This window comes from Saccopteryx leptura, chromosome 2, assembly GCF_036850995.1.
Source record: "Saccopteryx leptura isolate mSacLep1 chromosome 2, mSacLep1_pri_phased_curated, whole genome shotgun sequence".
NCBI lineage: Eukaryota > Metazoa > Chordata > Mammalia > Chiroptera > Emballonuridae > Saccopteryx > Saccopteryx leptura.
The window spans coordinates 52,478,658-52,550,746 of record NC_089504.1 but is presented as its reverse complement, the minus strand read 5'-3'; positions in this window follow the sequence as shown (position 1 = coordinate 52,550,746).

The window sequence follows — 72,089 nt, the reverse complement described above, 5'->3', positions numbered from 1 at the left end:
ATAAGGGATGAACATTCCGTGTGTGAATGGATCTGTTCCTCTTATAGCACCCACAAGTCCCTATCTGACCTTACTGATGGTCATGTGTGAAGGGCAGGTATGTGGTTAACATGAAAAGAGCTTAAAATCTAAGGCTGCAGTGATTGTAGGAAGGACATGATTGGATCATGTGTTGTTCTATGTTTATGCTATCAAATTTTGAATGACAAATTTAACATGGCCAGAAAACATATTATTGTGCACATTTTTCTTTATTACTCTGGATAAATCTTGTATTTATCATCTTCACCAATGAAGCACAGTAACAACCTTTAAGAGAACCATTAGAAGCCAGATTCACAGGAGTCCTAACCAAATAGATACTAATCTTCATATCAGGTTATGAAGTATGAAAAGAATGCTGCTTTCCAAATCAAATTGTAAGTAATATCAGCAAAGTCTAGGTCATGAGTAATTCTGTTTCTTGTTTGTAACTTGGACAATATTTCGTAGTGAAACTAGTTTAGGGAGGATATTATTTAGTAGAGAATCATTTTGAAAGAGCTCAGAGAGCCCTGGCTAGTTGGCTCAGTGGTAGAGCATTGACCCAGTGTGTGGAAGTCTGGGTTCAATTCCTGGTCAGGGTCCAGATCTGGCTGGACCCCAGGTCTGTCCATGCAGCTGGCTCCTACAGATGTTCCACAGGTGCTGCAGGAGCAGGCTCTGCCTCTTGGCCCCTACCCCAAGCATCTCCTCAGACAAGAGCAGTGACAACACTACATGGCAGGAGCAATGACCTCACCACACAGTGACCTCGCTCCCTGATGAGAGAGTGCACCAGAACTTGGAACCCTGGTTGCAAGGCAACCACATTCTAGAACAGCCACTTCCCAGCTCACTCGGTCAGAGGCTTCGGCAGAGTCGGCACGTTCTCATGTTGCCTGCCCATGCCCTGAGGACGTGACACCCAGAAAAAGAGCTGAGATTTTTTTTCTACCACAGCCACCACAGGGTCCAGTCTCAGCCCAGACGTCTGTGGTCCTTTTCTTGGCTCAACCCAGAAGTAACCCATGGAGGCTCAGAGGTGGTGCTTCCAGGCCAGGCCAACACTGTGATCTCACCTGAGCAGGTCTATGTCCCCTGTGTGTGTGTGTGTGTGTGTGTGTGTGTGTGTGTATGTGTATGTGTAAGGGGGTTTCACGTGGTAAGAACCTGCCCTTAGGAGGGACAAGCTGAGCAGGTGGGTCAGAAGCCTTGTGAACCAGGCACGTTCACATCCCAGGTAAAGGCTGGCTGGTTGGGTGGGAAGTGTGGGCTGCACACTCTGCCCCAGGTCTGTCCTGAGCCCTGGAGGTGATTCTTATCTCCCCTGAAAGGAGGTCTCTGCAGAAATATCCTCTGGTCTGATCCAGGAGCGGAAGGTGCCATGGACAAAAGCAGCAGTGACTAGGGCCAGGCTGGGCTTGAGGCCTCCTGACCGCTGCTGGTCATGTCATTGCAGAGCTCAGTCAAAAACACGGAGGAGCAGCACCTGGAAGTGGACCTGCACACCGTCTCCACAACTGTGGGCCAGGTGCATCATGCTACTGCTATTCAATGCAGCCCGCAATGAGTGAGGCCACCTGGGCGTTCGGGGCCCCAGGTCCCATGGATGGCTTGAGTGGGCCTCCTCCTGTGATGCCACCCAGGGTCCGGGGTTCTCCTCCCCTGATTCCACCCAGGATCCAGTGGCCTCCTCCACCAAAGCCACCCAGGCTTCACGCACCCTGGCAGCAGCTGGCCCATGTTAATGGAACTGAGCCAAATAACCTGGAGCCCAAGGAGGCAGGTCTGAAGGGTGAGAAGGTGGTGGAGGAGATTGTGGGAGGGTCAGAAGGGCATCGAGATTATTGGGAGTGGTCAGTGTCAGACACACAGGGAGCACCCCTAGAGGCTGGCCAGGAGCAAACACTGGCCTTAGACCACCCAGCTGCTGGACAGCTGGCAGGGAGACCATCCTGTGGTGGCCTGTGGCTGGGTTAGGAGTAAACATGGAAATGCAGGCACATGGGTGATCTTGTTTCCTCTAGCAACCTCCCGGGCACCACCAGCCCAGGAGCAGAACTGGCTCCTGCTACACCCGAGAGACCTCTTGAGGAGCCGGCAGCACGGCTACACCTGGAGGTCGACCCAGACCTTGAGGGGTGCCTGACTGCATCTGAAGCACCTACAGATGCAGCTGTGGAGCCAGCCAGGCCCCGCAGCACCGCCTGACCACCCAGAGGCTGGAAAACCAGCGCCTCAGGAAGCCCCCGAGGAAGCTGCCCTGGCTCTCTCTGCCCAGGCAAGAGGAGCTGCCCCTGCACAACACCTCGGGGCCAGCTTGGAGCCACTCGTCCAATCATCTGTGCCTAGCTCATCTGAAAAGTTCACTTTCACACACCTTTGTGATTGTTTTCCTTCATTTTCAATTATCATTATATTTTTATTTACGCCTTGGTGTCATACAGTATTCTATTTCATTACATTTATGTGGAATTATTCTATTTTCTTTAATTTTGACATTTTTCTTTTTCCAGTTATACTTTTTTCCCCATAGTGTGATTCATTATAATTTAGAAAAAAAGTGATTGTTTAGATTTTAAGTTGTGCCATTCCTGAGTGTGAAGTCCCTTCATGATCCTGTGCAAGCACCACCACTGTCTCCTTCAAGAATCTTCCATCAATGGTGATCCTCAAACCCCTCAGCGAGATCTTCTGAGCATGGCTTTTAAGGTACCAAGAGGCAGAAAAAGCCCAATAGAGATCAGGGGAACTACCAGCTTTTAGGAAATGCCCTTAAAGGCTCCAACGCCCCAAAGGGGTCTCATTGGAATCCATCTGGGTCCTGCTTCAATAGTGAAAAGGAAGGTCATTGAGCTAAAGCCTGCCAGACTTACATGCCTCTGCTGTGAGGAAACAGGGACACTGGAAAGTAGGCTTCTCCCTCACTCCTCTAAGGGAGGGTTCAGTCTCTTCCAGCCCTGCTCCAGCCACCTATGACCTAACCTTGCCCAGAAAGCTGGGATTTGCCACTGAAGGCTGAAGGTGCCCAGGGCCGTCAGCCCCATCTACGACACTGTGGACAAGCCTAGGGTATTTCTTCCAAGAAGCAGGTAAACTGATCTCATTTGCACAAGGGCCACTTAACTATGTTTTGCCTGAATAGTCAGGTTTTTTATTCTTCCCTTAAAGATCTCTGTTGTGGGTGTTGATAGTCCTATTTTCTGCTGCTTTGCTTAATATATAGTGTTTCCTTTATTCCTCCTACCTCAATGCCCCACTCATATTTTAGGCTGGGACCTACTCCTAATTTAGAGCTCTCTCTCCCCTTTTGCCAACTTCTATTGTGAATTTACCTTTGCCACCCAGCTTAGTGTATCCCAAGGTTCTCTTTACCATGCCACAGTTGCAGAGCTCCAGGGAAAAGCACCGTGGTCTCATCTCTCCAGGCAGAGGAGAACAGAGGCTCCATCTCCACACATGCTGCAGATGGCTTTTCCAGTCTACCTGAATCATTACCAGCTAGAAGCAGTGGTCATTGGGACTTGGACGTGAGCTGCAAAGTATGGAATTGTAACAACAATTCCAGTGCCATGCGGACTTTGCCTGGATGTGGACTTTTTCTGGACTCCTGTTTCTTATGATAGTTCCTAATGGACTGAACTGGGGTTGGGTTGCATTTTCAGGGATTTGGAATGGTGTTGATGCAACTTAGACTTGGTGAATATGTTAAGGACACTACTCTTTTATGGATTCTTGTTGTATTGGCCAAGAGTGCTGGATAAAGAAGATGTGGCACATATACACTATGGTATACTACTCAGCCATAAGAAATGATGACATTTTCAACAAAATGGTGGGATCTTGATAACATTATACGGAGTGAAATAAGCAAATCAAAAAAAAACAAGAACTGCATGATTTCATATATTGGTAGGACATAAAAACGAGACTAAGAGACATGGACAAGAGTGTGGTGGTTATGGGAGGGGGAGGGAGGGAAGGAGGGAATTGGGAAGGGAGAGTGGGAGGGGCACAAAGAAAACTAGATAGAAGGTGATAGAGGACAATCTGACTTTGGGTGATGGGTATGCAACATAATTGAATGACAAGACAACCTGGACATGTTTTCTTTGAATATATGTACCCTGATTTATTGATGTCACCCCATTAAAATTAATACAAATTTATTTATATATAAAAAAGTATCTTTCATCACCTCGAATGGAAACCCTGCACTAAGAGGACTCACTCCCCACTCCTGCGGCCGCTGGCAAGCCCTCGCCTACTTTGTGTCTCTGCTCTTTTACCTATTCTGGACGTTTCCTATCAATGGGTCTTATAATAGGTGCCTTTTTGGGTGCGCTTACATACTTAATTTTATTTTATGTGAAATATCATATTTGTCATTTGAAAGGGAAATCCCAGATAGAATAGAGACTAGATTTTTAAAAAACCTTTTTAGTAATTCTGTGCATCGTCTAGGGGTAGAGACTGCTGCTACGTGTGACAAGAGGGCCAGAAGCTAGTCAGGTGACAGCTGGTCCTTCCTGGGCTTAAAACAAACAGAAGAATAATGCAGAAATCTGGAAAGACAAACCACAGCCGCAAAGCATTCCTTACAATCCAAGGCCAGAGAGAGGTTCCACATCTCTGAAGTGTAGGAAACACCTGAAAGTCGATGTTTTCTAAAGAAACAGAACAAACACATGAGCTTTCAACGAGAGGCAGTGCACCTGCCAGCTCAAGTCAGATGATGGCTGACCTCTCTGATAGGGACACATACACTGTTAACACTGGCTGAGAGAGCCCTGTCCACAACCTACTGGAAGGCTACTGGTGGTAGCAAGCAGCCCTGGGGACAAAGTGAGGACAGAGAGGCTCTAGCTGCTCCCTGGAGAAAAGTGGGGCAGGCCCCTCTTCTGGGAGGACAGTGGGCAAGACCCATGAAAGTTATACAAGTGCTCACCTTCACCTGGCACTGCTTACCCTAGGAGGTTACCCCACAGAAGTTCTTGCAAAAACTTTCAAAGATCTTTTTTCAACACTACTCACTGGATGAAATCTCCAGGACTTGAGACAAACAATACTATCCATGGAGAGGGATGGGACCCAGCAATTCTGTTCCACACATTGACAAGGAAAGCTGAGCAGCAGCTGAAGTGGGTGCTGGGGTCTCCACATGTTGAGAGATAAGGAGCTCAGGGGTCCTATCACGTGAGACACGTGGCCCAACCTCAGAACCCAGGATCTCACCTCTTAGAGCACATACATGTGAGTCCTTGGGCATTTGGGGGTGGAGGGGAAGAATAGTTGAAGTCAACTGAAATGTTTTTGGTTGTTAAAGATAAGTGAGGAAAATAGAGAAGGTTTTACAAAGCATGACTTGGGTTATAAAAAAGGATATTGTTTGACTTTTTTCCAGAAACTCTTATGATTTTATTGTAATAGATTACACTATTTGTTAGACTGCTGTCTCTTTGAACTTTATTTATTTATTTATTTATTTACAGAGACAAGAGAGTGAGTCAGAGAGAGGGATAGACAGGAACAGAGAGAGATGAGAAGCATCAATCATTAGTTTTCCATTGCGCGTTGCAACACCTTAGTTGTTCATTGATTGCTTTCTCATATGTGCCTTGACCGCGGGCCTTCAGCAGACCGAGTAACCCCTTGCTGGAGCCAGCCAGTGACCTTGGGCTCAAGCTGGTGGGCTTTTGCTTAAACAAGATGAGCCCGCGCTCAAACTGGTGACCTCGGGGTCTTGAACCTGGGTCTTCCGCATCCCAGTCTGACGCTCTATCCACTGCGCCACTGCCTGGTCAGGCATTTTATTTTATTTTATTTTATTTTATTTTATTTTATTTTATTTTATTTTATTTTATTTTATTTTATTTTATTTTATTTTATTTTATTTTATTTTATTTTATTTTATTTTATTTTATTTTATTTTTCCAAAGTTGGAAATGGGGAGGCAGCGAGACAGACTCCCGCACGCGCCCAACCGGGATTCAACCGGCATGCCCACAAGGGGGCGATGCTCTGCTCATCTGGAGCATTGCTCTCTTGCGACCAGAGCCATTCTAGTGCCTGAGGCAGAGGCCATGGAGCCATCCTCAGCGCCCGGGCCAACCTTACTCCAATGGAGCCTCGGTTGTGGGAGGGGAAGAGAGAGACAGAGAGGAAGGAGAGGGGGAGGGGTGGAGAAGCAGATGAGTGCTTCTCCTGTGTGCCCTGGCCGGGAATTGAACCCAGGAGTCCTGCATGCCAGGCCAATGCTCTATCATTGAGCCAATGGGCCAGGGCCTCTTTGAACTTTTAATGAAGACCGGTGCTTAAAAAAGACATGGTGCTCCCATTTTATGAAGATTCCAACTATATTGGTAGTGGGAGAAAGACACAGAGCACATAAATTACATAAGAACTCTAAAACTGAAAGAAAATCTAGATGGATCTAAACAAAACTATCTTGGTCCTCAGCATGGATCTTTTCTTATTTATTTATTTAATAATTATTATTATTTTTTACAGGGACAGAGAGAGAGGGTCAGAGAGAGGGACAGATAGGGACAGACAGACAGGAATGGAGAGAGAGATGACAAGCATCAATCATCAGTTTTTCGTTGCAACATCTTAGTTCTTCATTGATTGCTTTCTCATATGTGCCTTGAGCAGGGGACTACAGCAGACCAAGTAACCCCTTGCTCAAGCCAGCGACCTTGGGTCCAAATTAGTGAGCTTTCTGCTCAAGCCAGATGAGCCCATGCTCAAGCTGGTGACCTCGAGGTCTCAAACCTGGGTCCACTGCATCCCAATCTGATGCTCTATCCACTGCACCACTGCCTGGTCAGGATTTTTTTTCTTTATGACTCCATCTTGAATTCTTTTTTTTAAATTTTATTTATTTCTTTTTATTTTTTATTGATTTTAATGTATTGTGTTTACATAGACTCTAGTGTTGCCTGAATGCATCCCCCCCATATTCCCCTCAACATCTCCCTTGCCCCCCTCTCCATAGTGCCCTCCTCCCTTCCCTTCAGGTTTATCCCATCCTATCATCCCCTTTCCCTCTGTTCTCTTTTCCTCTGGTCTTTTGATCTCTCCTCTGCCTCAATTCCGTTCTTTAGTTCACATTATTCATTGGATTCCTCAAATGAGTGAGGTCATATGATACTGTTCTTTTTCTGCCTGGCTTATTTCACTTAACATAATGGTTTCCAGGTCCACTCATGTTGTTGCAAAAGGTAAGATTTCCTTTTTTGTGGCCCCATAGTATTCCATTGTGTATATGTACCATAACTTTTTAATCCACTCATCGATGGAAGGACACTTTGGTTGTTTCCAGATCTTCACTGTTGTGAACAATGCTGTCATAAACATGGGGGTGCATTTCTCCTTTTGAAACAGTGCTATGGTGTTCTTGGGATATATTGCTAAAAGTGGGATAGCTGGGTCAAAAGGCAGTACGATTTTTAATTTTTTGAGGAATCTCCATACTTTTTCCCACAGTGACTGCACCAGTCTATATTCTCACCAGCAGTGCAGGAGGGTTCCCTTTTCTCCACATTTTCACCAGCACTTATTCTGTGTTGTTTTGTTGATGAGCGCCATTCTGACTGGTGTGAGGTGATATCTCATTGTAGTTTTAATTTGCATTTCTCTAATAATTACTGATGTTGAGCATTTTTTATCTGCCTGTTGGCCATCTGTATGTCCTCTTTGGAGAAATGTCTATTTATTTCTTTTGCACATTTTTTGTTTGGATTTTTTATCTTCCTAGTGTTGAGTTTTACAAGTTCTTTATAAATTTTGGTTATTAACCCCTTATCAGACATATTGTCGATTATGTTCTCCCATTGTGTGGTTTGTCTTTTTATTCTGTTCTTATTGTCTTTAGCTGTGCAAAAGCTTTTCAGTTTGATATAGTCCCATTTGTTTATCCTGTCTTTTATTTCCCTTGCCCGTGGAGAAAAATCAGCAAATATATTGCTGCAAGAGATGTCGGAGACTTTACTGCCTATGTTTTCTTCTAAAATGCTTATGGTTTCATGGCTTACATTTAAGTCTTTTATCCATTTTGAGTTTATTTTTGTGAATGGTGTAAGTTGGTGGTCTAGTTTCATTTTTTTGCAGGTAGATGTCCAATTTTCCTAACAACATTTCTTAAAGAGATTGTCTTTACTCCAATGTATGCTCTTACCTCCTTTGTGAAATATCAGTTGTCCATAAAGGTGTGGGTTTATCTGGGTTCTCTGTTCTGTTCCATTGATCTATATGCTTGTTCCTATGCCAGTACCAAGCTGTTTATGAGTACAGTGGCCTTATAGTATAATTTGATATCCGGAAGTGTGATACCTCCCACTTTGTTCTTCCTTTTCAAGATTGCTGAGGCTATTCGTGTTCTTATTTGGTTCCATATAAATTTTTGGAATATGTATTCTATATCTTTGAAGTATGTCATTGGTATTTTAATTGGTATTGCATTGAATTTATAAATTACTTTGGGTAATATAGGCATTTTAATGATGTTTATTCTTCCTAACCATGACCACGGTATATGCTTCCACTTGTTTGTATCTTCCTTGATTTCTTTTATCAATGTTTATAATTTTCTGAGTTCAGGTCTTTAATCTCCTTAGTTAAATTTACTCTTAGGTAGTTTATTTTTTTGGTTGCAATAGTGAAGAGGATTGTTTCCTTAATTTCTCTTTCTGACAGTTAATTGATGATGTATAAAAATGCCTCTGATTTCTGTGTATTAATTTTATATCCTGCCACCTTGCTAAATTCATTTATCAGGTCCAGTAGTTTTTTGACTGAGACATTAGGGTTTTCTATATACAATATCATATCATCTGCAAATAATGATACTTTTACTTCTTCTTTTCCAGTTTGGATATCTTTTATTTCTTCTTTGATTGCTGTGGCTATGAGTTTCAGAACTATGTTGAATAAGACTGGTGAAAGGGGGCACCCCTGCCTTGTTCCTGATCTTAAGGGGATTACTTTTAATTTTTGCCCATTGAGTATGACGTTGGCTGTGGGTTTGTCATAGATGGCCTTTATCATGTTGAGGTATGTTCCCTGTATTCCCATGTTGCTGAGAGTTTTGATCATGAATGGGTGCTGGATTTTTATCAAATGCTTTTTCTGCATCTATTGAAATTATCATGTGGTTTTCTCCTTCCTTTTGTTTATGTGGTGACTCACATTGGTTGATTTGCAAATATTGTTCCAGCCTTGCCTCCCCAGAATAAATCCCATTTGATCATGATGTATGATCTTTCTAATATTTTGTTGAGAATTTTAGCATCTAAATTCATTAGGGATATAGGCCTATAATTTTCTTTCTTTGTGTTGTCTTTGCCTGGTTTTGGAATCAGTATTATGCTCGCCTCATAAAAGAAGCTTGGAAGTTTTCCTTCCTCTTGAATTTTTTGAAATAGCTTGAGAAGGATAGGAGTTAGTTCTTTGAATATTTGGTAGAATTCAGCAGGGAAGCCATCTGGCCCAGTGCTTGTGTTGGGAGGTTTTGTTTTGTTTTGTTTTATTTTTTGTATTTTTCTGAAGCTGGAAATGGGGAGAGACAGTCAGACAGACTCCCGCATGCGCCCGACCGGGATCCACCCGGCACGCCCACCAGGGGCGATGCTCTGCCGTGACCAGAGCCACTCCAGCGCCTGGGGCAGAGGCCAAGGAGCCATCCCCAGCGCCCGGGCCATCTTTGCTCCAATGGAGCCTTGGCTGTGGGAGGGGAAGAGAGAGACAGAGAGGAAGGAGGGGGTGGGGGTGGAGAAGCAAATGGGCGCTTCTCCTATGTGCCCTGGCCGGGAATCGAACCCGAGTCCCCCGCACACCAGGCCGACGCTCTACCGCTGAGCCAAATGGCCAGGGCCTGTTGGGAGTTTTTTGACAACTATTTCTATCTAATTTGTTGTAATTGGTGTTTTTAGGGTTTTTTGATTCTTTCAGATTGATTTTAAAAAGATTATATGTTTCAAGGAATTTGTCTATTTCATCTTAGTTGTCTAATATTTTGGCATACAGTTTTTCATAGTATTTTCTTATAATATTTTGTATTTCGGTTGTGTCAGTTGTTATTTCTCCCCTGTCATTTCTAATTTTATTTATTTGAGTCCTCTCTCTTTTTTACTTGGTGAGTCTGGTTAAAGGTTCATTGATCTTGTTTAACTTTTCAAAGACCAAACTTCTGGTTTCATTGATCCTCTGTGTTGTTTCTTTAACCTCTATGTCATTTGTTTCTGCTCTGATCTTTATTATTTCCTTCCTTCTACTACCTCTGCGCTTTACTTGCTGTTCTTTTTCTAGTTCTTTTAGATGCAGGTTTATGTTGTTTATTTGAGCTTTTTCTAGCTTGTTAAGGTATGCCTGTAATGCTATGAACTTCTCTCTCAGAACTGCTTTTGCTGTGTCCCATAAATTTTGAGTTGTTGTATGCTCATTATCATTTGTTTCTAGGAATTTTTTTATTTCTTCTTTGATCTCATTGTTAACCCATTCATTGTTTAATAACATGCTATATAGTTTCCAAGTGTTTGAGTATTTTTCAGTTTTTCTGATGTGGTTGATTTCTAGTTTTATGCCATTCTGATCAGAGAAAATGCTTGATATGATTTTACTTTTTTAAAATTTGTTTAGACCGCTTTTGTTACCTAACATTTGGTCTTTCAGAGAATGTACCATGAGCACTTGAAAAGAATGTATATTCTGTTGCTTTTGAGTGAAAGGTTCTGAAGATATCTATTAAACTCAGTTGATCTAGTGTGCCCTTTAGGTTTGCTGTTTCTTTGTTAATATTCTTTCTTGAAGATCTATCTAGTGATGTTAGTAGGGTATTGAAATCCCCTACTATTATAGTATTGCTCTTGATCTAGCCCTTTATATCCATCAGAGTCTGCTTTATATATTTAGATGCTCCTATTTTAGGTATGTAGATATTTATAATGGTTATATCTTCTGTTGGATTGCTCCCTTTATCATTATGTAGTGACCTTCTTTATCTCTTACTATAGCCTTGGTTTTAAAGTCCATTTTTTCTGATATAAGTATTGCTACCCCAGCTTTTTTTTCATTTCCATTTGCATGAAATATTTTTTTCCACCCTTTACCTTTAATCTATGTGCATCTTTTGTTTTGAGGTGTGTCTCTTGTACACAGCATATGTGTGGGTCCTGTTTTCTTATCCACGCAGCCACCCTCTGTCTTTTGATTGGATTATTTAATCTATTTACATTTAAGGTTATTATTGATATGTAGTTGTTTATTGCCATTTTATTCTTTAAAGCTATTTCCTCTTTTATTATATTCTTTTTTTTCTTGATCTGTTTTTAACAGGTCCCTTAACATTTCTTGCAGCACTGGTTTTGGTTGTAATGAATTCGTTGAGTTTTTTTTTTTTTTTTTTGGTCTGGAAAGCTTTTTATATTTCCTTTATTTTACACCGTAGCCTTGCTGGATAAAGTAGTCTTGGTTGTAGGCTCTTGTTCTGCATTACTTTGAATATTTCTTGCCATTCCCTTCTGGCCTCAAGTGTTTGTGTTGAGAAGTTGGATGTCATCCTTATGTGGGCTCCTTTGTAGGTGATAGCCTTTTCTTCTCTAGCAGCTTTTAATATTTGCTCTTTATCTCTTAGCTTTTGTATTTTAATTATGATGTGTCTTGGTATAGATTTCTTTGGGTTTCTCTTTAATGGAATTCTCCGTGTTTCTTGAACTTGTGTGACTTTTTCCTGCATCAGTTTAGGGAAGTTTTCAGCTATGACTTGATTGAACAAGATCATTATCCCTTGTTCTTCCTGTTTTTCTTCAGGAACTTCTATGATGCGGATGTTATTTCTCTTCATGTTGTCACAGAGCTCTCTTATAGTTTCCTCAGACTTTTTGAGTCTCCTTTCATTTTTCTGCTCTGCTCTCTTGCCTTTGTTTATCTTGTCCTCTAACTCGCTGATTCGATCCTCATCTTCATCCATCCTACTTTTAATTCCTTCCATTGTGGTCTTCACTTCTGATATTCTATTTTTCATTTCTGACTGATTCTTTTTTATTATTTCAATGTCTTTTTTTACTTGCTATCTGTTTATTTAGGTGTTTGTTATGTCCATCTGTTGTTGTTCTAAGATCTTTGAGCATCCTTACAATCATTATTTTAAACTCTGCATCCATTGTTTGGTTATATCTGATTCATTCAAGTCCTTTTCTGAGGATTCTCTTGATTCATTTGGGTTGCATTTCTCTGCCTTCTCATTCTGTCTGTGTATAAGAAGCACATGGCCACAGCAGTCCAATGTGTGTGGCCTCTGTGTTCCCTAGGTGTGTTCTTTCTGCAGGTCCGCCACCCCCTTTGCCACTGCTCAGGCGTTCGGGTATGGGTGTTGTTGGCGCCAGCCCACTGCAGCAGTAATTACAGTTTCCCCCTCTCCTCCATGAGAGGGGCTGTGTTCACGTGCCCAGGTCTATAAGCCCTGGTGGGACTCGGCCTTCGCCCAGCCCCCGTAGGTGGGACCGCGTGCCATGCTGATGCCTCAAGACTCAGCACCTTGGGCAAGGCTGTGCACCTATGCTCAGCTGTGGGTCTCTGCCTGTTCCCGGGCTTCTGCCCCGCCCAAGCTGGCCGAGCTGTGCTCACTTGCTGGGCCACAAGCCTCAGCTCCACAGGCTGGGCAGAGGTGTATGCCTGTGCTGAGCTGTGGGTCTCTGCAGTTCCCTGGCTTTAGCTTTTCTCCTGTGGGTGGGATTGCAGGCTGGATTGCTCTTGCTCACCCCGCTCCCAGCCCAGTTCGACCACTTTTGTGTGCCCATTCTGCCCCTACTGGGTGAGACTGATCTCACAAGGAACCTCAGTCATGGCTGGCCCAGCTTCCGCCCCCGTGGATGGGACCAAGCCTCTGTGTCCCGCCACCACCTGCCTTCCAGCGAGCCCTCAGCAGTGTGGGTGGGGCCGCTGCAACTCAGACCTTAGCACTCAATACTGTATTCCTGAAGGCTCCCTCCTCTAAGGGACTCTGCTCTGAATGTGCAGGAGAGCTTGTTTGGCTGGTGTCCTGCTTCCCTTTGCTGGTATTGGTGGTTCTAGAGGAAATATTCACTTTAGATTTTGGGGGTGACTCAGCCCAGGCGTTAGGGTGGCTGTCGCTCAAAGTGTTTCTTCTTGTACCTCTTAGATTACATTTTCTTCCTGCTACTCCAGTCCTCTCACCTCTCCCAGAGTCTTGGGTTAGTGGTCATGAATGAGGTTTTCTGCGTAGTCCCTTTAAGAAGAATCCTGGGTCTGAGAAATCTGTCTCTTTCTCACAAACAGTATCCTGACTTGTTTCACAGCTAAATACTGTCCATATGCTTCTTTTAGGCTCTGGGGCTGAAGGCTGGGGCTTTGTTCCTGGAGCCCAGGTCCTTCCTCTCTCTGCTAAACTCAGTTCCTGCCATGCGAGTCTCTCCGGGCTGCCATTCGTTCCGGGGAGCTAGGCAGCCCTCTCCACGTTTCTGCTTTATTTTTTTTTATCCAGTCCCAGTGTGGCTTCTTCAGTGTTCCTTGGTTAAAAAGTCCTCTTTGTTTAGTCCAGAGTTGGTTTTCCCAGATGATGGTTCTTAAAATTAAGTTGTGATCCACTTTGTTCTGGAGGTGGAAGTTGGTACGTCCGCCTACTCCATTGCCATCTGCTGCCCCCCTCAGCATGGATCTTAATGGCAAAGACAACCGGTGAGGTTTCCACCTAAGGAGACTGTGCCTCTCAATCTGGACAGTAAAACCCACATATAATACTCAGTACAGGACCTTTCTGTTATAAAATAATGAGGTGTGCTATTCATATTTGGTTAACTCCAATGTTCCTTTTAGGACACTGATTGTCTCATACAGATACACACACGCACGCGCGCGCGCACACACACACACACACACACACACTCTCCCTCTCTCTCTCTCTCTCTCTCTCACTCGCATGAATGTTTTCTCCAGTGTCAATCAGGAAACGTTCATCTCTGTGTCTTACTAGTTTTAAGGAGACAAGCAGTTGATCTAATTATTCATGAAACAAAACATGGAAAATTGGCTATGTTAGCAGGTTCAAGTCAAAGGGGAAAGGTCTGAGTTTGTGTCACTGGTAAACACAGGAGTCATCCATGAGTCTTATAGAAATAGTGAAGAGTAGACAGCAAGTTTTATCTAAATCAAATGGAGGAGTACAGTTCTTTGTGGCAAGCTGTTTCTAGAATACAGAATACAGAGGATATATCAGAACTGCAGTGTTTTTAGGGCTCAGGTGAAATTCGACATTGTCAAGCTCAATAAACTTCTGGGGAGGGGGAATATTGAGTACCTGAGACTAAAACAAAAAACAGAACTTCATTTATCACTGGTCACTGAGGCTGGTGTGACTAATATCACTAAATAAAACTCATCTGAGTAATACTTGATCATTTTACCACTTGTAGAAGTTTGAAAAAATAAACTTAGATGAATTTCTTTCCATTGCTCAGGAATAAAATGAATGTGATGAAATGGTGACCAAACTGTGTTATAAATGTAGTAAAAAAACAAAACAAAACAAAAATATTTGGGTGAAGCAGCATTGTAAAGAGAAAAGCACACCAATGACCTTGAAGTTCAAATCCAAAGTCTGTAATTTATTAGCAGTGAGACTTTATGTGATTTAATCCAAGTCTGATATGGAAAAGAGACTCAACTTGCAAGAGCTGCACGATTAGAGATAATGTATGTGATGACCCAAGTAAAAAGCCTGCCTAGAATGATAGGTACTCAGTAATGGAACCTCACTGCCTGGCCAAGGCTGAAGGGTCCCACATTAAAGCAACAAATGCCTTTACTCTATTTGAAGAGGGTTGTAAATGTTTCATAACTAGCTGCATCTATGCATGCTAAGTCAAACTCTCTTCAGTAAGGGCAATAAAGATGCAAATCTGAGGAAGTATCAATGGTCAGATTTCCTGCCATATGGAAAAAATCTGTGCTAAAAAATAAGAATGAACACTGGCCAGTTGGCTCAGTGGTAGAGCATTGGCTGGCTTTTGGATGTCCCAGGTACGATTCCCAGTCAGGGCACACAGGAAAGGTGACCATCTGCTTCTCCACCCTTCCCCTTTCCCCCTTCTCTCTCTCTCTCTTTTTCTTTTCCTCCTGAAGCCATGGTTTTATTGATTCAAGTGAGTCTGCCCTGGGTGCTGAGGATGACTCCATGGACCCTCTACCTCAGATGCTAAAAATAGCTCAGTTGAAAGCATTGGCCCGAGATGGGCAGGGCATCAGCCTCAGAGGGGGGTGGCCAGGTGGATCCTGGTCAGGGCACATGTAGGAAGGGGTCTGTTTCACTATCTCCTCACTTTTCACTTAAAAAAATTTTTAAAAGAAGTAAGAAAGAGCTAAGACAAGAAAAAATGATGCCATTTATGAAGCTATTGCAACTGTTCTAGAAGAGCTCATAAGGGTAGTAATACAAAGGCATAATGATTGTTCTCTATAATGCTATTTACTATATTTTAAAATTAAAGATGTAAAAAATGTTCATTAACATAGAACTGATTAAAAAGTTATGATACATTCATTCAATGAAAAATAACTCAATTATTATAAATGATGGATTATTTAAGTATCCCATCAATAATATAGGAGATTCTCCAGTTATGATAGTCTTGACATACGACATTTCAAGTTTATGGCACTCCCATAAAAACTTTAAAAAATTGAGACTTGAGTCTTTCAGCTTACGCCATTAACATTTTATTTATGGACGTGGATGAACTAGTTTGTGTGAAGCAGAAGAATATGTGGTAACACGGCACATGAGTGAGAGATTTGGTGTCCCTCAGTATGCTTCCCTATGCCATTTTGGACTGCTAAAAGTGCAGATGTTCCATTTGTGTTGCTTTGTTTGACAAGGAGCTGCCTGCTGAGGTCCTCAGTCAGCTGGAGAAAATGTTGATTGAATAGGAACAGATAGACACCCCCCCCCCCCAAGAGATTTACACCCAGGGCTTGGCAGAAGGTTTTTCTATGTTGAGGATGGTTTGGCAAAATTTCAGGCTGAGGATCCCAGTGATGACAGATTTGGTAAAGTCTACAGAGATGTTATGGATGCCTTAAATGCTATAGTCATATTTTGGAGGAGAAGAAGTAATCAACCTTCCAGAATAGTCTGGAACAATTCCTTAAGAAGGTAGAGAAGTCTTCAACAGATCCTGTACCCTGTATACTAGCTGCTTCTTGAGATGAAACACCTGTAGTACAGATAGAATCATCTCTAGTGTCTCCTGCATGTTCCTTAGGCAATCCTGACTCACCTGACCCCATATCTCCAGCACCTTCTGTAGGCTCTCCAGTCTCTCCAGCTTCCTCCTCCCAATAGGTCAGTCTCTCCCACCTTGCAATGCTTCTTCCAGTGTGCAAGCCAACCACAGGAGTAAAGGTAAGGAATTTTTTTTACACCCATTTTTTGGTCATTATTTCTGTTATCTCAGTATGGTGTACAGTACGGTATATTTATGTCCTTTAACTTTTCTGTGGCTTAGTTGTGTTATTATGTTCTATATTATGACTTTACAACTGTGTTAGGTTAGGTAAGTGACTTAGGCTAGGGCAGTGGTTGGAAAACCGCGGCTTGTGAGGCACATGTGGCTCTTTGGCCCCTTGAGTGCGGCTCTTTGGCCAGCTTAGGAGTACCCTAATTAAGTTAATAACAAAATACCTACCTATATAATTTAAGTTTAAAATATTTGGCTCTCAAAAAAGATTTCAATCGTTGTACTGTTGATATTTGGCTCTGTTGACTAATGAGTTTGCTGACCACTGTGCTAGGGTGCATTTCAATTTACACCAAAATTTGCATTAGGTCACTGTTGTAGGGGAACTGTGTTGTAACCCAAGGACCCCTCCCCCCTGTATGTTTGTTCAGCCGGACTAGGCAGTGTGTCAGCTTGAGCAGGGGATCATATGGTTTGAGCAGGGGTTCATGAGCTTGAGTGCAGGATCACCAGCTTGAGCATGGGATCATAGACATGCTCCAAATGCAAACACAGATATCTTCCTCAGCTACCTCAAATTATGGTCTAGTGTTGACCTTCTGGTCTAGCCTGATCATCTCAGTAGTCAACAGCACAATTTTCTTTCTTCTTTTTTTGTATTTTTTTGTATTTTTCTGAAGCTGGAAACGGGGAGAGACAGTCAGACAGACTCCCGCATGCGCCCGACTGGGATCCACTCGGCACGCCCACCAGGGGCGACGCTCTGCCCACCAGGGGGCGATGCTCTGCCCCTCCGGGGGTCGCTTTGCCGTGACCAGAGCCACTCTAGCTCCTGGAGCAGAGGCCAAGGAGCCATCCCCAGTGCCTGGGCCATCTTTGCTCCAATGGAGCCTTGGCTGTGGGAGGGGAAGAGAGAGAAAGAGAGGAAGGGGGGCGGGGTGGAGAAGCAAATGGGTGCTTCTCCTATGTGCCCTGGCCGGGAATCGAACCCGGATCCCCCGCACGCCAGGCCGACGCTCTACCGCTGAGCCAACCGGCCAGGGCCAACAGCACAATTTTCAAAGTGTGGGTCATCCAACCTTAAGTAACCCTGTGTGATAGTATGTATGTCTTGTGTGTGTGTGTGTGGTGAGAGAGAAAGACCTGAAAAACCTTGTATATAATAATAATCTTTTCTCTATGACATCATTTTCTTTGTCTTCCTCAGTTTACTTGATTAAACTCAACAGGTAGCATTTCAATTAGTACTTTTTACATTCAGATATTAGGTGGCCTCCCATTTTTCTCCAAAATCAACAATAATATGAAACTAGAATTTTATCTGATAAGTTTATATGGAAATTGAATCAAGAACCATTACACAATAATATTTGGAGGGTGAGAGAACCCCTGGGTTCAAAAATATATAAGTAAATTACGTTGATATGATTACAGGATATATCCTGGTAGTGTTTCTAAAATAGGACATCCTCAAAGGTCTTCCAAAATGTTCAGAAACTCCCTAAAAACTGTACTATTTTAAGAAGAATAAATGCTAACATAGTACTTTGCTGATCATCAGGCCGGTTGCTATTTACTGTAGCAGTTTAGAAGCTGCAATTTCATGACTTCCCTCATTCAAGAGGAATCCTTGTTTTTGTTTTTGTTTTTTCAAGTAAAAGAATGTCATTAGTCTCCATATTAAAGGAACATGTGTTTAAGTTTCCCAAGTACTATGAGTTTGTATTTTATTCACATTATTATTACATTTCTTAAGTAGCACCTAAATTGAAGTCTTGGAATTAGGTATCTTTAACATTTAATTTGTATTTTCATTAGAGGAATGCATGCATATAGTTAAAATATCAAATAATGCTAAAAAGCTTATGGACTCCAAAAAAGACTTCTATTTTATTTTACTTTTATTTTTAGATCTTTATTTCCACTCCTACCTGTCTTCTCTGATCATTGCTGATCTACTTTCTGGAGGCATCCATCTTTAATTTTTTAAGTTATATCTTCTTAATTTATTTCCATATTTCCAAAAAATATCATTTACATTTGTCCCTCTTAGTCTTCCATCTTAGACATTTATTGACTGCTTACTAAGGAAATGAGAGATTTAGCTCTTCATCGTTTTTTTCTTTTTATCCATCCATTAATTCACATAGTTTGGTTAAGTCTGTACTCTAGTGAGCCAAGCGATTATATTTTCTTTTTACTACAACCTTTTGTTTTTCCTGGAGATAATGATTCATATTCTCTCTCTTTTCCTCTCTCTCCTCTCTCTCTCCCTTGTACTTTCTCTCTCCTCTCTCTCCCTCTCTATTTCTCTCTCTCTCTCCCTTTATCTCTCTCTCTCTCTCCCTTTATCTCTCTCTCTCTCTCCCTTTCTCTCCCCATTTACTTATATATTTTTAAACCCAGGGGTTTGTTTCTCTCACCCTCCAATACTATTGTATAATGCTTCTTAATTCAATTTCCGTACAAATTTATCAGGTAAAATTTCAGTTTCAGATTATTTTGTAGACATCTTTCCTCAAGTTTCCTGTCCTTCTGCTCTACTCTGTCCTTTTAAACTGGTTTCTTGCTTGGTCTAATTCACAACTATTATTTTTGCATTTCATTTTATCATCTTGCTGTATGTTTTCTTTGCTTTATTTGTGTGGGATGCACCATTTCTCTGAGTCACTTGCTTTCCTTTATTCTTGGTAATTCCCTTGTTTTCCTGGAGCATACCCTTTTGTAGTTTCCTTAGAAAAGGTTAAAGGTTAGGAATAGTCTTGAAATTTTGTGTATCTGATAATTTTTTTTCTACCATCACACTGATAGCTTGGATGGATATAGAATTTAAAAATTTATTTATTTATTTATTTTTTAGTGAGAGGAGGGGAGATAGACAGATTCCCACACACACATGGACCGGGATCCACCTGGCAACCCCTGTCTGGGGCCTATTCTTGCAACTGAACTATTTTTAGTGCCTGAGGTAGAAGCTCCACAGAGCCATCCTCAGCATCTGGGACAATGCACTCAACACACTCATATCAATCAAGCCATGGTGTGGGAAGGGAAGAGGGAGAGAGAAAAGGGTGAGAGGGAGGAGAGGAGAAGTGGACGGTCACTTCTCCTGTGTTTCCTGACTGGCAATTAAACCTGGGACTTCCACGCTTGGGGTCTATGCTCTACCACTGAGCAAACTGGCCAGGGCCTGGATATGGAATTTTAGAAGAAACGAATTTTCTCATCAGAGTTACTTCATAGTTTTCTAGCTTTCAAAGCTGTTGCTGGGGTATGCAATACAACACATATTCCTAATTCTTTGTGAACTTTCCCCCCATTTTCTGGAAATTTTTAATTTTTTTTCTTATTCCTAGTATTCTGCTGTTTTAGAATATATGCCTTGAAATTGATGTTTTCCATTTATTGGGCTGGGTACTTAGTGGAAATTTTCTTGCATTTGTTTTTTTGGGGTTTTTTTTTTTTTGCAAATTTTAATTGTGGGTATCTCCTGAGTTGATGTCCTAATTTATGTATTTTTTGTTTTTTTCTTTTCATCTCTCTTTGTTTTGACTTTCTAGAAGATTTTTTTGACTTTACCTTTCCCTTATTTCATTGAAATTTCTATTTTGTTATATTTTAATTGTGAAATGTATTCCTGGCCCTGGCTGGTTGGCTCAGTGGTAGAACATAGACCCCCAAGTATGGAAGTCCCAGGTTTGATTCCTGGTCAGGGCATACAGGAGAAGCACTCATCTGCTTCTCCACCCCTCCCTCTCTTGCTTCTCTCTCTCTTCCTTTTCCCCTCCTGCAGTCATGGCTTGATTGGAACAAGTTGGCCCCTGTGCTGAGGACGGCTCCATGGCCTCTGCATCAGGCACAAAGAAGAGCTCAGTTGCTGAGCAACAGAGCAGTGCCTCAGATTGGCAGAGCATCCCCTCTAGTGAGCTTGCCGGGTGAATCCCAGTCCGGGGGCATGCAGAAGTCTGTCTCTGCCTCCTCTCCTCTCAATGAGTAACGAAAATAAAAATATTCCCATTCTCTGATTGATCATTTATGAAAATAGCATCTTGCTTTTTTCATGAATGAAATACTTTTATTTTCCCTCTGATGATAGTATAGTTATTTTTGTTTTGTTTTAAAGTTTTTTTCCTCTTTTCTGAATTGAAATTTTAGAGAACATTGTTTTCTTTAAATCCCTTATCTATTTGTTTCCCTTTGCCTTTAATGTTGGAGGCATTGTTCAATGGCCTCAAATGATCCATGTTTGTTTATATTAATGGCTAAAAGCTGATTAAAAGCCAGTATGCATTGATATTGTTAACTGTTGGACTTCCTAGAACACTCAGATGGTTATCCAGCTTTTTGGTTGGAAATCCTAACATGTCAGTCTCTGTATGTTTTTATTCTGGGGTGATTTAATTTTACCAGGAAAAATATTCTCCAGTTTACTCTTTGGGGAGTAAAAGACTGGACTGCTAGAATTCTGAAACTGGTCAAAAGGGGTTTGGGAGAGGGCTCTCTGTTCAGCATATAAACTTACATAGAAGTTCCTGGTTTTGGTTCAGCATCTTTTTTTGTGTCTTGTGTCTTCACTTCTATACTCTCTTTTGTTCATTCTACCCCAGCATGAACTGCCCATCTCAGGCAGGGATTGGGATGGTGTTCACCTGTTAGTGTGGGGTGGGGACCTAGGGTCAAATTGCTTCTCCTACAGACTTCTAAATAATCTCTTTTCCTGCCCTCAGTCTCACCAGGTGTCTCAAATTTTTGATATATAGTATCTCATGTTGGTTGTTACTTGGCTGAATGGTTGTTACCATTCCTCCATAATTTTTCTATCTTAATATATATATATTGTGGCTATGGGTTATATATGTCTTTTGGTTTTATAAAATGGAGATTATGCTTCTATTTCTTATTCACATTGGTATTTTGGGGGTTAATTTTAGAGCATAGAATGGAAAAGGTTTTCATTCTTAATGTATTCACCTCAAATCATTATTCTTTATAATAAAAGCAAAAAGAAAGAAACTTAATCTATGCATTTGCTAGTTATTTATCTTTACCGGGGATGTTGGTTGGTACTTCTCTTTAATTATGAGATGTGTTTTGTTCATTTGACAATGATAAATATAAGATGCCAAAAAACCAAACTTTGTCTTACCAAAGTAACCTTGGATATATGAACATAGAAAATTTATTCCCGAGACAATCAATATAAAAACATAAATGAAAATTTATACCAGTCACTAAAAATTAGAATGAATTAATCATTAAAAATGTTTTATTAAGTGCTAGGTTCTGAGACTACAGAATAGGATGACTAAATCTGTTAGAATAAAAAGTCCAAAGTTGTTACCCATTCAAAGCCTTTTGTACCTTGCCTACAAAATCCAGGAGACCTTCCTTTTCTGCTCTTCTTGGTTCTGAGGATTCAGGTTGCTCTGTGAGATTTTCTCCTTTGCAAGGCTTCCATAGCAACCAAGATCATTGGTCTTGATGCAGTTTATCATATGAGAGTAGTAGGAATCACAGTTAACTAACTCGGAAGTCCGGAAAACAGTGCATTAAAACAATCCCCGCCCAGGGCCCTGGCCAGGTGGCTCAGTGGAGAGAGTTGTCTCGGTGTGCCTAGGTCAAGGGTTTGATCCTCAGCCAGGGCACATATAGGAAGCAACCAATGAGTGCACAACTAAATGGAATAGTGAATTGATATTTTTCTCTCTTTTTCCTTCTTACCCCTTCACTTCCTCTCTCTCTTTCTCTCAAACCAATGGAGATTAATTTTTTTTCCTGGAAATAATTTTAGCTGTGATTCAATCTTACTCAAACTTGACCTCCCCTTCCCCTCAGTTCTGAAGTCTTCACTTACATTGTCAAATTGTGGTTAACAAATGGTTGTGCATGTAGTATCTGGAGCCAATAGGCTAGGCTTAAATCTTGGCTGTGATAGTTCTTAGCTGTGTGATCTCAGGCAGCTACTTATGATCTCTGTACTTCTTTTCTGTCATGTGCAAAACAGGGAAATAATGGCATTAATTCAGAGGGTTGTTGGATCTTAAATGAGTCAATATATGATAATTGTTTTAAGACGAGCCTGGGATATAGAATATAGCACATAATTATTACTTCTATATTTGGACTATATTGAGGTTGATCATTGTCTGACTTTCAGATAAATGGTGTAAGTATTTTTTTTTGTTGTTTGTTTGCAAATATCTTTTCCATAGCATCCTTGTGGTGTGGAGGGGTGAATTGAATCTAGGGTGAGAACCCCTGGCTTTGTGAAGGATTAACCTTCAAATCTCACTTTTTTCACCTCTGATTCCAGAGAACTCTTTCTCCCTGTCACTATTTTCATTATTTTTATGCTCTGCATCATTTCTCAATAACCTATATAGAAACAGGCCTCTTTTGTAGTATGGAGATTTCCTTCCATCTACTGTAACTGAGTGGGTTATAGATTAGCAACTGAATTTATTCAACAGCTAAATTTATTTTCTCTTCCTGATTTCGGAAGAACTAGAATAAAGATGTGAAGAACCATGCCTCTATTTGTTATGTTGATGAAGGCATTTTTATTTCTTACTGGACAACATTGATCTATAACTCTTTTATTGCCTTTGCTTCACAAAATAGTCTTACTTTACACAGCAACCCAGGTCCTTTCTATTTTCTTTCTTGTATTTAGATTCTGCCTTAGTTCCATGATTTCACTTCCCTTGTGAAAATATCTAACACTCATACAGAACTGGAAATGAGAATGGTGATTGTTTACTTATTAATTGCATTATTGTCTTCTCTTAAATCCTGTGCTAATTGGTAGCCTCTCCACGTGACATGCTCCCTTCTTATGTGTTAGATTATAGCTACTTAGTGTCTGGGATATCAATTGGGACCTATCTTTGGGGGAAATTATATCACAGCAGAGAATAATTTAAATATTTAAAAGGGAATTTTTATGTGTTGTGAGAGAAGAGAGTTCAAGAGAAAAAAAGTTAGAGAAATAACGCTTTACAAAATACTCTCCCTGATGTTGCATCATTCAGTCCTTGCCCTTCTAAGAAGTCGCATGTCTGATCATCTATTTTCGAGATGAGAATGAGGGCCTCATTGCTAAAGATTCCTTTTCCCAGAGTCTCAGAACTAGCATATGGGAGAGCTAGGGCTTGAACTCTGTTCTTTGACAGGCTCATAATACCTGTGCCAAGACACTGCGATTGTGAATTATCAAGAGAGCTAGTTGTTTTGTTTGCTAATGATCTCCCTGGCTTTTGTTTTAGTGATGTTGCCTGTGTGCAGGTATTAGAAATAAATAAGCAATATGGGTAGAGTGGTCATGTCCAGAGGATCCTGATCTGATGCATGTTATTCCCAGTGACTCATGGCTAGTGATATTTGTCTAGATTAACAGGGAGTGTGTGCCAGGTACACTGGGCTCCAGGGAAAGAACTGGAACGACGAATCAATCAAGCACAGCTTTTTTCTATGTGTGTGACAGGCAAACTGTCCCAGAGCATATTTTGACCATGACTCTTGGTCAGATTTATTAGTGACAGCTATTCCACAGAGGACATGGTTGTACTGCATCTTCGATCTGATTGGAGAGGTAGGGAGGAATTAGGAAGACTCATACCCTCCAGCTTTGGAGATAATGCTCAGGATTGTTAAATATTGAGGTGGATGAACCCCTCTTTTTAACAGCAGAGAGAGCTGTAGATTAATTTAGAGTTGTGGTTAGACAACCCAGGTGGTAGAGCTAATTTGCTCATTTTAATATGCACAGAGGATTGTGCATTAAGGCTGGAGTAAGTCTTGGTTATCATTTTGCAGGTGAGAAGACTGAGGTTCCAAAAAGCAAAGTGACATGTTTAAGGTCACATGCAAATTAGTGCCAAAGCAGAGCCTAGAATCTAGTTGTTTTTCCTTCTTTGGTATTTTTCCTTCTGCAGGAGGCTTTACAGCCCTGGTTTCAACTTGGACTTGCACATTGGAAACAACTTGGGAACTTAATAGTGCTGATACCTGGATCCCACCCCAAGGTGTTCAGATTTATTTTGTGTGGAGCATGTCCTGGTCATTTGGAGTTTTAAAAGCTTCCCAGGTGATTCTAATATGCAGCAACGTTTGAGAGCCTTGGACTAGCAGTTCTCAAACCTGGCAAACATTAAAATCACCAAGGGGATTTTGAAATAGTATATATTCTGAAGCCCTACCCCAACACAATCAAATCAAAATCTCTGGAAAGAAAATTGAGGAGGGAGTATCTTTTGATGGAATCCATCCTCTTTTATTCTCTCTCTCTTTTCTTTCTTTCTTTCTTTCTTTCTTTCTTTCTTTCTTTCTTTCTTTCTTTCTTTCCTTCCTTCTTTCTTTTTTTACAGAGAGAGAGAGAGTCAGAGAAAGGGATAGATAGGGACAGACAGGAACAGAGAGAGATGAGAAGCATCAATTATTAGTTTTTCATTGCACATTGCGACACCTTAGTTGTTCATTGATTGCTTTCTCATATGTGCCTTGATTGCGGGCCTTCAGCAGACTGAGTAACCTCTTGCTTGAGCCAACGACCTTGGGTCCAAGCTGCTGAGCTTTTGCTCAAATCAGATGAGCCTGCACTCAAGCTGGCGACCTCAGGGTCTCAAACCTAGGTTCTTCTGCATCCCAGTCCTACACTCTATCCACTCCGCCACCGCCTGGTCAGGCTCATTCTTTTGATCATGTGTCTTGACTTCCAAAGTCATGCCCGCTCTGCTGCACTGGCACTGCTGTGGTATGGTATGTAGTGTGGGCTCTCAAAAGGGGGCAAGACTTCTTGGTTTCAGCTGCAGACAGTTTCTCCTGGTTTTTGTTGTAGTAATGCTGTTACTTGTGTGGGGTTATTAGAAACTAATGAGAAGGGGACAGAGCATCACAAACCCGAGGACCTTCTCTGATGCTGATATATCTATTCCCATTGGCTCACCACTTATGTGATTCAATCAGACTGACCTGAGAAGCTTTTAAATAACACTTTGGCACCATTTCTCATATATTCTTATTTAACTGGTCAGATGTGGGGCTTGGGCTTTGACATTTTGAAAAAGTTCTCACATGTATGCAGGAGTTGAAAGAGCAGTCAGGCTAATGGGTTCTAGGCCTCTCACCTGCACACTCAGGGCTTGAGCAATTATGTCCTGGTTCACTGGCTCAGCATGGAAAGATGTCTTTCCTGTGCTCAAGCCGGTGGTCAGAAGTTATTTAGTGTTCCAGCAGCAGGTGGCCATATTGTCATTCTGTTCATTGTTATTGGGCTCATAAAGTTCTCTTTGGAAACAATGAGTCTCTGTGCTCTCTGCCCCTCATCCCAGGAATTCAAGGTCAGGGACCACAGTAGGTCTTGTGCTGCGGAGCTTATTGATGTTTGTGTAGGAGTTGTGAGGATGACTGTAGGAGTTCAGCCTCTATCCTCGCTGGCCTCCTGGGCCTTTGACCATCACATACTCCGGGTTTCAGTAAAAATGATCATGTTGCAGTCAAGTAAGAAACCAAAACCTTCTTAGTAGAGGCAAGCTGGATGGAATGAGAGGCAATAGATCAGGAAGGATCTTAGGGGATAAGCTCTATGTTTTGATTTTGGAATCTGACATCATCGTTCCAACCTTGAGCTCAGCTTTCTCAGAGTGGCTCTTTACCTTTCCTAGAAGTGACTGAAAATGCCCAAGTGTTCAGGTCAGTTTTGACCTCTCTGGATCTGGGAAAAATGAAAACATGATCTTGTGGTGATTACTATTCCCATTTGGAAGGAATTATGGAAAAATATAAAGCCAAACAGAGTGGGAAATAATTCCATGGGTTTCCTTGGCCTTCTCTCCGCTCAATACACAAAATGGAAATGGAGACTGGGGACTGGCAGCCTTGCCCCGTTTCTCTCGGCGCCTCACGTCTCCTCAGTGCAGCCCGCTCCTCTTTTGTGAATCCCTGCTTTTCCCTTCAGCTGAGTTAAAGCATTGCTTTTTCTCTCTTTCCTAAGTATATACTTTGTTGCCTCTTTTAGGCAATGTCATATATGTCTATATATATGTCCATATACATATGGCACTTCTTTCTTTCTGTTTATCATGGGTAGTCAACCTTTTTACACCTACCACCCACTTTTGTATCTCTGTTAGTAGTAAAATTTTCTAACCACCCACTGGTTCCACAGTAATGGTGATTTATAAAGTAGGGAAGTAACTTTACTTTATAAAATTTATAAAGCAGAGTTACAGTAAGTTAAAGCATGTAATAATAATTACTTACCAAGTACTTTATGTCGGATTTTTGCTGATTGGCAGAATAAATCTTTATAACAACTTGCTGTAGTTAAATCTATCTTTTTTGTTTGTTTGTTTTTGTTTTTTTCTGATTTACTTATTTCACTCCGTATAATGTTATCAAGATCCCACCATTTTGTTGTAGATAATTCGATGTCATCATTTCTTATAGCTGAGTAGTATATCATAGTGTATATGTGCCACATCTTCTTTATCCAGTCATATATATATATATATATATATATATATATATATATATATTTTTTTTTTTTTTTTAACTGTGATTAAAGCCTTTAAGCAAACTCTTGGCCAATACAACAAGAATCCTTAAAAGAGTAGTGTCCTTAACATGTTCACCAAGTCCAAGTTGCATCAACACCATTCCAAATCCCTGCGAATGCAACCCAACCCCAGTTCAGTCCGTTAGCAGCTATCACAAGGAGCAGGAGTCCAGAAAAAGTTCACATCCAGGAAAAGTCCGCATGGCACTGGAATTGTTGTCACAATTCTATACTTTGCAGCTCACGTCCAAGTCCCAGTGTCCATTGCTAGCTGGTAATGATTCTGTAAAAGCCATCTGCAGCATGTGTGGAGATGGAGCCTCTGCTCTCCTCTGCCTGGAGAGATGAGACCAGGGTGCTTTTCCCTGGAGCTCTGTGACTGTGGTGTGGTAAAGAGAACCTTGGGATACACTAAGCTGGGTGGCAAAGGTAAATTCACAATAGAAGTTGGTAAAAGGGGAGAGAGAGCTCTAAATTAGGAGTAGGTCCCAGCCTGAAATATGAAATCTATCTTTTTATTTATACTTTGGTTGCTCCTCTACCACCCACCATGAGAGCTGGAATGCCCACTAGTGGGCGGTAGGGCCAGGTTGACTACCACTGATTTAGATTCAGGTCTCTCAGGAAGATCCCTGCTCACTCATTTCTTTGATTTTGTACCTAATGCAGCATCTCTACATATACTGCTCTCAAAATTAGGGGATATTTCAAAATGAATATGAATAGATAAAATATCCCCTAATTTTTGTGAGCAGAATAGTTGATGCTCACAGAATTTTTAAAATAATAAATGATCAAAAAGGTCTTCTACTCTTTCTCCTATCTCCTTGATTTGGATGCTAAAAGCGTTTCCTTTCTGGATTCTTGAAGTTAAGGTTGAAATGAGACCTTTGTGGACAGTGGACAGTGGCTGTGGCCCTGGAAGAGGTTTAAGCTGATCCTTTCTTCACAAGTTTTTAAGTCCAAGTGGTCAGAAGAGCTGGGGAATTGAGAAGAGAATTTTGGAGCCAAGCTCTGTTACTTCCCTGACCTCAGTGACCCTGGAAAGATCTGAAATGTGAGCTCTAAGGCAGGAGAACTGATTGAAGCAAGGCAAAGAAATAAAACCCTTCATCATTTCATGAACAGAGCCAGAGAGCGGGCCTCAGCTCCCTCGGTGCCTGGCACTTGGCAGACGTGCAATAAATATTTGTTAGATGAACTTGTCTAATATAACCTAAGAAGGCACCAATTCACAAAGGCTTGAAGTAGCTTCTAATGTGCGGCTTGGCTCCATTTCTGTTGCTTTTCTAGCATGACGGAGACCCTATTAAGTTGAGGTGATTCATTAGTCATTGCCAGAACAGTTTTATTGGGATGACTATTACCGTGTATTTAACTTCTCAGATCCCCATACCATTTTATTGCCGATTATTGTTCCACTAATCCATTCAACAGTGATGAAGTTGTATTCAATTTTAGTAAGGGCCAATCTTTTCAGCTAGCTGCATGCCCAATGAGCCCCTGGTTAAAATCCCCACAGGGACCTTCCCAAAGTATATGAGAACCTTTAATTATGTGGTGCTAATAGTCATCACACAGTTCTTTTGACATTTTCACTAGACAAGAATTATAGACATCTGTGATTACCATTGTGTAGAAAACTTACCAGTGAGGGTATAATTAGGATAGGTGTCAAGGGACCAGCATCCAGAAAATTATTTAGGTGTTTGTTTTGTTTTTTTGAAGAGAAATAAAAGATGACTGGTGGGTATCTAGGACTTTGATGTTTACATAGATACCTCACAGAAACCAATTATTTAATCAGAGTGTTCTTTTTCTTTTGATCTTCTTGAAAAAGTTTTATAAATTCTCCAGATCTAAGATACATTCATATCATATATAGAGAAGGGAGGCAAATATCTATGAAATAAATATAGTTGTAAACCAAGACTTTTGGTTGTTGCAAAGTATTATGTATGCCATTCTAGGAAATTAGAATATTTGATGCATATGGGTGGCGACTTATTACAATGTTTTCGGGTGTGTGTGTGTGTGTGTGTGTTTGTGTGTGTGTGTGTGTGTGTTTTAGCAGTAGTAGATAGAAACTTTTTTTGGAGGTAAGCAATGAAAGCTTATATGGACCCCAATATACACGATACATAAAAGAAGAACTGTTTCTGTTGATCCAGGCTTTGCTCTTCTCACATACCCACTTTATAGGTCTGTCTGCACATACTGTTCATTCAGAAGCACCTTTCTGGAACCCTTAGGCTCTATATAGTTAAAAACTCTTGCCCTATTGAACAGAGTTTATAGAAGAATTCTCAGGAGTGAAAATGGACCTGGTTTCTTTCCTGAAAAGACACCCGGGTAAACTTTTAGACACTTTCTCTATCCCTGAATTCTCTTTATTTTATTCAACAGCAGTGGTAATAGTTGATAGATCAACCCAGTTTTAAAACATTCCATTTGTTTAAACTTTCGTGTTGTTGCTAATGGAAACCCTCAAGAAATGTGTTTCCAGTTTTTTGATAATCTCAGTACCTAGCAGGTGCGAAGTGTAAATGTAGTGGTATCCGAATCTGTTGTCATCCTAATGTGTAATAACAGTTTAACACATATAAAACAGAAGATACACCATAATAGTCAGGCTCTCATGAAACATCTTTGCTTGTTTTTTTAGAGGAAAGTATTTCACACATAGGAGTTATTCAATAAGTAATTGAGGCTTAAATTAAGAATAATCTATGTATTCTGATTTTAAGATTTTGAGGCAGACATATAAAATTTTATTGTTTATCTTGATTTAGCAGAGCAGTCACAATCTGGGCAATCGTATAGGAAAAAGGACACTGAATTAAAAAATTTTATCATCTGGGCTGCAGTTTTGCCTTGGCACAAATGAGTTGGTATGCCATCAAAGCTATTTTTTTTTTTTTTTTGCCTAGGTTTCTTATCTATATTATTTGCCTAGCTTTCTTATCTACAAATTGAGGAGGTTCAATTTGATCTAAGGTTCCTTTCAACTGGAGCATTCCATAGGCACCCATGATCTACAGTGTTTTCTATAGTGCTACTGCCTATAATATTTGTGGGTGAACTCAACTGGAGAGACCAGCCTGTGATTCATGCTCCTGCACTCCCAATTCTTGTTAGTAGATCTTTTTCCAGTCATGCTAGACTAAACTGTGCTTCACAAACTCCTCCCTCATGGGAAATCTTGCCTGATTTAAGAAAGGATTTTTGCATTTTTGTTCATGGCCCTTAGTAGAACAAAGCATTTGTCTACCTGCTTTTTATACCAGGTGATTAGCAGTTCCCTTTCTGTGAAGCAGCCCATGGTTAGTTTCTGACATCAGATGCCTGATTGACTACTTTTGTTTGTCATGGATCTATATTTTTGTGGTGTCATTTATATCTTCCAAAATATACATTATGACAAAAAAAAAATTAACCACATTTGGCACTTTTTAATACCATTATTATCTTTTTATAATAGCTAGTTAGAATGTTGTGCTTTTATCCACAGTACCTGGTTGTAGGTTAATTGCTTGTTTATCTTTAAATTGTTCTGACTCAGAAACTCCTCTGGTAAATCTGTATTTCTCTCTAACATCACATCTATTTACTTTTATTTCATTTCTTTCTACTTAGGTATCACTTCTCTGTACCAAAACTCGTTAAAAAAAAGGCACATAGGCCCTGGCCGGTTGGCTCAGCGGTAGAGCGTCGGCCTAGCGTGCGGAGGACCCGGGTTCGATTCCCGGCCAGGGCACACAGGAGAAGCGCTTCTCCACCCCTCCGCCGCACTTTCCTCTCTGTCTCTCTCTTCCCCTCCCGCAGCCAAGGCTCCATTGGAGCAAAGATGGCCCGGGTGCTGGGGATGGCTCTGTGGCCTCTGCCCCAGGCGCTAGAGTGGCTCTGGTCGCAATATGGCGACGCCCAGGATGGGCAGAGCATCGCCCCCTGGTGGGCAGAGCGTCGCCCCATGGTGGGCTTGCTGGGTGGATCCCGGTCGGGCGCATGCGGGAGTCTGTCTGACTGTCTCTCCCCGTTTCCAGCTTCAGAAAAATGAAAAAAAAAAAAATAAATAAAAAAAAATAAAAAAAAGGCACATAGGTATAAATGTAGGTACTTGGTTGAGAGATTTTTGGAATGGCATGAATCTAATTACCCCTCCAGAGGTCTTTTTAAAACTTTAGTGTCAATAGAAACAACCAAATTTGATTTGTTTATTAAATTACTACTTTGGCACCTATTGCCTGAGGATTTTGATTCCTGGGTGTGTCCCAGGAATCTATCCACATCCCGGGTGTTTCTGATGCAAGAGAACTTTCCTGCTGTAGGGGGTCATGTAATGGCTGCCTGGGGGATGTGGTGCTTTGCGGCCAGGGCCCAGTACTGTGTGATCCCCAGAGGGTTAAGTTGGATCCCTCTGTCTGTTCTAGGGCATGGACTGCACTCGCTATTTTCTTAGGCCACTTATTTTTGTAGCTTTCACAGATCAGGTATTACTTTCGGAAACATCTCTTTTTCCTAGATGACTTCACTGTAGGCGAATCCTTGAGAATCACTTCTTAAAAGAAGCAGCACAATTAGATTTAATCCTTTATAAAATCTCCTAACCAAATGCCTGTAAGGAAGGAATATATGGATTTTAGTGTTTGGATTTAGAAAAGCAACATTCTAAGCAGAACAATGATACAAGACTAAATAGACAAGATACTGGAAAGAAAGTAGATACATACAATAGTATCGATGCTATATCCCAGATTTAATAAATGCTTCTGGGGGCTTCATGCATTGAATGGTCACTTCATTCTCTGAAAATTAAAATCTAATTTCCTTTCAAGGGCAAGTGATTAAATACGGTGAAATATAGGAAATAAAGTTTGGGAATTGAACCAGCATTTTTATAAAGCTTTTGAACCAATTCTTATACACACTAAAGACTGAGGATCACAGCTCAAAGAAGTTGCTATAAAAATGTAGAACTTGGTAGTCCTCCAAAACAAAACAAAACAAAACAAAACTACCCCAGAGGGGTGGAGAGAAAGAAATACTCAAGATCTTAAAGATTTTGGGAAGCTGTGGATTTTCAGCAACTGTCGGAACCCATGGTGTGGGGTTGGCACGAACAATTAATGATTCTTAAATTGGGAGCCAAGTCTGTCCTGAAAAATGCTGCTCAAATTTTTCTGTTTAGAGACAGGACTGCTCTGTATTGCGAACTGATCTTAGTTAATTTGGCTGTTCAGCAATATTCAGATTCATTTGTTAAAATTCCACAAAATTTCTTGATATGTCCATTCCCGCCACGATATTTCTACTAGGTGGTATTTTATACTGATAACAGACTAGAACCAAATTCTGCCAAACCTTCCTATTTTATTAGCAAAGAGACTCTAAAAATAGTCATGCTACCTATTCTTGTAAACTCAGGTTCTTATTTCTCTGACTTTGGCATTTTTGTAAGACTCTTAAATGAGAGTTTCTCTGTGAGGCAGATACAGTGGCACTGTGGTGACTAGATGCTAACTTTCTGTTTGGATCAGATGGCATGGCAGTCTTCTGTGAAGTAGCAAGGACATAGGCCTGAAAGACAGCTCTAGATTGTCCCAAGGAATAGGATACTGGCGTTGTTGATTTTATTCTCCTGGTTCAGGAAAGGTTGGGGAGGCCCTAACAATCTTTCTAGTCCACGATATATTCTGAATTTCATTTATTTCCATTTATTTTACTGAAGAAAATTATTTCTAACAATCCTTATGCTAATAAACAAACCATCTGGTGTTGATTCCAATAACTATATTTGAAGTCTTAGTAAAATCCTCTAGAGGGTGGTGTTTATGATAAGTGTATTTCAAATATTAAACAGATGCCTATTTAGTCATTACACAATCTATTTTAACATAGATGTCACACAGTGTGTTTTAAAGTAAATTACCAAACAGCTAGTTAGTACGTGATTGATGTTTCCTTTTTATGTAACGGGCTGGCTTCAAAGTTTAGAAGCACTTCAGCAGTCCTTGTAAAGTCCTGAATTAAAGGTGGATAATACTGAAGTTTCCAACCAAGTTTTGGGTCTTGGGTGTTGTAGTTATACTATTTAAAATCTGGAGGAGTAATATTGGGGAAACCAGTTCCATTATATCTATCCAGCCTTCTGCCTCTTCCCGCAAGGGGGCAGCATTACCTTCCATTGAGAACTGTTAAAAATGATAATCTCCCAGTCAGTTTGTGTTGCTAAATGGATTCAAATACCCAACATTGTTAAGTAGAACACCTAAACAGGTAGGCACAAAGTTGGGCTTGAAACTATTTAGCAGTCATGGGAGAGCAGACCTGTCCTATGAGTGGAAAAACCTGGGAATTGGGAGTAGGTGGGACTTGAGGAGGTAAACTGAGGGTGGGGAGCCTTCAGCCAACAAGATAATAAGTTAACAGGTTAACTGAGGTGGCAAAACAAGCTAGAAACTTTTGGTGTCAGGAGGAAAGAAAGGACTTGAAGAACAGGAAAATCTAATATGGGGTGTTATGTTTGTTGCATGGTTTAGAATGGATTTCCTTCCTATTGAAGGTCTTATGTACTCTACAGGGGCGTGAAATTAATACCAGAGATGACTGGGAATGTGAATCTCCTGGACATTTATAGAGATACTACTAAAGGCAGCGGACCTTCCACAGCATGGGAACATCTTGTTTACATTTTAAGTCACAGAGGGACCACATTCTCAGGCAAAGATTAGTGATTTATTCCAACAAATATTTTTGGAGGCTCTGTATATTATTTACTGAGTCAGGTGCTGGTAAATTATAGAAAGACTAAACAGTACTTGCTTTCCAACAATTTATTTTCTCCATAAGGAAACACCACATTTCTACTTAAATGTTGATGTGTGAATGAGCATTATCTTTGAAGCAGCTGCTTTGTCCAGTTCAGGACACTTGGGAAGAGATGGACTGACCTAGAGCCATGGTGGTCAGCTGTGGCTGCATAATGGAGCCACTTAGGGAATCATTTAAAGCTTTTAAGAAACACAAAGACACATATATTCCTAGCCCACACTACTGGTGTTCTCTATATTTTTCTTTTCTTGTGTTTCGGATGTAAATCACTTAAGTTTTCCTTATTACTCCTAATTTTCAGGTATGCACAATTTCTAAAATGTCATAGTCTTTTTTTTAGCTTTCACATATGTGTAACAAGACAATGAGAGTTCATTGTAGAAATCCCAGTACCACAAGAAGTTATAACTATATAAGAGCCCCAGGTCTCAAATGGTCCACATACTTCCTGTAGCCAGTGTAGTTGATGCAACAGCATTTCAGCCCAACAAAATAATGTCAGTCTCTTGGAACGCTTTGTGTGGGATTTGACATATATGGTTCAGCTCTAACAATGAAGTCAGTCTCTTTAGAAAATACTTAGAGAAAACAATAAAGAAATATATATATATATAACAGAAGGACATTGCCCAAGCCAAGCCAAGCCACTCTTATTATCAGCTCTGCAACAAAATATTAATAATGTTTGAGTCTATCTTATTTTATATAACAAATACACAAGCATTCCTCCATCCTTTCTTTTTTGTCCATGCCTGAAGTTCATCAGTAATCCTATTGAAAAATGATCCTTGTTCTTTTTTTCTTTTGCTCTCAGTGCTGTTCTTGGCTCCTCTAATCAAATGAGTCATTCTTGGACTGTTCAGTGTGTTTTATGGTTGTGGCACTACGGGAAAGCAGGGCAGCTCACCTGTCTCACTCCGCGGCTGATTCTAGCTGGGAAAACCCCAGCAGCTGTGTCTGTAATAAAAGGCCCAACAAAAGCAAAATAAATCATTTTTCTACCTCTGCTTCTCTGGTAGAATTAAAGGCAGATCACCTACAGTCACGATCCTGGCCCTGAATTTGGTTGCAGCATCTGATCTGTTGGCAAAAGCAAGATCAATACCTGCCACCATAAAAAAGTCAATGGAACATAAATTAGGAAGAGAATATTTTCTAACTCTGGCCTCAAGCGGTGACTGTTTGGGTGCAAGCCATACTGTTGGTCAGTGAAAAGAGAAAGCAGTTTTATTGAGCAGCAGGGTAGACTGTACTGGGATTACATTATGTGCTATTCCTAGTTCTTTTTATTGATCTTCAAATAATGAATTGAAGCATGATGAGCCTCTTTAAGTTTTTTTCAAGATTTTACTACTAAAAGGTTATCAGAAAGTTTCCAACTGTTCCTAGAGAAGTATGTGAAACTAAATCAGGTATAGGGGTTGCTGGGTATAAGGATTGGAAGCATTTAAGAAGATTTTGGCTAGCCCCAAGATGAGGTCTTACCTAATACTTACAAGAATGTTTCAGAGTTGTAACTAAGTTGGCTGCTGCTGAACAAATGCTCCTCCACTCTGTCCTTCCTTTGGCCACCATGCCATTTCCTGATATGAGGCCCAAGCTTTTAAATTTCCAAAATGGAAATAAATATTTTTTCTCATTTCTCATAAATGCAGATTTTTTTGAGAAAAATAATTCAAGAAACTCATGAGAATAAAATAAGAAAATGAATCTCGTCCATTATGCTATCACTCAGCAATAATTACTGATTCCATGTTAGCATGTCTATTGCCAGTCTTTTTTTTGTGTGTATGCTCTCTCACTCGCATATTTTTCAAAAGTGTGTAGAATAGGGTATCTATACCTACACAGTATAGGTAGTGTGTTGTCTTTATGACTTAATAAACAGCTCCATTTTTGAATTGATTGAGAATTAGCAACAAAGGTTTATTGCAAATGAAGGTTAAAATATCACATCAATTACTGATAAACTTTTAAGAGTGGAGGGTGTTTTATGGCTGCAGTCAGGAAGACTTCCTAATACTGAGACTTATTATTAGACAGACTTAATGTAATTAATTATATCACTTAATGCAACATGTACCTCTTCACAAAGTTTTTCTGGGTTTTGTTTTTGTTTTTTACTGTGTATCTCTTTGATTGAATGGAATATAATATTTAAAAACTAGAAGTAGAAAGGCACAGAAATCTGGGGGAACCCTAACTCTTTTTGCTCACAAAGAGCAGAAATTGAGGCAATTCCAAGGATCGGTTACTCTCTGGAGTCTCACAATAATATAGGAGGGCAGAGTTTATATACATTAACCCAGTATGTCCTGTTCTAATTTTTTTTTTTTTTTTGTATTTTTCTGAAGCTGGAAACGGGGAGAGACAGTCAGACAGACTCCCGCATGCACACGACCAGATCCACCCGGCACGCCCACCAGGGGCGACGCTCTGCCCACCAGGGGGCAATGCTCTGCCCCTCCGGGGTGTCGCTCTGTTGCGACCAGAGCCACTCTAGTGCCTGGGGCAGAGGCCAAGGAGCCATTCCCAGCGCCCGGGCCATCTTTGCTCCAATGGAGCCTCGGCTGCGGGAGAGGAAGAGAGAGACAGAGAAGAAGGAGAGGGGGAGTAGTGGAGAAGCAGATGGGCGCTTCTCCTGTGTGCCCTGGCCGGGAATCGAACCCGGGACTACTGTACGCCAGGCTGACGCTCTACCACTGAGCCAACCAGCCAAGGCTCTGTTCTAATTTTTTATGGTAAAGTCACTATTTTTAGTTTATCTGTTAGTTACCTCTGTAATTTCCAGTATTACAATGGAACCACTATCTCTGGCTCTAACAAGTTTTAACTGTACTTCCAAACTCCTAACATCCTGCTCTTTAAAGATGAGCCCATTTACATCCCTTCCTCTTCTTCAACCTGTCCCAACTCTGGTGCACTGTCCTACGGTCTAACATCAGAAGGGAGTTAACTTGAATATATTTTCTGTAACCATGATTAAAGTCTTCCAAGCTATGCCTACAGATTGATTCCAAATATTGAAAACTAATATACAAAAATATTTTCATTTTTACGATGTGTAAAATTTGTTAATTGCTAAACAAAAGTACTCTGATTATAATTCCTTTTCTGTATTTCAATATTATGAATTCCCCCTCAAGGTGAAGTCTCCTTTTGTACACTTCAAATCAAAACCATGCCTCCTTTAGTTACTTCACATATGGTTCATGACAGCCCCATAAAGAATTTTGTTTTTCCTGGAGATTTTTTTTAAAGCAACCTTATTGGGATATAACTTATATAACATAAAATTCATTGTAAGTATACAGCCAATGACTTTCTTAAACAAGTTTATAGGCTTGTGAGGCCATCACCATGTCTAGATATAGAATATTTCCATTAGCCCCAGAAGTTCCATTGTGCTTTTTCCCAATTGATCACTGTTACCATCTCCAGCTCTATACAAGGACTAATCTACTTTCTGTCTATAAATCTTCCTTTTCTGTGAACTTTAGTAATATGTAGTCTTTTGTGTCTGGTTTTTTTCACTTAATATGTTTTTGTGGTTCATCTGCATTGTAGTTTTATTCTTTTTATTGATGAGTAGTATTCCACTGTATAGATATACTGGATTTTGTTTATCCATTTACCATCAGTTGAGGGGTATTTAAATTACTTCTAGTTTTAGGCTATTATGAGTAACATTGCTATAATATTTGCATAAAAATCTTTGCATGGACATATGTTTTCAGTTCTTTGGGTAGAAATAAAGAGTGGAATCACTGGGTCATGTGGTAAGTATATATTTAACTTTTGAAAGAAGCAGCCAAACTGGCAATATCATTTTACATCCCCACTACTAATGCATTAAAGCTGTAATTTCCCTATATCCTTACCAATACAGGGGGTGCTCAAGTTATAACACAGTTCCATTTCTATGACAGTGATGGAACTTGAATTTTGGTGTAAGTCGAAACACCCTAGCCTAAGTCACTTACCTATCTTAACACAGTTGTAAAATCATAATCTAGAACATAAAAATACAACTAAGCCACCGAAAAGGAAAAGGACATAAATATACTATACTGACTTTGGGTGATGGGTATGCAACATAAGTGAATGACAAGATAACCTGAACTTGTTATCTTTGAATATATGTATCCTGATTTATTGATGTCGCCCCATTAAAAAAATAAAATTATTAAAAGAAAAAAAATATACTGTACTGTACACTGGACTACATATTCTTCCTCTGCGCACAACCAAACTAATTTGACTACATAGTCCATAAGTATGATGCTAATGGCATAAGCTGAAACACTCATGTCTCAGATTTTAAAATTTTTTATGAGAGTGAGTGTTGTAAATTTAAACGTTGTATGTCAAGATTGTTATAACTCAAGAACTACCTGTACTTGGTTTTGTCATTTTTTGGAGTAAAGTCATTCTAGTGGGTGTGCAGTGTTATCATGTTATGATTGTAATTTGTATATTTCTAATGATATTGACCATCTTTTCATCTTATTAGCTATTTGTATACCTCCTTTGGTGAAATAGCTATTCAAATCTTTGCCCATTTTTAAATTGGGTTGTTTGTTTGCTTATTAAGCTGTAGGAGTTTTAAAAAATATATTCCAGATACAAATATTTTATTATAAGATTTGAAGACATTTTCATACCTTTCATATTTTCATATATTCATATAAAACAATCTAGATTTTTGTCTGTTTTCTTAATAGTGCCTTTTGAAGAGCAAAATTTTTTAAATTTAATGAAGTTCAACTTAACAAATTTTTCCCTTTTGGATCACTAAGATTTTTTTTTCATTGTTCATCTAGAAGTGTTATACTTTTACCTTACATATTTAACTTTATGATCTATGTTGTGTTAGCTTTTTTATAAGACAAAATCTAAGTTTTTTTCTTTTTTTTTTCTTTCAAGGATCCCTAAAACCATTCTAGGTTTTTTTGATATGCTCAGAGACTGACAAGACTCAGAAAATCTGTTGTACTCATGATTATAATTTATTACAGAATGACATATTACATTAAAATTGGTAAAGGAAAAAGTATGCGTAGAACATATTTTAGGAAAAAACAAGGGCAAGCTTTTAGTTGTCCTCTCCTAGTTTTGTGTGGATGTGCTTAATTTTCTTAGCAATGATGTGTGACAACATGAGTGAAGTATTGTCAATCAGGGAAGTTCACCCAAATTCAGAGTTTTTAAAAACTTTTTTTTAAATTGATGATTTTAATTTGTGTTTACATAGATTCATGTGTCCCACCGAATATATCTCCTCCCCACCCCTTATTCCCCTTTGGCCCCCCCATGCCTCCTCCCCCCAATGCCTTCCCCCCTTCCCTCCAGGAATTGCTGTCCTGTTCTCTATGTTATGTATATATAATTTCATTAATCTCTTTCCCTTATCTGATCCCATCTTCTCTTCTACTTTCTCTCTGACAGCTTTCCCTCTTTGATCCCACCTCTGCCTCTGTTCCATTGCTCAGTTCAAATTGTTCATTGGATTCCTCAAATGAGTGAGGTCATATGGTATTTTTCTTTCTCTGCCTGGCTTATTTGACTTAGCATAATAGTTTCAGGTCCATCCATGTTGTCATGAAGGTAAGATTTCCTTCTTCTTCATGGCCACATAGTATTCCATTGTGTATATGAACCACAGCTTTTTAATCCACTCGTCCACTGACGGACACTTGGGCTATTTCCAGATCTTGGCTATTGACCCAGCTATCCCACTTTTAGGAATATTCCTAATAACACCAAATCACTGATTCAAAAGAAGAAATGCACCCCCATGTTTATTGCAGCATTGTTTACAATAGCCAAGATCTGGAAACAGCCCAAGTTCAGAGTTTTTATTGGGAGTCAGTTCACATAGGCATGGAACATTTACATGATTGATACTACTTAGTCTCTAGTTTCACTTATTTATGCATTCATTGGTTGATTCCTGTATGTACCCTGCCTGGGGATCGAGCCCACAATCTTTGCATATTGGGGTGATGCTTTAACCAACTGAGCTACCCAGTCAGGACAATTAAGGACTTTAAAACTTATCTTTTCTTCCTTAAAATATCTGCTCATCTATAATCAATTTTCTGTTTATTTGTCTTATCATCTTCTGATGATGCATATTTTTCTTGAAAATCTAGTTAGTCTTTTTTTTTGATTTCTTATTTTTTTATTGATTTAAATTTATTGCATTTACATAGATTTAAGTGTACCACTGAATACATCCTCCTGCACCCCCGAATTCCCCTCAATATCCTTCTTGCCCCCTCCCCCAACACCCTCCCCACTTTCCTCCAGGATTTGCTCTTCTGCTGTCTATAATGCTGTTACGTATATATAATTTCACCAAGCTCTTTCCCTTCTCTGATCTCATCCTCTCATCCCCTTTCCCTCTGTCTGCTTGCCCACTGGTCCCTTTGATCCCTCCTCTGCCTCTATTCTGTTCCTCAGTTCACATTGTTCATTGGATTCCTCATATGAGTGAAGTCATATAATATTTTTATTTCTTGTCTGGCTTATGTCACTTAACATAATAGTTTCCAGGTCCATCCCTGTTTTGCAAAAAGTATTTTCTTCTTTTTCATGGCCCCATAGTACTCCATGTGTATATGTAATACAACTTTTTAATTCACTCGTCCACTGAAGGACACTTGGGCTGTATCCAGATCTTCATTATTGTAAACAATGCTGCCATAAACATGGGATGCATTTCTTCTTTTGAACCAGTGATTTGGTGTCCTTGGGATGTATTCCTAAAAGTAGGATGGCTGGGTCAAAAGGCAGTTCCATTTTTAATTTTTTGAGAAATCTCCATACCATTTTCCACAGTGGTTGCACCAGTCTGCATTCCCATCAGCAGTGCAGGATTCCCTTTATTCCACATCCTCACCAGCACTTACTATGTTTTATTTTGTTAATGTGTCATTCTGACTGGTGTGAGGTGATATCTCATTGTGGTTTTAATTTGCATTTCTCTAATGATTAGTGATGTTGAACATTTTTTCTTTTGCCTATTGGCCATCTGAATGTCCTCTTTGAAGTGTCTATTCATTTCTTTTGCCCATTTTTGATTTGATTATGTTCCTTGATTTCTCTTATCAATGTTTTATAATTTTCTGAGTACAAGTCTTTAACCTCCTTGGATAAATTTACAGCTAGGTACTTTCTTTGTTGTTGTTGCAGTAGTGAAGGGGATTGTTTTCTTAATTTCTCTTTTGGACAGTTCATTGTTGGTGTATAAAAATGCCACTGGTTTTTGAATATTAATTTTATATCCTGCCACCTTGCTGAATTCATTTATTAGGTCCACTAGTTATTTTACTGAGACGTTAGGGTTTTCTATGTACAATATCATATCATCAGCAAATAATGATAGTTCTTTTTCAATTTGGATGCATTTCTAAAATCTTATATCTACATTCCTCTTTACCCTTGTTCTGTTTACAACAGGACCGTTAACACTTCTTACATCATTGGTTTGGTTGTAATAAATTCCTTGAGGGTTTTTTTTTTTTTTTTTGTATGGGAAGCTTTTTATTTCTCCTTCTATTTTAAAGGATAGCCTTGATGGATAAAGAAGTCTTGGTTGTAGAAAATTGTTCTGCATTAGTTTGAATATCTCTTGCCATTCCCTTCTTGCCTCAAGTGTTTTTGTTGAGAAGTCAGATGTCATCCTTTTGGGGTCTCCTTTGTAGGTGATTGACTGCTTTTCTCTTGCAGCTTTTAGTATTCTTTATTTCTTAGCTTTGGTTTTTTAATTATGATGTGTCTTCGTTTAGGTTTATTTGGGTTCCTTTTTAATGGGATTCTCTGTGCTTCTTGAACTTGTGTGATTTTTTCCTGCATCAATTCCAGGACATTTTCAGCTATGATTTCTTCAATCAGGTTCTCTATCCCTTGTTCTTTCTCTTCTCCTTCAGGAACCCCTATGATGCAGATGTTGTTTCTCTTCCTATTGTAACAGAACTCTCTTAGAGTTTTCTCAGACATTTTGATCCTCTTTTTCTTTTGCTGTTCTGCTTCTGTGCTTTTGCTTATCTTGTCCTCTAAATTGCTGATTCGATCCTCTTTTTCATCCCACCTGCTTTTCATTCCTTGTAGTGTAGTCTTCATTTCTGATATTGTGTTTGTCATTTCTGTCTGATCCTTTTTTATGATTTCAATGTCCTTTTTGATGCCAGATATCTCATTGTTTAGGTACTCATGTTGTCTATCTCTGGTTGCTCTAAGATCCTTGAGCATCCTCACAATCATTATTCTAAACCCTGCATCCGGCATCTTAGTTATTTCCATTTCATTCAATTCTTTTTCTGGGAATTCCTCTAGTTGATTCATTTGAATTGCACTTCCCTGTCTTCCCATTTTGTCTCGATATAGACTGCTCCTTCAAATATGTTGTTTTTGTAGTTGAGTATAGGGTTGGTGTTGTCTGACTCCAGCTTTCAGTTGTGTAATTTCTAAATCTTCCTGGGATGGCTTCAGCTGTTTGTAATCCACTGTGGGCTACTTGTCTGTGACAACGTTTTCTTTGCCTTAGCTGGGTCAGGTGTGAGGAGCCTTTCCTTAAGATACCACTCTAACTATGGCTGTTAGGTCTTGAGCTGATGCTCTGTATCTGGCCGCTGGATGTACCGACCCTGGAACTCACAGGCCAGAAACTGGCGAAGACCAGTGGGAATCACCGCTTTTGACTGGCCCTCAGCAACCTTCTTGGAGCTACAGGTGATCCAGAATCATCTTCTCCTCATCTGACACCCGATCCTCCAAGTCAGTCATCTTGGGCTGCTCTGGCCCAGCCCAGCCTAGTTAGTCTTATATTTAAGAAAGATCAATAGAGCAATCTGGGAAGTTACCAACATAAGGCCTTCTCCTTGGATTGAATGATCAGGGATCTAGCTATTACACAGTGAGAGGAGCCCCCAACTTGTGAATGAAGAGAACATTTTCTTGAGGTACTAATACAGCCACCCTCTGATTAAGAGAAGAACTTTCTGTCTTAGGTATTTATGCCAGGGTGCTTGTATTAAGATTGTTATTTGTGAGTAAGGAGGCTACTACAATGTGTATAGATCTTAAAATTACACCTTTATTTATTTTTATTTTAGTGAGAGGGACAGGCAGGAAGGGAGAGAGATAAGAAGCATCAACTCTCTTCATTGCAGCACCTTAGTTGTTCATCGATTGCTTTCTCATATGTACCTTGACCAAGGGACTGCAGCTGAGCCAGTGAACCCTTGTTCAAGCCAGAGACCTTGAGCTCAAGCAAGCAATCTTGGGCTTCAAGCCAGAGACTGTGGGGTCATGTCTATGATCCCAGGCTCAAGCCAGCAACCTGCACTTAAACTGGTGAGCCTGTGCTCAAGCTGGCAACCTCGAGGTTTTGAACCTGGGTCCTCTGCATTCCAGTCCAATGCTCTATCCATTGCACCACCACCTGGTCAGGCTTCCTTTGTTTTTTATCCATTTCTTACCTTCACACTTCATTGTACCTTTAGTCTCTGAATCCAGAAACTTTCCAGAGATTTTTTTTCCACTCTCTACTTACAGTTTTCATAGATATTATGTTCTAGCTTCAACATCAAAGCCCTCATCCATTTACGCTATCATCTTATTTTTCTCTCTGTTTTGGGATTATACCCTTTTTATTTTTTGGCTATTATTCTAATGGGTCTTTGGTTAAGAAAGAAGGAAAGCATGTGTTTGATCATCGAATGTTAACCACAAGTCTTTGTGTCCAACTCAGCTTTTATGTTAAGTCATGTAAGTTTTGCATTACTGGCCAACCTATGTAAAGGCTGCCTTTTGAGTTAAATTCAATTTTAGTGAAATCAATCAATTCCCTGTCAGTAGAAATTTAAGTTAATTCCTAATTTTCATTATTTTGGATGAATTTATTAGGAACATTTTTTACATACATTTTGGGACACTTTTCTAACCAGTTCCTTAGGGCAAATTTTTAGATATAGGATTGCTGAGTCAAAGAGCATCGTTTCTTATATCTTTTGACATATTATCCTTCAGAAATTTTATACCAATTATATTTCCAGCCACAGTGGGTAAAAGAGGCCCATTTTTCAAGCCTCACTGACAATGAGTATTATCAATCTATTCAGCCTTTGCTAGTTTCAAAGGCAAAGGCATTATTTAACTCAAGAACTCTCTGATGCTAGTTTTGGAGGTGATGGTTGTATTTGCTTCCACTCACAGAACATATAATTTGTGTCATGGATCATATCCCCAATTTCACAACAGTTCTCTGTTTAATGTGAATTCAATTACATTTTGCAGGAGAGGAACATGAGTTTCGGAAATGTTAAGTGATTGTTCCAAGGTCATGCAGCTATTGAATGACTTACCTGATGTAGTATCTGTGTTACTCCTATAGATAGTTGGAGGCAGATTTTTGCAAAATCATAGCAAAGATTTGTAAATATTATTTATTCTTTGGGCCTAGTAATATTCATAGGACTATAAATGTTTGGAAATAAGTCTTCTTTTTGGTGATAATGGAAGCTAAGTGATTTTTGCCTTTTGACAAGGCTTTGAGGAAAAGGATGAAGCAATTATGATCTTTGCACTCGTATGTGACTTTTATGTCACTTCGGGTACCAAGTGTGTTATAAACAGCTTTGAACTATTGATACACGCCACTCACTACTGATGGAAAACAAGCATTGGTTTTGTTGGTTGAAGGAATAAAATTTGGCGTAATTTATTAGTTATCAATTGCTGAGTGACAAAGTACCTCAAAAGTTAGTGGTTTAAAACAATAATAAACTTTTATCTTCTCATAGTTTCTGTGGGTTAGGAATTTAGGAGTGGCTTACCTAATTCTGACTCAGAGAGAGATTTCAGTTGAGAAGACAGCTGCCAATGTAGTTATCAAAAGCCTTGACTGAGACTGGAGAATCTGCTTTCATGGTGATTTTTTCACTATGTTGGCAGGTTAGTGTTAATTAGAAGGCCTCAGTTCTACAGCATGTGAACCTTCCCCCACAGCTGGTGAATGTCTTTCTGACATGATAGATGGATTGCTCCAGAGCAAGTGACCCAAGAGGGCTGAAACTGCAATGTCTTTCATGAACCAATCTTGGAAGTCACACTGTCATTTCCCTAATATTCTACTGGCAACACAGGTTAGACCTAGTCAACATGGGATGAAACTACACACGGGAATTAATATCAGGAGATAAGAATCATTGGAGAGTATCTTAGACGCTGGTTGCCATATGTGGATATATAATATCCAGGTAGACAGTGGATGCAGGAATTATAATAGTAAACAACATTGATGATATGCTGATCAGGGTAGGTTTGAATGGAGAGATAGTTGGGTCCCTACTCATAAAAATTGAATAACTTTTATTTTATGGCAGTAGAAAAACAAAGTATGGTTAGAATTATTTTGGAAATAAATGTAAATTTTTGTTTAAAATGCTTGTCCATCAGTTTCAATATTTATTTGACAAATGTTCATAGTGCAACTTTTTGAACTAGACAATAAACTAAGCAAATTTACGTAATCTCCACAATATTTTCATTATTATTTATATTTTATAGATTAAGTTACTGAGCCTGAGGGAAACTGAGTGACAAACCAAGGCTACTTAATTCAGAAGTGGTAGTTGAGTTTCATCCTTGGGTCTTCACAGGCCTTCACAGATTGAAATTCCAGGAGTCCCAGATTTGTACATTGTGGATGATAAAGGCAGAGCTGAACCTTATACCTGATCATAGTGAGAATAGATGCTTTGAAGCCATCTCCAACCTTCTAGCTGTCCTACTGGAAAATTTCTTTATTTCTTTACTTATTTGAGAGAGAGAGAGAGAGAGAGAGAGAAAGGGACAGATAGGAAGGGAGAGAAATGAGAAGCATCAACTCATTGTTTTCTCATATTTGCGTTGACCTGGGGGCTCCAGCTGAGCCAGCAACCTTGGGCTCAAGCCAGTGACAATGGCGTCATGTCTATGATCCCAGGCTCAAGCCAGCAACCCCATGCTCAAGCTGGTAAGCCTGCACTCAAGCCAGTGACCTCAGGGTTTCAATCCTGGGTCTTCAGCATCCCAGGTTGACACTCTATCCACTGTGATACCACCTGGTCAAGTACCTACTGGGGAATTTAAAGGGATCTTCTGGGGATGCAGAAAAAACATTGGATTTTAACCACAGAACAATGAAACCTGTTTTCTAGAAAGAAGAAATTTCAATCCTTTAAGCATCCCTAGATCCCTTTTAATAATAAAGTTTGGTTTTTAACTCAGCCAGAAGGAGAACATCCCTGAGATCCTCTTGCCACTTCCTCTTTCCCAATAAAGAAGCAATATGCTTATTCAGCAAGTCAGCTACTTTTTTTTTTAAAAGAAAAAAATTGTTCTTAATAACCTGCTTGTGTTTTATCTGGTATATAAGTCACTGCTTGGTCACTGAAGATATGTCTTTTGGTTAACAATAATTACCTGTTTAAAGTTCTGTATAGTTGTGTAGATCTTCAGAATGCTGATTCAATTTGATGGGTGTTAAGCTACCATGCAGCACTTCAGTGTCTCAGGAAGTCAGGTTCAATTGGGTCTAATTCACTTGGAATCAGCTTTGAGACTTCTTTGAGAGTTGGTCCTAGGTTTTATGATGTTTAGAAGTATGGCTATACCTTAACATAAGATTAATGAGGATGGTTGTGGCCTGTCTAGAAGATTTTTGATGAGATATGATGTTGGAAGTCCATAGAAAACTGGTTGTATTGGATGAATAGTAATATCTTTTTACTGGAGACTTATCCAGTTATCTTGACATATAACATCCCCTTTATCTACATCACTATTACTATTCTCATCTTTCACTGAGACTGTTTTTCCTCCCCACTGGGTCTTAGAGGAATGAGAGTGCTATAGACTGAATGTTTATATCTCCCCATAATTTATATGTTGAAATTGAATCCCCAATGCTATGGGATTTGGAGGTGGGGATTTTGGATTTGGTGGGGACTGTGCCCTCATTAATGGGATCAGTACCCTTATAGAAGAGCCTCCAGAGAGCTCCCTCACCCCTTCTGTCATGTGGAAACAGTGAGAAGATGGCTGTTTGTGAACCAGGAAGCAGGCTTTCACCATAAACCAAATTTACCAGTGCCTCGATCTTGGACTTCTCAGACTTTAGAACCATGAGCAATAAATGTTTGTTGGTTAAGCACCCAATCTGTGGTAGTTTGTTAGAGCAGCCCTGTTGAATAAGACAGATGGATAGTATCATTACTCACTCCTGATGATAACATCCAGGAAGCCTGAGTCTCAGTGAATTTTGATTTACCTATAGAGAAAAGGTCTGCACTAGTTTTCTTTGAAACAAGATTAGTTGTTACTTGGTCTGTTTTTGCTCCCTTATATTGGAATCTGTCCTTTTGGATTAATTATTCTTTATTATAGCACAGTTTCTTTCCTTTAAATTATCTATACCAGTCTGTAATTATCCGTTTTCTTTCTTCTTTTCCAAGTGAGAGGAGGGGAGATAGAGAAACAGACTCCTACATGCACCCCTACTGGGATCCACCTGGCAACCCCCAGATAGAGTATCTGGGGCTGATACTCTATCCAGCTGGAGCCATGCTCATAACTGAGCTACTTTTAGCATCTGAAGCTGAGGCTCCATGGAGCTATCCTCAGCACCCTGGGCTGAGGCACTTGCACCAATCGAGCCATGGCTGTGTGTGTGGGGGGAGACAGAGAGAGACAGAGAAGGGTGAGGGGTGGAGAAGCAGATGGTCACCTCTCCAGTGAGCCCTGACCAGGAATTGAACCTAGGACATCCATATGCCAGGCTAACACTCTATCACTGAGCCATTGGACAGGACGTGTAATTATCTTATTTGGTAGTTTATGTGCTTATTATCTGCTTTCTCCACTAGAATGTAGGCTGTATCAGTGTGCCTATCATGTCTGCTTTTGCTCACCATTCTTCCCCGGCACCCTATCCTGTGACATAAGCAGAAGGTTCAAGAGCTAGTTGTTGAATGAATGAATGATTATGAATTACTCAGTTAAACTAGCAATGTTGATGCTCTGCCCAAATTTCTTTGCCATGCTACTGCAGGGCACACCAGCTCACTTCAACTGCTAGTACCTGAGTTAATTACCCAAGTGTTTTATTTTATTTTTTGCTTCTAGAGTCTTTTTTCTACCCATACAGAGGGCTGGAAGTGCCTGGAAGGGAACATACCCCTGGAAGCCACGGTCAAACACTGGTTGATTGAGCTTGGGGTATAGATACCCTAGCTTCCTTGTCCCTTGGGTGAGATAATTCTGAAGCACTTTTACACTGCCTTGACTCTGCACCCTTTATTAGCTGCTCTCCATTTCTTGTGTTCCCGTTACTCCTGCAATAAATCACTTGCACTTAAAGCCTTGCCTCAGGTTCTGCCTTTGGACAGCCCAAACCAAAACAGATAGTAAACAAAAGTTCACAAAAGCTTGACAAGTTTTCTGGACTCTATTTCTAAATGAGGGAGCATGTGCTATTTTGAAATGAAAGTAAGTTGGGAAAAAAGTCATTTCCATTTCTAAAACATAAGTCTTATAATTGTCTTTTGATTAGCTTATATATTAAAGGCATAGCTATTATACATGTTATTCTATTAAATTACTTTTCTGCTCTTCCAACTTTAGCGTTTAATACATATTGCATTTCCAGACCACAATCTGGGCAATTGGAAGCATACATTTTGTGAGTCACCATACAGAAATGTAGCCAACAATTGAATAGTCATTTATAGCATACTTACTATGTGAAAGCAATGAAGTCCTTTTAAGGGGACACAGAGTTTGTCCTCACCCTCCAAGAGCTTACAGTTAAGTATTGGAGAGAAGCACATGTATATTAAAATTGGAATCAGCGCTTTGCAACAGTTTTAAAGAATGTGTTATGGAGTTCCAAAGTAGAATCAGAAGAATGAGACACCGTGTAAGACAGGGCCTGAAGGATAAGTAATTCCGAAAGGGAACATTGTGGACACAGACAGTAATGTTCAAAAGTACAAAGTATAATGAGAGGACAGCTTTTGTTATCATTACACAGAAGGAGGGGGTAATGATAGATAAGGTGAAAAGGCAGAAATAAATCTTTCTGAAATACTCTATATTAAGATGAAAAGTTCACAAAAGTTGGGACAAAATAATTTCAGTGGGTCTATTACTGCCCTACTCATAGGAAACTCCTTAGCTGGTTCCTTGGTATAATTTGTTCCCAAACAAGTTCCCTACTCTCTGAACTGGGGAGCTTATAGTTGTCTAGATCAAGGGTCTAAAGACTTTTCTGTAAAGGACGAGATAGTAAATAAGATTTTATGGGTTATACAGTTTCTTTTGCAATTACTCACCTCTGCCATTGCTGTGGAAAATCATCCATAAACAGTATGTATATGAATGGGTATGGTTATGCTCCAATATATAAATAAATAAATATATATATATTTACAAAAACAGGTAGCCAGTTGGATTTATCCCACAGGCTATGCTTTGCTGACTCTATGACAGACTAATTATAGCCATTAAAATGTCTCAAATGACTCTTTTATTAGGTAATATTTGCATTATTTATTTATTTATTTTTATTTTAAGAATTTATTTCCAAAATTACATTTAACAGGGTGACATTGATCAATAAGAGTATAGGTAGGTTTCAGTAGAATTTAGACCAGCGGTTCTCAACCTGTGGGTCGCGACCCCGGTGGGGGTCGAACGACCAAAACACAGGGGTTGCCTGAAGGCATCGGAAAATACATATTTATTATACAATACATTTTTAAATAAAATATGTATTTCCAATGGCTTTAGGCGACCCCTGTGTTTTGGTCGTTCCGATGGCTTTAGGTGACCCCTGTGTTTTGGTTGTTCGAACCCTGCCGGGGTCGCGACCCACAGGTTGAGAACCGCTGATATAATTGAACAATTGACCGAGTAGTATGAGGCAGTTCCACCATATATTGACAGGATAGTAATACATATGTGTGTATTAGGATTAGGGAGAGAATTGGTTTGCTAGGGCTTCCACACAGACTAAGTGATTTATATAATGTAAATTTCTTATGTTCTGGAGAGTGGAATTCAGAGATCAAGGTGTGGGCAGGGTTGTTTTTTTCTGAGGCTTTCCTCCATGACTTATGAATTCCTGCCTTCTCTTTGTGTCTTCACATGGTTTTCCCTCAGTGCTTGTCTGTGTCCTAATATTTTTATAAGATTTTAAGTCATATTGGCATAGGGCCCATTTTAATGACCTCATTTAACTAAACTACCTCTTTAAAGATTCCATATTTACATATAGTCATATTCTGAGGTATAGGGAGTTCAGACTTTAACATATAAATTTGGAATGGGGACACAGTTTATCCCATAACAGGGAGATACAGAGTATATAGGGCATGTTTACAGGTTTATAGGTTTACACTCATATAAGGTGAAGTCAAGTTCTTCCAGTCTCAGTAATGTGAATAAGTGTTCCCTGTGAGCAAAAGAATAGGAGATGGAAGGACCAAAGTAGGCTGGACAGAAAGAAACAGGAAAACAGAAAAGAGGCTGGAAGTAATATTGGAAAAAGAAAGAGAATTACAGAGATGATGGGAAAGAGTAGAGAGAAAACATTGTGTCCTAAAATGGAGAATGGATAACAATGATTAACAGAGGGGGTGGGGCATGGCAAATGAATATCAAGATGGCTAAATAGTTGAAAAACAGTGGTCAAGCATTTCTGAAGAAAAGAGAGTAACTACTTATACCTGTTTCCCTCAAGTAAAATACTGATCATGTTCTACAAAAGAAATGTTACATGCTAAATTTAGGCAGAGGCAATTTAGTATATTTTTTAAATGTGGGAGAAATAGGTTCAAGGTGACTTAAAAATGTGATGGCATGTATTACATGTCTACCTATGTTTCCCATTGACATCATGGAAACTTTGTATTACAGTAGTCATTATCAAGTCGTAAGGAAATGAGATTTTTTCTGTTTGTTTAGTACTAGGTTCCTCAGTGGGACCAAAGATATAAAATGATGTCTTTCCAGTTTACATGTACTGTTCAATGTATATATATACATATATTTATGTAGTTTCAACATTAAGTAAAACCTTTTATTTCTCCATGCTTAATTTGTGTGCATTCATTCCTGTCTGGAAACCTCAGCAACTGGCAAGAAGAGGCATTTAAAGATGAACTTATCTTACTGATACTTAAAATATTTGGGCGTGGAAGTTTACTGGACAGCTTGAATATTTAAACTGCAGTTTCTGAGCTTACACTAGAAACATTAACAGGTTTGTAAATTTCTCATTTTACTTGATTCTTCCAATTATTAATGGAAAGATACTGTGTAGAATGCACTTTGGAGGAGAACAAGAATTGTAAAGAGTGGATGTTTAGGGAGCTTAGTGGTATAGTGACTACATTCCTGGACTGGAAGGCTGAAGAACTTATGTTAACACTGACCTTTGCAACTTGGCCACAAGAAAAGTCAACTACTTTTCTAAACTTTAATTTCCTTCTATGTCCCATCTAACTTTTTATTTTGAAACATTTCAGACCCTCAGAAAAATATAACAAACAGTTCTATAACCCTCTAGAGTCATCACTTGATAACATTTTGTCACATTTGTTCCATATCTCCTTATATCATTATCTATATATATGTTGGTGTTTATAATTTTTTCAACTATTTGAAAATAAATTGCAGATATAACATAATATGCCTACTAAATATGCTGGAATGTATCACTTAAAAACAAGAACATTCTCCTATATAACTACCTACCTTATCTGTAAAGATATTTAACACTCATATAGAAATATTGCTTATATTCAAAATTTCCCAATTGTTTTAAAAATGTCCTTTAGAGCTTCCCCTCAGAGCTAGAATCTAAACAAACATTGTGCATTGCATTTAGTTGTCATGTCTCTCATTTCTTCTAATCTTAAATTAGATTTTGCCTTTTATAATATCCATTATTCTTAGTTCTCTAAGCCAGTAATTTTGTAGATGGTATCTCAAAATGAAATTAATCTTACTGTTTTCTCAGTATTAAATTTGAGCTAATAAATTTTGGGGTAAGAATACTACATAGATGACTTCTGTATATTTTATTAGGAGACATGATATTAATTTGTCTCTTTGGTGTTATAAATGTGACAGTTCGTTGACGTGGATTTACCATATTTCTCCATTATGAGAGAAACCTTTTCTCTTTTTAGTTAATAAGTGATTTAGAGGTCATTCTTTAAGACCATGTAAGTGTTTTATTTTCCAACAAATTTCTCTCAGTGGTTTTATTATCCATAAATGATCCTTTCTTAATTCAGTTATTAAATTGATGCTTCTAATACTGATATTTTATCTGTGATTGAAAATAGAATGTTGAAGTCTTCAACTGTTAATTGTTAATTGTCTATTTCTCCCTTCAAATCTTTTAAAAACATTATTGTCTGTGCTTTTTGAATGTAGCTGTTCTAATGGGTGTAAAGTGGTATCTCATTGTAATTTTATTTGCATCTGCCTAATGATGATAGATGTTACGCATCTTTTTTTATACTTGTTCATCTGTATATCATATTTGAAGAAATGTCTATTCAAGTCCTTTGTCCAATTTTGAACTGGGTTGCTTGTTTTTGTTTGTTGTTGAGTTGCAGTTCTTTATATATTGAATATTAACCCTTTATCAGATAAATGATTTGCAAATTTTTATCCCATTCTGTGGGTTGCTTTTTCACTCAGTTGATTGTGTCTTTTGATGTATAGCAGTTTTAATTTTTTACCGATTCTTTTTTTTGTGCTTTTGGTGTGATATCCAAGAAATCATTGCTCAATCCAATGTCATGAAACTTTCCCTGTTTTTTCTTCTAAGGCTTTTATGGTATTGGGTCTAAAGTTTAGGTCTTTGATCTATTTTTGAGTTAATTTTTATATATTGTATAAGGTGAGGGTTCAATTTCATTCTTTTGCATGTAGATAACCAGTTTTCCCAATACTATTTATTGAAAAGACTGTCTTTTCTCCATTGAGTGATCTTGGCACCCTTGTCAAAAAGTCCCTTGACCCTATAAATGAGGGTTTATTTCTGAGCCCTCTATTTATTCAATTGCTCTCTATGTCGGTTTTTATGTCATTTATACATTATTTTGATTTCTGCACCTTGGTGAGAACTTTTGAAATTAGGTAGTATAAGACCTCCAACTTTGTTCTTCTTTTTCAAGATTGTTTTGGCTACTTGAGGCCCCTTAAAATCTCATGAATTTTGGATGAATTACTCTCTTTCTGAAAAAATGTGCTATTGGAATTTTTATTTGTATTGCATTAAATATGTAGATAGCTTTGGGTATTATCAGTATCTTAACAATGTTAAGTCTTCTAGTCCATAAGCATGGTTGTCTTTTCATTTGTGTCATCTTTCATTTCTTTCAGCAATGTTTGGTGGTTTCCAGTGTATAAGTCTTTCACCACCTTGATTAAGTTTATTCCTAAAATTATTTTTTACATGCTTTTGTAAATAGAATTGTTTTAATTCCCATTTTGAATAATTTGCTGTTAGTATATAAAAACACAACTGATATTTGTGTGTTCATTTTATATCCTGCAACTTTGCTGAATTCATTTATTAGTTCTAACAGTTTTCTTTGTGAAACATTTAGAGTTTTCTATATAAGATAAACAGTTTTCTATTTAGTTTTATTTAGAACTAATACACAATAGGAACATGTTTTTTTTAGGTATGTTAAAGGCTTACTTTAAGCCATTTAACTTATGCTCCAAAGTAACTGTTATTGAATGTTAGTAGCATAGCAAATTATGATTCATATCTTTAATTATACAATGGAACCTTGAGATACAAATTTAATTTGTTCTGTAACTGAGCTCATAAGTCAGTCAACTCGTATATCAGTTTGATATATTGCTGATACTGGACCTGTGTGCCAATGCGCCAACTAGTGGCAGCTTCCCGAATCACGACTCATATCTCAGAATTTCGCTCAGATTTTGAACAAAAATACATACCAAGTCTCAGCTTGTATCTTAAAATATTCATATTTTGGTCTGTTCATATCTCAAGGTATCACTGTATGTTTAAAAGGTAGATGTTCACAAGCTTCATTTATTAATAATGATAATAAACATTAATTTTTAATAATACATAGAAAGCTAATACATTTGTATTCATTTATCAGTTTTTTTATATATAATGGAACTAAGATTTCAAGATTTAGTAAGGGGATTTACTGAATTTTAGATCTTATCTAGAAAATCCAATAGATATTTGATCCAAGAACCAATGAGTACTAGTGAAAAAGATCTCTAAGAATAAGAAATAAAATTATAAAAACCATAAAGAGACTGAAGTCATGAGGTTTAACTGTTATGTTTTTCTTTAAAACGTAATCACTGTCTCAATGTTTTGAAAAATAACCCATAATTTTAAAATTTTTTCTTTCCCCATTTATTTTTGAAAAATGAAATCATTTTTATATTTTGGGGGCTTATAATACTTATATTCTGATCTTAAACTCACATCTGTTAGATTAGCTATTATCAACAAGACAGGTAATAACAAGTGTTGGAGAGGCTGTGGAGAAAAAGGAACCCTCATACACTGTTGGTGGGAATGTAAAGTAGTATAACCATTATGAAAGAAAATATGGTGGTTCCTCAAAAAATTGAAAATAGAACTACCATATGACCCAGCAATCCCTCTATTGGGAATATACCCACATAACTCAAAAACACTGGTACGTAAAGACACATGCAGCCCCATGTTCATTGCAGCATTGTTCACAGTGGCCAAGACATGGAAACAACTAAAAAGCCCTTCAATAGATGATTGGATAAAGAAGATGTGTTACTTATATACCATGGAATACTACAGCCATAAGAAAGGATGACTTTGGATCATTTACAACAAGAAGGATGGACCTTGTGAGTGACGTCAGAGAAATGGCACCGTGAGGAGCGCTCCCAATACCTCTCCCCAAAACTTCAACAAGTTCTTCAACTAGAGACAGAAAAAACAATCCCAGGACCGTCTGTAAGTCCCACACACTGAACAAAAAGTGTTATTAACAAAACCACCCTCAGATGCCATTAAGGAAAAGGAAATTGAATATCATGGATACAAAAGACAGAGATGTATCACAGATAGATGAGGAAAATTCTGTAGAAAAAAATTTTAATAGATTGGAAACCCTGGAGTTAAATGACAGAGAATTTAAAATGGAAATCCTAAAAATACTTAGAGATATACAAGAGAACACAAAAAGGCAATATAGGGAGCTCAAAAAACAACTCAATGAACACAAAGAATATATACATTACCAAGGAAATTGAAACTATGAAAACAGATTAAACAGAGATGAAAGCTCAATTTATGAACGGAAAAACAAGGTAACAAGCTTAGCTAATAGAACAGGCCAGATAGAAGAGAGCATTAGTTACATAGAAGACAGGCAACTTGAGGCACAACAGAGAGAAGAAGACAGAGACTCACAAATTAAAAAAAATGAGAAAGCCCTATAGGAATTGTCTGACTCCATCAAAAAGAGTAACATAAGAATAATAGGTATATCAGAAGGAGAAGAGAGAGAAAATGGAATGGAGAACATATTTAAACAAATAATAGACAAGAACTTCCCAAGCCTGTTGAAAGAACTAAAGCCTCGAATTCAAGAAGCAAACAGAACACCGAGTTATCTTAACCCCAACAAATCTACTCCAAGGCACATCATAATAAAATTGGCACAAACCAATGACAAAGAAAAAATTCTCAAGGCAGCCAGGGAAAAGAAGAATACAACATATAAAGGAAGGCCTATTAGATTATCATCAGATTTCTCAACAGAAATTCTACAAGCAAGAAGAGAGTGGACCCCAATATTTAAAGTTCTGAAAGAGAGGAACTTCCAGCCAGGAATACTATACCCATCAAAGCTACCCTTCAAATATGAAGGAGAAATAAAAACACTCACAGATACAGAAAAGATGAGGGAATTTATCATCAGAAAACCCCCACTTGAGGAAATACTAAAGGGGGTTTTCTAACCAGATACAAAGAACAAAACAAAACAAAACTGCAAATAAAAGCTCCAACCAAGAACACAATAAAACCAAATTTAAACTGTGACAACAAAAAAAAGGGGGGGGGGAGAGGATGAAGTTTAACAGTAGCAAAGGACGATGGAGTGCAGAAGCACTCATAAGATAGTGTACTACAATGAACATGATAGGTACCCTTTCCATTACTTAATGGTAACCACTCCTGAAAAAACCACCACAGAAGCACATGACTTGAAAAAGGAAATAACAGAGGAAAGAAGTATGGATTACAACCAAACAAAAACAAATGATTGAAAAACAAAAGAGAATAATCAAACAAGATACAAAACTAACAGAAAGCAATATATAAAATGGCAATAGGAAACCTTCAAATGTCAATAATTACACCAAATGTGCATGGCTTGAACTCACCAATAAAAAGACACAGAGTAGCAGAATAGATTAAAAAAGAAAATCCAACTGTACGCTGCCTATAAGAAACACATCTAAGCAACAAGGATAAAAGCAAATTCAAAGTGAAAGGCTAAAAAACAATACTCAAGCAAATAACATCCCCCCAAAAAGCAAGTGTAGCAATACTCATGTCTAACAATGCTGAGTACAAGACAGCAAAAGTAATTAGAGACAAAAATGGTCATTTTATAATGATTAAGGTGACACTGAATCAAGAAGAACTACACTTAATATATATGCACCAAACCAAGGTGCATATATATATAAGACAGCTACTGACTTACCTAAAAACAAAAACTGATAAAAATACAATCATACTTGGAGACCGCAATACACCACTGATGGCTCTAGATCGTTTATCCAAACAGAAAATCAATAAAGAAATATTTGCCTTAAATGAAACACTAGAGCAATTGGATATGATAGACATCTACAGGACATTTCATCCCAAAGTGACAAGTACACATTTTTCTCTGGTGTACATGAAAAATTCTCAAGAATTGACCATATGTTGGGCCACAAAAATAACATCAGCAAATTCAGAAAAATTGAAATTGTACCAAGCATATTTTCTGATCATAAAGCCTTGAAACTAGAATTCAACTGCAAAAAAAGAGGTAAGAAAACCTCACAAAAATGTGGAAACTAAACAACATACTTGTAAAAAATGAGTGGGTTAAAGAAATAAGCACAGAGATCAAAAGATACATACAGACAAATGAAAATAACAGTATGACATATCAGAATATCTGGGATTCAACAAAAGCTGTAATAAGAGGGAAGTTCATATCACTTCAGGTTTACATGAACAAACAAGTTATAACCCAAGTAAACCACTTTACTTCACATCTTAAGGAACTAGAAAAAGAAGAACAAAGACAACCCAAAACCAGCCGAAGAAAACAAATAATAAAAATCAGAGCAGAAATAAATGAAACAGAGAACAGAAAAATTATAGAAAAAATTAATAAAACAAAGAGCTGGTTCTTTGAAAAGATCAACAAAATTTACAAACCCTTGGCAAGACTCACCAAGAAAAAAAGAGAAAGGACTCATATAAACTAAATCCAAAATGAAAGAGGAGAAATCACCACAGATATCATAGATATACAAAGAATTATTGTAGAATATACTACGAAAACTATATGACACCAAATTCAACAATCTAGAAGAAATGGATAAATTTCTAGAACAATACAATCTTCCTAGACTGAGTAATGAAGAAGCAGAAAGCCTAAACAGACCAATAAGCAGGGAGGAAATAGAAAAAACTATTAAAAATCTCCCCAAAAGTAAAACTCGAGGCACAGATGGTTATACTAGTGAATTCTATGAAACATTCAAAGAAGACTTGGTTCCTATTCTACACAAAGTCTTTCAAAAAATTGAAGAACAAGCAATACTTCCAAACACATTTTATGAGGCCAACATAACCCTTATACCGAAACCTGGCAAGGATGGCACAAAAAAAGAAAACAACAGAACAATGCAGATGCTAAAATACTAAACAAAATACTAGCAAATCAAATACAACAACATATTAAAAAAATAATACATCATGATCAAGTGGGATTCATCCCAGAATCTCAAGGATGGTTCAACATATATAAAACGGTTAACGTAATAAACCATATCAACAAAACAAATAACAAAAACCACATGATTTTATCAATAGATGCAGAAAAGGCATTCTATAAAGTACAACACAATTTTATGTTTAAAACACTCAACAAAATGGGTATAGAAGGAAAATATCTCAACATATTAAAGCCATTTATGATCAACCATCAGCTAACATCATACTAAATGGCATTAAACTGAGGACTTTTTCCCTTAAATCAGGAACAAGACAGGGTTGTCTACTCTCTCCTCTCCTATTTAATGTGGTGCTAGAAGTTCTAGCCAGAGCAATCAGACAAGATAAAGAAATAAAAGGCATATTGGAAAAGAAGTAAAGGTTTTACTTTTTGCAGATGATATGATCCTATACATCAAAAACCCCAAAGACTCCACAAAAAGATTACTAGAAACAATAAACCAATACAGTAATGTCACAGGATACAAAATTAATATACAAAAGTCCATAGCCTTTCTATATGCCAACAATAAAACATTAGAATATGAACTCAAAAAAATCATCTCTTTCACAGTTGCAACAAAAAATATAATACCTAGGAATAACCATAACAAAGAATGTAAAGGATATATATAATAAAAACTACAAAGCATTATTAAGGGAAATCAAAAAAGTACAATGAAATGGAAAAATATTCCTTGTTCTTGGATAGGAAGAATAAATATAATCAAAATGACCATATTACCCAAAGCAATATACAAATTTAATGCAATTTCCATCAAAATTCCAATGACATTTTTTAAACAAATGGAACAAAAAAATCATCAGATTTATATGGAACTATAAAAAACTCCGAATAGCCAAAGCAATCCTAAGGAAAAAGAACAAAGCTGAGAGCATTATAATACCTGACTTCAAATTATATTATAGAGCCACGACAATCAAAACAGCATGGTATTGGCAGAAAAATAGACACTCAGACCAATGGAATAGAATAGGAAGTCCAGAAATAAAACCACATATATATGGTCAAATAATTTTCGATAAAGAGGCCAACAACACACAATGGAGAAAAGTAAGCCTCTTCAACAAATGGTGCTTGGAAAACTGGAAAGCCACATGCAAAAGAATGAAACTTGACTACAGTTTGTCCTCTTGTACTAAAATTAATTCAAAATGCATCAAAGACCTAAATATAAGACCTGAAACAATAAAGTACATAGAAGAAGACATAGGTACTAAACTCATGGACCTTGGTTTTAAAGAGCATTTTATGAATTTGACTCCAAAGGCAAGAGAAGTGAAGGCAAAGATAAATGAATAGGACCACATCATACTGAGAAGTTTTTGCTCAGCAAGAGAAACTGATAACAAAATAAACAGCCAACTAAATGGGAAATGATATTTTAAAAAACAGCTCAGATAAGGGCCTAATATCCAAAATATACAAAGAACTCATAAAACTCAACAACAAACAAACAATCCAATAAAAAAATGGGAAGAGGACATGAACAGACACTTCTCCCAGGAAGAAATACAAATGGCCAACAGATATATGAAAAGATGCTCATCTTCATTTGCTATTAGAGAAATGCAAATCAAAACTACAATGAGATACCACCTCACACCTGTTAGATTAGCTATTATCAACAAGACAGTTAATAGCAAATGCTGGAGAGGCGGTGGAGGAAAAGGAACGCTCATCCACTGTTGGTGGGAATGCAAGTAGTACAACCACTATGGAAGAAAGTATGATGGTTCCTCAAAAAATTGAAAATAGAACTACCATATGACACAGCAATCCCTCTACTGGGAATATACCCACATAACTCAAAAACACTAGTACGTAAAGACACATGCAGCCCCATGTTCATTGCAGCATTGTTCACAGTGGCCAGGAAATGAAAACAACCAAAAAGCCCTTCAATAGATGATTGGATAAAGAAGATATGGTACATATATACTATGGAATATTACTCAGCCATAAGAAATGATGACATTGGATCATTTACTACAAAATGGATGGGTGAAATAAGTAAATCATAAAAAACTAAGAACTGCATTATCCTATACTTAAGTGGGACATAAAAACAAGACTAAGAGACATAGACAAGAGTGTGGTGGTTATGGAGGGGGGAGAGAAGGAGGAGAGGGAGGGAGAGGGGGAGGGGAGGGGCACAAACAAAACCAGATAGAAGGTTACGGAGGACAATTTGACTTGGGGTGACAGGGATGCAACATAATTGAATGACAAGATAACCTGGAGATGTTTTCTTTGAACATATATACCCTAATTTATTAATGTAACTGCATTAAAATTAATAATAAAAAAAAACAACAAAAAAAGGATGGACCTTGATAACATTATACTGAGTGAAATGAGTAAATCAGAAAAACAGAACTATATGATTCCATACATAGGTGAGACATAAAAATAAGACTCAGGGACATGGACAAGAGTGTGGTGGTTACAGGGGTGGGGAGAATTGGGCGGAGGGGAGAGGCACAAAAAAAATACAGATAGAAGGTGACAAAAGACAATTTTACTTTGAGTGATGGGTATGCAACATAATTAAATGTCAAAATAACCTGGAGATTTTTTAAAATTAATTTATTTATTGTATTTACATAGATTCTAGTGTCTCCCCAAAAGTATCCCTTCCCTTGTATTCCCCTCAACATCTCCCTTACCCTCCTCTCAACAGCTCCCTCCCCAATTCCCTTCAGATTTAATTCCATTCCTCAATTCACAGTGTTCCTTGGATTCCTCAAATGAGTGGGGTTATATGATATTTTTCTTTCTCTGCCTGGCTTATTTCACTCAACATAATAATTTCCAGGTTCATCCATATTGTTGCAAAATGTAATATTCCCTTCTTTTTCAGGGCCCCATAGTATTCCATTCTATATATGTACCACTGCTTTTTTTTTTTTAATAATTTTATTTTTTTTTAATGGGGCGACATCAGTAAATCAGGATACATATATTCAAAGATAACAAGTCCAGGTTATCTTGTCGTTAACTTATGTTGCATACCCATCACCCAAAGTCAGATTGTCCTCTGTCACCTTCTATCTAGTTTTCATTGTGCCCCTCCCCTCCCCCTTTCCCTCTCCCTCTCCCCCCTCCCCCCCTCGTAACCACCACACTCTTATCAATGTCTCTTAGTTTCACTTTTATGTCCCACCTACGTATGGAATAATGCAGTTCCTGTTTTTTTCTGATTTACTTATTTCACTTAGTATAATGTTATCAAGATCCCACCATTTTGCTGTAGATGATCCGATGTCATCATTTCTTATGGCTGAGTAGTATTCCATAGAGTATATAGCACTGCTTTTTAATCTACTTGTCCACTGCCGGTCACTTGGGCTGTTTCCAGATCTTTGCTGTTGTGAACCATGCTGCCATAAACATGAGGGTGTATTTTCTTTTTTTCAGTCGGTGATATGGTGTCCTTGGGATATATATATTCCTATAAGTGGGATGGCTAGGTCAAAGGGCAGATCCATTTTTGATTTTTGATTTTTTTTTTACAGAGACAGAGAGAGGGATAGACAGGGACAGACAGACAGGAATAGAGAGATGGGAAGCATCAATCTTTTAGTTTTTTGTGGCTACACCTTAGTTGTTCATTGATTGCTTTCTCATATGTGCCTTGAGTGTGGGCCTTCAGCAGACCGAGTAACCCCTTGCTCGAGCCAGCGACCTTGGGTCCAAGCTGGCAACCTCGGGGTCTCAAACCTGGGTCCTCCGCATCCCAGTCCGACGCTCTATCCACTGTGCCACCGCCCAGTCAGGCCATTTTTAATTTTTTGAGGAATCTCCACACTGTTTTCTTTTCTTTCTTTTTTTTTTTTTTTTTGTATTTTTCTAAAGTTGGAAATGGGGAGGCAGTCAACTATTAAATTGAGTTGATCTAGTGTGTCCTTTAAGTCTGCTGTTTCTTTGTTAATTTTCTTTCTTGAGGATCTATCTAGTGATGTTAGTGTGGTATTGAAATCTCCTACTATTATAGTATTGCTGTTGATCTCGCCTTTATATCCATCAATGTCTGCTTTATATATTTATGTGCTCCTATATTAGGTGTGTAGATATTTATGATGGTTATATCTTCCTGTTGGATTGCTCCCTTTATCATTATGTAGTGACCTTCTTTATCTCTTACTATAGCCTTTCTTTTAAAGTCCATTTTGTCTGATATAAGTATTGTTACCCCAGGTTATTTTTCATTTCCATTTGCATGAAATATTTTTTTTCATTCTTTTACCTTTCTTCTATGTATATCTTTTTTTTTTGAGGTGTGTCTCTTGTAGACAGCATATGTATGGTTCCTGTTTTCTTATTCATGTAACTACACTATGTCTTTTGATTGGATCATTTAATCCATTTACATTTATGATTATTATTTATATGTTGTTGTTTATTGCCATTTGTACTTTAAAGCTATATTTCTCTTTTGCTGAATTCTTTTTTACCCTTTGTTCTGTTTACAACAGGCCCCTTAACAATTCCTGCAGCCTTGGTTTGGTTGTAATAAATTTCTTGAGGGTTTTTTTTTTTTTTTGTCTAGGAAGCTTTTTATGTCTTCTTTGATTTTAAACAATAGCCTTGCTGGATAAAGTAGTCTTGATTGTAGGTTCTTGTTCTGCATTACTTTGAATATTTCTTGCCATTCCCTTCTGGCCTCAAGTGTTTCTGTTGAGAAGTCGGATGTCATTCTTATGGGGGCTCCTTTGTAGGTGATAGCCTTTTTTTCTCTAGCAGCTTTTAATATTTTTCTCTTTATCTCTTAGCTTTGCTATTTCAATTATGATGTGTCTTGGTTTGGATTTCTTTGTGTTTCTCTTTAATGGAGTTCTCTGTGCTTCTTGAACTTGTGTGACTTTTTCCTGTGTCAGTTTAGGGAAGTTTTCAGCTATGATTTGATTGACCAAGGTTTCTATCCTTTGTTCTTTCTCTTCTTCATCAGGAACTCCTATGATGCAGATATTGTTTCTCTTTAGATTGTCACAGAGCTCTCTTACAGTTTCCTCAGATTTTTTCATTCTCTTTTCTTTTTGCTGCTTCTCTTCTGTGTTTTCATTTATTTTTTCTTCTAAATCACTGATTTGATCCTCTCCTTCATCCATCCTGATATTGCTTCTAGTGTAGTCTTCATTTCAGATATTGTATTTGTCATTTCTGACTGGTTCTTTTTTATTATTTCAATTTCCTTTTTAATACTTGTTATTTCTTTGTTTATTTGCTCACTGTGACCATCCATTGTTGTTCTAAGATCTTTCAGCATTCTATTAATCGTTATTCTAAACTCTGCCTCCAGTAGTTTGCTTATACCTTTCTCACTCAGCTCTTTTCTGAGGGTTTCTCTTGTTGAGTCATTTGGATTGTACTTCTCTGTCTTCCCATTTTGTCTGTGTTGCCCTGGACTTCCCTAGTAGGGGCCTGGGACAGGTCAGTGGGGGTCACTGCCTGTGACTGCTTCTTATCCACTTTTGGGAGCTACAGGTTATCCAGATCTTGTGGTTGCCTCTGCTGGGTCCTAGTGCCATTATAAATATCAGCTTCACTCCTAGTCTTGCTTTTATCTATTCTTAGCCTTGGAGAAGTTATTTAAAAGTTCAAGTTCCCCTATAATTTGCTTTCTGTTGTCTTTTATTGCTGTCTATGTGTTGGGCTCAGTACTCTAATTCAGTGATTATATATAGTATTAGATGTGGCCTACTTCTTAGCCTCAGGTGTCTTTTTTTTATAAATAAATTTTTATTTTAATGGGGTGACATCAATAAATCAGGGTACATATATTCAAAGAAAACATTTCCAGGTTATCTTGTCATTTAGTTCTGTTGCATACCCATCACCCAAAGAGAGATCATCCTCCGTCACCCTCTATCCAGTTTTCTTTGTACCCTTCCCCATCCCCCTCTCCCTCCTCCCCTCCCCCCACCCCCTGTAACCACCCCACTCCTGTCCATGTCTCTTAGTCTCGCTTTTATGTCCCACCAATGTACGGAATCCTGCAGTTCTGGTTTTTTTCTGATTCACTTATTTCACTCCGCATAATGTTATCAAGATTCCACCATTCTGCTGTAAGTGATCCGATGTCATCATTTCTTCTAGCTGAATAGTATACCATGGTGTATATGTGCCCCATCTTCTTTATCCAGTCTTCTATTTTTTTTACAGTGATTAAAAGCCTTTAAGCAAACTCTTGGCCAATACAGCAAAATGTCTTTTTATCTAGACGTTTTAGCTCTCATTGTGTGGTCTGTCTACCAGGCCACCACTACTGTTGCTGCCTGGGGCTTTTGGGCTCAGGTGCTGATGACTCCAGCCTGCCTCCACACTGCTGCTCCCCTGGTTGGGCTCATGGGTGCCCCTGCACCATTTGGACCGCTTTTGGGACTGCCTCGATAGGCTCAGATCTCAGCGGCTGCCTAGGGGTCGTGTGTGCCCTTTTGGATCTCCACCAATGTTGCCCATGCTGACGTTACTGCTGAGGGCATGTCCGCACCTTGAGCACGTTTGTGCACCACCGGGATTCCTGCAGTAGCTGGTGCGACTTCCACCCACGTTTCCCCACTCAGTTGCCACTGGGGCTCTGCCTGCGCTTGGATCACTGCCAAGGGCACACCCAGCCCCAGGCCGGCTTGCAGCCTGCCCAGCTCTCCGCAGCTGCCCAGGTGACTTCCACCTTCACTGGAGGGCTCGTGTGTGCCCAAGTGTTACCCCTCTGTTGATTCTTGGGCCTCCACATCCACTTAGGGTGGTCCACACAGGGAGCAGGGGTATGTGTTAGCCCTAGCTCCCCCAGTGGCAGCGGCAGTCCTGGGCTCCACAGGCCAGTTTGTGCATGCTTGCTCGAACCTCTGCAGCGTGCCCTGCCGCCTCTTGCCTGTCTGCCCTGGGCAAGGACTCAGCAGTGCAGTGGGTGGTGTAGCTTAGACCTCTGCACTCCCTATTTGTGTCCCTAGCATGGCGCCTGGTGCTAAGCCCCTTTGTTCTAGTTAGGGTAGGGGAGCCTCCGGTTGATGGGGCACTTTCTCCCCTTTGCTGGTGATGCTGGTTCACTTTCAGTTTGGGGAGTCACTCAGCCCAGGGGTTAGGGTTTCCTCCTGGAGTTCCGGGAAAGTGGCTGCGAGCAAAGCTCTCCGTGCAGTTCCTTTAAAACAGAGCCTGGGTCTGAGAGTCCTGCCTCCTTCTCTCAAACTGTGTCTAGGCTTTTTTCTCAGCCTAATGTAGTCTGTCAGTCCCTTCCCGGCTCTAGCACTCCAGGCTGGGATTCTGATTTTGGGGATAAGGACCTGCAACTCGCTGGACAGCCCTCCCCTTCATGAAAATTCCTCCCAGGCGCCGCTCCCTGCACCCCGGTACCAGGAGCAGGGTAGCCTTCTCCATGTCTCCGCCTCTCCTAACAGACTCAGTGTGGGTTCTTTGGTGGTCCTTGGTTGTAGAATCCTCCTAGTTCAGTCCAAAATTTGTCTTTCATGATGAGTGTTCTCAGATTTAAGTTGTAATCCACCTTGGTTCTGGGAAGTGGAAGTTGGTGCATCTGCCTACTCCATGGCCATCTTGCCTCCATTGGAGATGTTTTCTCTGAACCTATGTACCCTGATTGATCAATGTCATCCCATTAAAATTAATAAAAAAAAGACTAACAATAACAATAGAAATGAAACAAAAACAAAACAATACAAAGCTGGTAAAATACTTGAGTTCTTTATAATACAGAGTACACATTTTATTCACTTATCAGTTTTAAACAATTTTTTTGTGGAACATTTAAGGGTTGATATATAAGATACATGACCATATTATCTGTAAACAGATGACTTTATATCTTCCTTTCCAATTTGGATGCCTTTTATCTCTTTTTCTTGCCTCGTTGCTCTAGCTAGTACTTCCAGCACTATGTAGAATATAATTGGCAAAAACATTCTTGTCTTGTTCCTGATCTTAGAGGGAAAGCTTTCAGTCTTTCACCACTGAGTATAATGTTAACTATGGGATTGCCATATATAGGCTTTGATACATTGAGGTAGTTTTCTTCTATTCTTGGTTTAAACAAGTGCCATTTTAACAACTAGTTTGCTGAACTCAACAAAAAATTAGTTATTGGTTTTGCCGAACAGGTACGAACTGGCTGAATCGCAGCACTGCTTATACCTTCGTTACTGAAAACACACATTATTTCCTTCCTACTAAATTAGAATTCATAACCCTTTACTAGCAAAGCACAAACTATTTTCATTGACAGATATAAATGTATCTTTTAGTTTCCCTGTATCAAGAGGTCAAACATAGGTAAATTTAGACTTATCTAGCAATTAATGTTTTAGTATTTCATGTTATTTGAAAATATCTAGATATTCAATAATTTTTATTCTTTAACTTAGTAAAATTATAAAGTTTCAAGTTAACAGAGATTTATAAAACCATTTAGTACACAATATATTGTTGAAGAGTTAACATAAAAGAAACATTTTTATCCCGTTTACATTTATTTATTTTACTTGCTCCTAAAAATTATCATAAGATTATTATAAAAATTTTGTCATACCAAGTTATTTTTATTGCTGACAAATTTGACAATAGAGATAAGATGAACTTATTTGACTAATAAACCCAGGTAAAATAAAAGTATTATTTAATGCTGATGATTCTACAGATGTGCTTATTTAGCCAAACCGAACTCAGATCCAGCTTTAATATTAAATATTTCTTCAAATCATGTGATTCTGAAAGCTTGTGTTTGTTATATTTTTGGGAATTCTCATGTAAGTGCTTGTTTGTTTATCCAATTTAATATTATAGCTGAGTAATAGTATTCAGTGTGGAAATATGCTATGTCTAGAACATACTTACATAAACATGAAGCATAAATAGAGATCTCATAGCTTTCATTTTAAATTGTTAGCTTTTGTGTCCCAGGTACAATTTAAAACCCAAAGGAAAAACTGAATCCAAATTATGTTCCTGGCAGATGTACTAATTTACTATTTTTCTCAGCCTGATAAGGCAGTGGAACAATGGATAGAGCATTGGCCTGGGATGCTGAGGAACCAGGTTCAATACCCCAAGGTTGCTGGCTTGAGCATGGGCTTACTGGTTTCAGTATGGGATCACAGACATAACCCCATGGTCAATGGTTTGAGCCCAAAGTCACTGGCTTGAACAAGGGTTCACTAGCTCAGGTAGAGCTCCCCAGTCAAGACACATATGAGAAAGCAATCAGTGAACAACTAAGGTGCCACAACTATGAGTTGATGCTTCTTATTTCTTTCCCTTCTTGTCTTTCTGTCCTTGTCTATACCTCTTTCTTTCTCTCTTGCTCACTAAAAAATAAAATTCTCAGCTGACCAAGTTTTGTGTGCTATAAAACAAGTAACATTGACAAACAATACAACTCACTAATTCACATTCACATACCCCCCCCCATTGCCCCTCACCCCATACAATAATTTCAGATTTAATTTGCCAGCTCTAGACCAAATTCAAATCTGATTTCAAGTTAAAACCAAAATTCCATGGCTGGGTGGAGCTTCTGCTGCCCAGGCCTTCAAGGTCTGTTGAAATAAGGTCATAATTGGCCCCTTCTTCATACCAGACAACAAAGACTTAACAAATAACAGATTCAGTTTCAGTAATCAGTCCCAGTTTCTAATTGTAACCTCTCAGGGTCCTTGTCCTAATACCACCAATAGCAGGACTCCCCAAACCAAGTCATCCAAAATAATGGGGGAAGGTAGCCCTGGCTTTATAAACCATGAGCTTACTCACCTTAGCTATTTCCTAAACCAAGTAGAAAATTTCTCTCACTGCAAAAGGGAAAGTACTGTGTTGGTCAGCCATGCCTGGTTAGTGCTGAGCGCTGCAGGTAGGCCCCTGGAACAATCAGTCCAGGCAGCTGCTCCGGCAGAACCTGGTGAGAACGCCACTGGCCAGGCATCACTGAATCGCAGGCAGAATGTCACTCAAGGTTGAGTACCTTCTCAGTCATTATTTTTGTTACATAACACAAACATTTGTCTACCTGGTGCTAGCAGAGCCAAACACTAGACACTAAAAATTACAGTGGAAAAGTGCTATTTTATTATGAATGGTGCTGCCCAGTAGAACAGGAAGCTAATGCTCAGACATGGTGAACTCTCCAATGGTGTGTAGGTTACAGATGATATAGGGCACAAAACACTGTGGGTTAGGGGTTTGGTGGTCTCTGGGAGCTGATTGGTCAGAGGTCAGGTAAGGGTAAAAATCATTTTTTCAGCTCTTGAGGAGTTCTGAGATTTACCCCCAGAGCATCCCTCTGTTGAACCTGAGGAACCAGGGAAAGTAGCCAGGGGGTCATTCTATCCTAGGACTCAGGAGCTGAAAGATGACTTAGGTCAAGCTGTGATCTTTAACCTGCCAGAGGTCCAGACCTTGTAATCATTAGTCAGGTCCAGTTACTGTCTTCTGCCACCTTAGGGTGTTGCTGATTATCCAGGGGCTAGGACTCTGTGGGATATAGACACAGAGAGATGATTTCTAGAACTAAGATTTAAAGCTAAACTTCATCAAAGTCTAAGAGCCCTGATGTCACTCCCCCATGTTTTTCTACCGTTCCAGGAGTCATATCATTGATAAGAACTTGACTGTGTAACTCTAACACATATAATTTAAAAAAAAAAACCCACATAATAACAATACCATTTTTATATGTAATAAAATTACCAACAATTTCTTAATTCTATCTAATGCCCAGTCTGTTCAAATTGCCTCAAAAATTTCTTTTAGTACAATTTTTAGCCTATTAAATGAAGGGATTGGACAAGATCATCTAGGGCTCTCTTTTACTTTAAAATTTGGAGATTCATTCTCTAATTCTACATAATAAATGAAGAGAAATCTTGCTGTTGTAAACCATGAAATTCTGCTGGGTAATGATCTCATTACTTACTTGTGAATTCTACAGAGAACTGTTTCTATATTCTCTTTCTTTAGTTGGTAATAGTCTTATCTATTGGGCTATCATTACGTTGTTATCCATTTTTGATTCTTTAATGGGGCTTTGTTCTCAAAGCATTTTTCAGATTTGACAATACACCATAATGTCACCTTAATGTTGCTATCATCTAACAGGGAGTGAAAAATGTCATTGGAGATGTTACGATCATAAACCTCTCACTTATTTTATTTATTTGCTATATCTTATTCTTTAAGAATCTTGCCTTAACTCCTCTCTAGCAGAGTCAGACTTCCCAGGGTTTCAATCTCACTTTCTGCCATTCACCAACTGTGACCTTGGGTACTATTTCCTTACAGTGAAAGAGGAAACAAAGTAATCAATTTCATTGGGTTGTTATGAAGATTAAATTAGTTAATCCATGTTAAACAATTACCAACAGAAACAATGACCAGCACACAAGAAGTACAAAGTGAATGATAGATCTTATTATTTTATTCCTTGTCCTAAAGGCCTCTTCCTTAACCCAGTCGCTTAGTGTTGTCAGAATTCCCTGCAAGTTCTTAGAGCACTGCATTGTTCAGTATAGATGCCACTGTTAGCCATATGTGGCTAAGTTTGAATTAGTTAAAATAAAAGAAATTTAAACATCTTTTTTGTCATGCATTCTAGCCACTTAACAAGTATTCAGTAGCCACGTGTGCTTTGTGGCTGCCATATTGGGTAGTGTAGATATAAATATTTTTTATTATTGCAGAAAATTCTGTTGGACAATGTTTCTATAGGATTTTCCCCTGCTCGGGTGATGGCAATAATATTAAAAAGGAACTGTTTTTCCCCTTTCCTCTTCATTAAGACTTTTTCTTCTGCCTTCTAGGAGATAGTAGTTTTCAGAGGGAAGACCACATCCCTTACTCAGTCCTTTTTATGGGATAAGAATTAATTGGATAGAGAGTTAGAAAAATCTTCTGGCCCAAGTATCTCTTTAGGGAGGTAATAATAAGACTTCCTTCATGTGTGGCCCTACTTCTTGGCTTGCGCTCTTTCTTAGTCATGTCTGTCTGTAAATTCTGTAAATGACATTGTTTCTTATCTTTTTTCTTTTCCTCTTATGTGGTAAACCCTTAAGGAGCATATTTCTGGCTGTATGTCTCCTTCCCTTACCTCTCTAGCATTCTCTGTTGGCCCCTCAGAGAATGGTTGGGTAAGTTTGGTTGGGTATGGGTAAATTTAATTCAGAGAAGAAAGACTAGCATGAATATGTTTGGTCACAGACCTGAGCTGTATTAGCCATTCCAGTTTTATCAAGGATCCTAGTGCTTAGAATGTAAATATAATACCTTGTTTTAATCCCTATGTATATATTTCTCAAACTGATTAGAGCCCATAGAAGAGTTTGGGAGGTTAGTATCCTACCAATTGTTCACTCCCACAATAGCTCCCCAAAATCTATCCCATCAATCAAAATTCCTCTGCCTGACTTTCAAGGCTTTTCATAATTTGACTCCATTGTAATTATCCAAAGTCTTTAATTCAGTTTGGTGACTATTGGCTGAAAGTCTGTTATGCCTGTGTTGTTATATCTATGTTCCTCTGCTTGACCCTGAAGACATACAGATGATAAGACATAGAATCGTCCATAAAAGCCTATGGATTACTTTGATGGAAAGGTGTGTAAATAAATAACATACATAATGTGCCAAGAGCCATAGTTGAAAAATATTCTAAGTACTAGATGAGCATGAAAGACATAGCAACTAAGTTCTTTCTGGAGAGTGAGAGAGAGTGTTAAGGAACAGTTTCAAACACACACACACACACACACACACACACACACACACACAATTAGATGGCCAATAGTAATTTGCCAGGTAGAAATGCGAGGGGAAGGGCATTCTAGATAAAGGGAACAGTGTGAATAAATAAGGCATAAAGTTATATTCTCTACTCAAAACTGGCTTCTGTCTACAAGGGACTTATTCTATGCATATGTTTAAGTTGCTGTGTAAGCTTGTGGAATAAATCAAACTTAGTGTTCTTTTTGGAGAAGATTTATCCAAGGAACTTTATTTTTTGCAGGTATAGGGTAGAGTCAGGAAAAAATGCTCTTAATAATAAAACATACACAACATATTACAATGGAGGATTAATCACAAGGTGGTAAATTCTTTTGCAGTGGGGTAGGTAGGTTCATTCCCATTATGGTTGGTGAATTCATTTATAGTAAAAAAAATAAATTCAGTTTCTTCTAACAAATATAATCTATAGATTTAGCTTCTTATAACAAATACTTCTATAGATTATGCAAATAAAATTTCCCATATGCAAATACACTGATGAAGTGAACAAAGCCAATTCTCCATACAAAGAAGCTTTGTTCTAATCACAGACTTAAAGTTTAAAAATCTTATTTCTTAGCCTGACCAGGTGGTGGCACAGTGGATAGAGCATCAGACTGGGATGCAGAGGACCCAGGTTCGAGACCCCAAGGTCGCCAGCTTGAGCACGGGCTCATCTGGCTTGAGCAAAAAGCTCACCAGCTTGGACCCAAGGTTGCTGGCTCGAGCAAGGGGTTACTCGGTCTGCTGAAGGCCCATGGTCAAGGCAGATATGAGAAAGCAATCAATGAACAACTAAAGTGTCGCAAAAAAAACTGATGATTGATGCCTCTCATCTCTCTCTGTTCCTGTCTATCTGTCCCTATCTATTCCTCTCTCTCTCTCTCTCTCTGTCCCTGTATAAAAAAAAAAAATATTTCTTGGAAATCAAACAAAAACAAACAAAAATATTTGTGGTTCACAGTTTAATATCTTAGAGTATTTGCTAAACATTAAAAAGAGGAATTGTTCTTTAAAAAACTGAAAATAGACTAGATAGAAGGTGACGGAGGACAATCTGACTTTGGGGGATGGTTATGCAACATGATTGATTGACAAGATAACCTGGACATGTTTTCTTTGAACATATGTACCCTGATTTATTGATGTCACCCATTAAAATGAATAAAAATTTAAAAAGAGGAATTGTAATTAATCATATCAAGAATTAGAATGTAGAGTCATATACTAGTTTTCTAAAAGTGCTTTTCATTTTTTGTATATGTGATCAAAATATAAATATAATCATTTCCTTTTTATCTTAATGTA